This window comes from Ictalurus furcatus, chromosome 6 (genome assembly GCF_023375685.1).
Source record: "Ictalurus furcatus strain D&B chromosome 6, Billie_1.0, whole genome shotgun sequence".
Taxonomy (NCBI): domain Eukaryota; kingdom Metazoa; phylum Chordata; class Actinopteri; order Siluriformes; family Ictaluridae; genus Ictalurus; species Ictalurus furcatus.
Window position 1 is genome coordinate 17841545 of NC_071260.1, and position 72089 is coordinate 17913633.

The window sequence follows — 72089 nt, forward strand, 5'->3', positions numbered from 1 at the left end:
CTCTAAAGCTACTCGAAACAAAAGGACTCACTCTAAAATCACTCTGTGCTGTGGAGTAGAAGATCCTTGGTGGAGAAGGGCAGCAAGCGTGGGCAGCATTAACTTTCTCTTCCAACCAGTGTTAGTCTGCCTGGAGATGCCACTGGAACAGCCATTATGCTGCCAAATGAACCAGCTCATTAGACTACATTTTTTACATCAGGTGCTCTGTAATATAATTCAATAAACAAAGGCACTAGAGTGTCTGAAAAGCAGAGGAAGGGAGGGGTGGGGCAGAGAAAAACTGAAAGAGCTGTACAGGGTCCTTGTGTCATGTGCTGCTCATTGCTGTCATGCTCTCTTCCTCTTTTTCTCCCTCCATCATTGATGGCTTCTTTCCCCTCCTCCTCATTATTGCACAAGTGTTTCCTTTCTGTCCAGTGCCGGCTATGAATGGGAGGCTAACCCATGTCACATGGCACATGGCCAGGGTCAGATGCTCCCTGACAGTCGAGCTGTTCCGCTTCGTCAGGACTTTGGCGGCACTTAGCTGTGTCAGCTGCCTGGCCAGGGCTTGGGCACCCATGGGCATCAGAGAGAGTGCTGGCACGAGACAAGCGTTCAGACCTACTGCCAAGCAGGGCGCAGTGCTCCGTTGGCTGCCAGGCCGTTAGCCTCACACTCACCGTCTCCCTCTCAGCCCTCTGGTGTGAGGCTGTGCCATCTGGCTTGTGTGGAATCACTAAACTTTATGTAATATTATGTGGGTGTAGAGATCAATGTGAAGATTCATATGTGTATCACTAATACATTACTTCATGATTCCACTCTAAGATTCGGACAGTATTGTGATGATTGGATAGAAGACACGCCTTAGTTACAAGATCCTAGTAATATTTGTAAAATGGAATAGCTTATAACCCACTATTATTAGTTATAGGGACTGTCCAGCCATTTCCTCACTACTAAATAATTGCCTGAATTATCCCTAAAACTCTGTTTACATGAGTCTAGCCACACTTATTCATTTTCTGTCCTCCCACAATGTATGTAGTCATGTCTGAGACACTTCTGCCTTGTCACATGTACTGAACATAATAAAAACCTATAAAATGATACACTGCAGTCAGACCCATGGCAAGACAATGATGGCATAATATGACATTACAATACATCACAATTTAAAGACCTGATTAACTTTAAACTTTGACCCAAATACTCAGTACAATCTGTGGAGGATTAGTAATTTGTGGTCATAAAATCCTCCAGTGCCCCTATTCTGTAGTGTCACTGAGTAGTGCCAGTGGAAATTTCCATTCAGGAGGTAGGGATGTGAAGTCAACTATAGGCAGCAACAAGACCATTGTCTGCTTCTAATGTTGTTATTGTTATGTCATTGTTATGAATGATGAGCTGTCATATTATCCATGTTAGTCTGTTTCCCTCCTTTCATGCCATTGGCAGGATGCAATATGGGAAAGCTTACACCTTGATTCACGACATTGAGAGAGTAGAAAGGAAGGGAGGGAAAGAGGAAGCATGGAGCATCCGCCGTGTTTGTGTGTGTGTGTGTGTGTGTGTGTGAGTGTGTGTGTCTTCTCTGAGAAAGCACTATGTGTGTGTCTGCTCAGAGCTGATGTTCTTCCTCGTTCTCTGGTCTGGAGAGAGAGAAATGAATGACAAGTAATCTTAAGTGCAATCTATGAATAATATAACTGAATACCAGTTTAACTGTGGTAAACCTGGGAGTCAGTATGACAAACAATTAAATATTTTTAAAAAAGAACTGACCAAATACCATGTTTGTTACACAATAAGCAGAAATACAGTATATGGCCAAAGGTTTGTGGACACCCGACCATCATACTCATATGATTTCTGAACATCCCATTCCAGATTCAGTCCACCTTTGCTGTAATAATTACCTCTACTCTTCTGGGAAGGCTTTCCACTATATATTGGAACTTGTCTGTGCGGATTTGCTTATTCAGCTACAGGAGAGTTCGTGAGGTCAGGCACTGATGTCATGCGAGGAGGCCTGAGGTACAGTTGGCTTTTGAATTAATTCTGAAGGTGTTCAGTGGGTTGAGGTCTGGGCTCAATCAATCAAATAGTTAGTATTGTGGGTGTGTACAAATAAAAATAATTCTGGAAGCGGGCAAAACTGACCAAGAGGGTCTGCACGAGTGCGTGAGATTGGGAAGAATTCCTTCAGCAGCAGAGAGGAGCGGGATCAAAAAACAGTCCCGCACACCAACCTCTGTAATACACCATCACTGATATTCTCCAGCCCACTGTTGTGAAGAGACAAACCCATGCCTATTGTGTTGTACACTCAGTGGGAGGTAGCCAGTGATGCCTACAGGATAATACCATCAATTCTACAGCAGGACAAGACTTGCAGTTTGTTTACCGGGTGTATCACCTGTTGAGGCCCCACAGGTAGATTGAGAACTGAGTAATATTTTGAGAATGTGCTCCCACCCACGCAAGGGGCTGCCAGAGGTACCAAATTGTCTCACCAAAGCCTATAGCCATGTAGTATGACTCATGGCAGGGTTTGGTAACTGGATATAACAGGCATAATCATGTCGGTTTGTCTGCGCTAGTACAGCTTTATAGATGATTTCCGCTTGATCTTATATCATTAAGACTGTGTTTTTCATGTATAATTGATACTTTCCTGAGACGTGCACTCACCTATTGAAGGTTTGGTGAAGCTTATGTAAGAGTGTGTGAACTGAAGTATCTAACCTGTTTAGAACCTTTTTTTTTTAAATGCTTAGCTTTAAATCAGCCTTATATGAAACTCAGAATCTTCAGTGGGACTGCTGCATTAATTACAGACAAAACATTTTAAACAGAAATGGGTAAATTCTGCCTATAACTGTGATTGGCGCATCTTGTGGAACAGTTGGAGGGAGGTATTTTTCACACCAAATGTCTTTCCAGCCAGACTGATTCTCTCTTCGCCATACTGGTGCAGCCCAATCTCCATGGCACCCAGCAGAGCAGATGGACTTGACTCTGGGCAATTGAGATATAGAAACTTTATTTGTCAGTTTGTAATCTGCCTCTGGCACTGGGGTTTATATCAGTTCTGTGCTTGACTTTGAGTCACTCAGGTACTGAAGGAAAATACAACACACAAGCAAGTGCTCATTAGGGAGGGAATTTTATTCCTCTTATTTTACTCCTTATTCATTTTATTCCTAGTATTCTTGTGTGCCATGGAAAATGTAAAATTTAAATGGAACTGCCTGATGTAAACATTTCTGACTGCATCTCTCCTTGGCCACACATTTTGGTTTCATATAAACAATAAACTTTGAGTCTGTAATTTTCATATGCCAAACTTTGCATAGCATTTTACTGCACATTCACTCAATCACTCAGAAAAGGTCAGGGTTGCCTGTGATTAATATTTCTCCATGACTTTTTTGTTTTGTGAGATATCTGGGTATTAGCTTGTGAGGTATGTATTTGTCTGTGTATGTTTTATACCGATGGTTCCAGTGGATGTCCTCTGGGAAATGTTGGTGGTATTGATTGGATGTGTATATGTCTGTGCATAATAGGAGCAGTAACACTACTTGCCTCAGGCAAACTGTATCCTGTGCACATGATATCAGTGATGTAAATGAGCTGGAGATCTGCCCAGTACTCTCCACCTTCACCTTTGGCCTAAAATGTGTAATGCTGGGTCTAAGGAGGGGCTGAGGATAAAATCCAGGCCTTGGCTCTGAGCCTCATTATCAGTCCCGGCCGTCGCCTCACGGAGACCCTGGCAGTGCGTCAATTAGCATTCCACCCATGTCCCAGTGTGCCCTGGAGGACACCCGCTGATGTCATCTCAGAGCACTTGCCTCACAAGTTATCAAAGGAGCAATTTAGTCCCATTACATGGCATTCAGAAGTTTACATTACTGAAATACTTTCGCTGTACAGCCTCTCCCTTTGGAAATCCTTGTTTTCAGTGGACGGCGAAGCTAAACTTGTGGTCAAAAGTATTTTGTAAGTTACAGCATCAGTTTTAAATTACAACTACAATGGTTCTATTTAGTGAAAATAACAGTAATTAGACAGTTATAATATTTATGGATAAATATAAATAGAAAAATACTGTGCTCATTACTGACACCAGTTTCTAGAAGCATATTGAATTTAGTTAGAATTAATAATCCCATATCCTTATAATCATGTGTGCCTCATGGGTGAGGCAGCAGTGAGGGGAAACAGCCCAGCCATGGATCAGACCTGACTGTGCCCTTCTTTTTTCCTTTTTCCTTTTTTCTTTTTTATTGAAGTGGTTCCAGTTTTCACTGGCTTTGCTAGTCGTGGGCCCTGTATGGAGAACATACGGCCCCCTTGACCACCTGCACTGCCTCTACATTCCTGTTGTCCAAACAGCACGGTGAGGGGAAGCGGCATCATTGGAAACACCTGGGCCTGATCATTAGCGCATGCCCTGCTGTCCTGGCTTTGTGCTGGGCGCCTGCTTGGCATAGGCCATATCCAGGCACAAAAGAATGAATGACATACGGTGCAGACTTGCAAATGTGGAGGTACCACTGGGAACCATATTGTTTTTGCTAAATTAACAGTGTTCATTTAGGCTCTAATGGGAAGCATGAGCAGCATGGTGTCCTTTATTTATTATTTTTGTTGATTTGTTGCCTTAATAGGCACAGTATTGCTTAGTAATGCAACAAACAAATTACATTTCAATCAAAAGATAGAGGTATAGTGTGTAAAATAAGTTATATCCAGATATAATTGCATTGAAAGATGGGCAGATCTGCGCTCGTAGTAAGTATTGCGTCAATACTGTGACTGTCTCTGATAGATGAAGTTCTCTACTGATACAGGGATTCTTCATTAGTCTGTGTTTGACTGTAAGCCTTGATATTATTTAGACAATACCTCTGCCTCCTGGTGAGGTGGAAATGGAGGGCAAATTATTGTTTTGTGTCACCTTTTAGATGAATGCTGTTTTTTTTCTAAAGTCACTTATTTTTATTTCATTCAGTTTGTGTGTGAGAGAGAGCGAGAGAGACTGAGACAGGGCCTCAGTGTGTGTTCTGGGAAAAGGACCTTCCAGTTTAATAATGGTGATAAGGATAGAGCACACTGTTGTCATATGCAGGATTCTATTTTTGTCCTTAGCAAAATTGTGACAGTCTGACAGGAGTGTGCTGCCCTACAAATTTCATCACTGAAACATTGTGTTCAAATAGAATTCTCTTTCCTGTAGAGGGTCCTCCAAGAAATAATGAGAAACACTCCACTGCATGTTTTATTACTTTTTTTTTTATTGTGTTCTCAACATTTACTTTAAACATTTAATAACAGTTGGTTACTTACCTATTCATATAATGAACTGATGAGCATTTTTGGCCAGCCTGAAACCCAGCAGACAATGTAGCTGTAGATTGTACCACACAGAATTCTACATTGTATGCCAGGTTCGGGACAACACAAAAGAATTCATCATTCGCCCTCGCAAAGTGATGGGCTTCTGCATGTGCAAAAGATTCACATTCATTATTTCTCAGCCGTCAGCAACTGAAGGCATTCACACAAACCCAGCCACTATGACAGCCTAATCACACAAAGAATGTGACATCTTGCCTTCTCCTTTGTCATCAAATCACTCAAACTGCATCTTCAACAGTCAGCCGAGAGACAATGGCTGGATCCATTCATCGGACAATACCACCATGTCAAAACAGAAGTCTGAAATAATTTCTAGTTGCTTCAACAACACCACTGCATGCAGAGTGCGTGTCAAATTATTTAGAGAAACAATAAGCCAAAAACACAATAAACTAATGGAGATGTGTGAAGAGGTCAAATTCTGAAACCCTTATGGACAGCTAAATTAAATAACAAGAGTAGGGAAAGTCTTCAGCCCTTCTAATACAGAGGGTGCTATTTTGTGAATGACAGGATGGAGTCCACATACCACATAATCTGAATGGAATGTGCCAACAGGAAGCACAGAATGCCATCAGAGACCCAGTAGCCAGATGTAGCTGCTGATTGCAACACAGGATCTACACTGACTACTGAGCAGCTCATGAGCAAACCAGTATGGCACAGAAACAGCCCTCGTTGTAAAACAGAGTCAGCTTCAGTGCCTTGGCATCCTTGCTCACTGAAAGAAGAGAGAGAGAGAGAGAGAGAGAGAGAGAGAGAGAGAGAGAAGGGTTGGTGGTTAGAAATTGTGAACAGAGCCATTCTTTCTTTATGCAAACATGCACAGGGGGACAACAGTAGGTGGTGGATAATTTCCTGATGGGCATTTTCTAAGTACACTGTTAAGGCTTGCAAATAGCTCTCATTCATCCCCATTAGCCTGCAGTCAGAAAGGTATACAAACATAAACTGTGGTTCTGCTGCACACGAAACACTTCTGTTAACCAGTTAGACAGAGCGTGTTGTTTCAACAATGTTTTTGCTATTATAGTGAGTGAGTGAGAGAGTGAAAGTAAGTGGAGGATATGATTCCAAACACTGAACCCAATGTTTGACCCCTTTAACTCCCAGGTCCCTAAAGTGGACATAGACCTATCCACTTGTCTTTTGCTTATCTAACTACATAATTTTCCTTGTACTTTCAGTATGTTAATTAATTCATCTTCAGTAGCCACTATATCCTATTCAAGGTAGTGGTGGATCCCAGGAACACTGGTAGGAATACACCCTGGTTGGGAAGAAACAGATAAGTCTGACTGACTACTGAAATCTGTTCCAAAATCTGCTTTAAAAACAAATTGACCAGATGCTGATCAATGGCACTGCACAATCATTTGAGACCGCTTCTTAATTTTGTTATGTGTGCAGCAAAAGTGAAATATGCCAAAATTATATACATAACAGTTCAAGACAAACCCCTGAACACAAGTGAGTCATGAAGGCAGTGAGAGCAAAGACATTTCACATCCTCAGTAGTGGCTCCAGCCAAGCATACCTGAGTCCTTGTGACCATATTGATTCTTGGACCAGCTGATGGTCATTTGACTCAAATTTTTCTCTGTTGTGGAAACTGTTCCCACCCTTGTGACCCTGTCTAAATTCCAGCGCAATGTCCCTGCTAACTGTCAGTGCCCGCCTGATCAGGCTCTGAGACTGATGCTGGGAGATTCTGAGCGTGACATTATCCTGCATGGTAAAGGCACAGTCAGTAGAAGATACAATATAAAGTTGCTAGAATATAGCTATAAGGCTGGGTATTCAATAATGAGGTTCCCACTGTCATACGAGAGTGAACTTGTCGTTTTGAGTGCACAGAAAATGGGAAATTCAGACTTGTTACTTCGGAAATGCTGATGTAAAAATTGCAATATGTTGACTGAGTGGAATGTGTGTTTGTGGTTTGATTTTTTAGTTGTGCTGACAAAGCTTTGTGGCATTTTAAGACATTGTCCACCACAACGTCACTGTACAATACAGATCACTAAATGGAACAATGGTTGAGCCATAATTATCAGAAAAACACTAAGTGGGATTTTACTGAGCTGCAGGAAGTTTATATTGACTGATGGCCTATTTTAGTACTGAGTACTTACTATCAAAGCATATCGCTGGCAAATATACTAATTGATATTGACAATACTCAGTCTGACTAGTTATTTTTTGGTTCCTTTTCAAGATGTGTCATATGTAACTTACAAAATAACAGTTAATATCCCACAGCACTTTCCTGACTGACAAATATATAGCAATATTACTATGAAATCCCAATACACCAATTTCCAGATACTTCATAGCCCATTACTAATTCAACATATACAACTGATCTCATTGCACTATAGCAGATTTTTAGGAAAACTCACCAGACCAGTTTTGAAATCTTTGGTTCTGTGTATGCTGTGTGGAAATTCACTTCATGGTAAGACTCGCAATACTATATATACCATACCAAACTCATAATAGGTGTGTTCCGTTTCATGACTGACATACATTAAATAAATGACTTTAAAAATACAAGTTACAGATGGTTCTCTCCCACGCATGTGTGTGTGTGTGTGTGTGTGTGTGTGTGTGTCTGTGTGTGTGTGCGTGCCTGCGTGCGGGTGGTAGGGGGGATGGGGGATAACATAGCCTGATGTTCCCTAGGGAGGTATTTGCTTCCGGCTGCTACTCTGCTGTATGCCCTGGCGTGAGCCACAGTCTCAGTAATGATCTGTAGCCATCAGGAGAATTTGTGAACATTCCATTCATAACCTTCCAGGTCTAGTGATCAGCTCAGAGGGAGTTTAGACAATTCAGAGAGAAAGAAAGAGCTAAGGGGCTTCAGAGTTCTATCCTATATAATCGATTTTAAAGTGCTTTCCTAGCTTGTACAGTAAGTGGTTATTGAATGAAACTCAGCAAATCAGTAGTGCCCAAATTGCTTCAAAGACTTGTGGTGTATTTTAACATTTAGTGCTTATAACGAACCTAAAATTATTTATTTTAGAATTTGTTATTTTATGACATTTTACAACACTCGCTTTTATTTCCACAAGACTAAGTGGACAGCAACATTTGGACTCTGATCTAGATTCAAGCATGTCATTTCCACAAAAGGTCTAGCAATTTGCAACAATAGAATTAAAAAAAAATAATAACGTAATAATGAAAATCTGTTTCACTGTTCTTAGCTAAGAGCTAGAAGATGGCATTATCACATATAAAATTAAACTGTAATGTGAACCCTCTGAACCTGTAAGAAAGAAAAGAACATAAATGTTTAGTCTATTTGTACAACTCAATTTCTGAAAACAATATCAATACTACTGATACATATTTATAAAAGTTGGTGTCCTTTCAACGCCTTATAACCAGTACTGAGAAACAATGAGAAAATGACCATCTGGGAAATCGTGAAGCAAGCCAGCCCTCATGTTGAGTAGATGATGCTCAAGCTAATCCACCAATCTTCCAGAGTGAGGCTCTCTCTGTGCCAGAGAACACGATACATTTTAACTCCAAATGATTAGTGCTCTGAGAGCTTCTTCTTTATTACAAAGAAGTAAAGTGGTGAGTTTATAATACCAAGAGCCTCTAATCTTGCAGACTGCTAAGCATTTCCCTCGCAACACCTCATCCCAACTTCAGGATCTACTGGACAAAGAGAAACAAACAATAAGCTAGATTTCTGCAAGAAGGAGCCCTTGTGGAAGACTTGAGACTTAATAGTGCTCAACTTCAACAAGGCTGAAGACACCAGGATATGTAGATGCATGCTATTATATGTACAAAAACAAAGACCAACGTTATTCAACATTTTAACAAATTTTCATTTGCATTTTTACTACTGAAACCTAAACTGTTAATGTTTCCAGTCCTTATAAATACATACTAGGCACTATTTGGGAAGATCTACTTATGGACTACTATCAGTGCTACTGACTTTAATGGCTACTTTGCTGGCAGTCGATCTCTTGATGGTGGAGTAGATATTTGGCAGATCCACAGCTTGCTTTCTGGGTGCTGCTCCTCACTATTTTTACTATCATGGCTCTAGGGCTAAAAATGGGAGGGCACGGTTTAGAGTCTGGGGGGGTGGGGGTGGGGGGGTAGTAGTCTTGCTGGCAAGGCTATTCCTGGAGACCCAGCGTGTTTCAGTTGATGTGGGTTTCCTCCAAGATGCCTGAGAGATGACTGGGCCTGACCACATCCACATTCTGAGAGGAGCAACAGCCAAGCCCCTGACCAGAGTTCTGTCAACGTGGTCTGCCACTGAACAGGAACTGAATCATTGCCCTCACCCACCAGAGGAGGTGGGGCAGCACAGAGAGGGGGAAGGAGAAAGTGTGAGTGTAGGGGTTTGTGTGAACGTGTTCCTGTTTGGGTGCAAAGCTGGGGTTACATGATGCAACGTTTGTGCAACTTTTGTTATTTGCAATACAATTGCATTTAAATTACAGTTCTACCTTATGCAACTCACATTAGGCAATTTCCAATCAGTGAGCTCAATAAAGCCAGATGTCATCAGGTAGACAAGTAAATAAACAAATTCATGGAAAAATGATGGTATCTAATAATATTAGCTTAACATCTAATTTGCCTGACATAACGGCAAATGGCGTCAAACAACAAGAAATTCCCCATTATGTTTTGTATATTTGTGTACCATAAGCAAAACAAAACAAAAGAGAACCTGATACTCTGCCTATGGTCCTTTTTTTGCTCTAAATGACAATGTGAGAATCAATGTCAGCAAACTCCATAAATAAATGCACAAACACAACCCACAGCCTGTCAAACCCCATGCTCAGTACTGCTCATATTAGCTGAAGAGAGGTGAACACTGTCCAAAGTGATATTTCCTTCACACTCTTATCAGCAGCCCCACCGACGCAATCACAACCAATCCAGACCCATTTTTACTTATGACACCATAACAGAAACCTCTACACTCCTATATCTCTTCCAGCCAGTGCTCACACCCTGATTAAAATCGATTTTTTTTTTCTGAAGACCCTCTATCTTTTGCCATTTTCCTGTCGTCATGTTGAAAGAAGCCTGAAAATGTCAGTTACTGTTGTGACTTCCTCTGAAGATACACTCTTGTTGCCTAGAACATGGCTATATTCCCAGAGCTATCTCATGAAAGCGGGTAGAGAATTGGGGAACTTCATGGGTCAAAACACAGATGTATTACCTTGATGAGGTGGTCCCCCTTACATTCCAGAGGCTGATGGGTTGTTTTTAAAGTCTAATTTAATTTGAGGAAGAGCCTTCAGCTGCATAAAGCCTGATGAAGGGTTAGGTCTGGGATCCTTGGTCTGGACCTCATCAGAGGCCTGGAAGGGATTCATTTCACTCAACTTCTACTTACTTGCTCCACACAGAGTGTAGGGGTGCTACTGACTTTTATCATATAATTCCATTAGCTGATTGCTCAAAAACTGGGAAGGTGAGCATAACTGGTTCTGACCAGTTTCAAAAATGTTGATAACCTCCAAGAGGCCAGGCAAGACACACAGTCTCCTTTTACCTTCAGAGGTCATGGAATACAAGAAAACCTTGCCATTGGAGAAAGCAGGCTGACAGGAGGACTGGGAAGTTCATTTGCTTTATGGCTCTTTAATGCAGGACTTAGGGTAAAAAGTCTGTGGGTAGACCAAGTTCAAGGTAAAAAGAAATCTTTCACCGCAATGTGGAGCAAAGTGATGTGTGAGCCATAGAGGCATACACACATGCATACTGTAAATACACATCCTCTGCCATTCAGGCTGACATTCACAGCCACAGTCAACTTCATTACCACAGTACTGTTGAGGCAATGCTTCTTTTCAGCACACTGGAAGAACACATACACACATACACTGGACTGAAGTGCAAAGGATTTATGTTCTTCAGTATGAATAACTCTCTGAGTCGCCCAAGGTCCGGTCGTGCTCTTGAACCATGCTCAAGTGTATAGCATTACATCTAAATGAAGACCGATAAATTCCGTTCCATTAGAGCAGCACAACGCTCCTTAAAATAGCCATAATACCCACTCTGTTTAGGAGCACACTGACCCTGCTGCTGATGACTGAATCCCTTCCACCTTGCTGTGCACATCATGGAGGCAGTAAAGAGTTTGGCCTGCCAGTGCACCAATTGTCTCCAACAGGAGCATCAATAATTAGCAGGTTAGAGCAGTGCACACATTATTGTGGATATGGTAAACTCGGATATTGTAGTGGATGTTCCCTTTCCGACATGTGCTGTAAGGTAGACCAATCACAACAGACTGGGACATCTGACCATTGAGAGCAGAATAGGTTCAGTTTAGAATGAACGGATCATTGAACGAGTTGTTTTTGACACTGCGGAAAAAAGGTAATGCTGCAACTTAAAGTATGAGCAAATTAAAGTGTTTTTTGACATTGGACTCATGTAAATCTATTGTATGAGACCTTTAAAACAAAATTAGGTACGTTTCAAAACCTGAATAGACGCGTTGCCAAACCTATATTTACAGTTCCTAATTTTTTGGGGGGAGGTGGTTGAGTTTTACCTTTGTCTTTGATAAGTAAGGTGCATTTTCAGTGTGGTTCATGTCAGGAATGTTCCAATCATTGTCCCTGTTGCTTTAGTAGTATGTTTTAGTTGAGTATGCCGATAGACATTGAAGCACTGAGGGATTTGGTTGGGATCTGAGCACTTGAAAAGTTTCTGTATAATTCTGATGAATTTATCATCAATAATGCTATGCAGTCACATCATGAATAACATGTTTTCTTTGGTCAGCCACTACTGCCCTCTCCTGTGTCAGTTCAGCTGGCAGCCATACATGTTCAATCATATCAGATATTTTTTTCTCCATTCCATAACTAAGGTAAGTGTTCATCTTCATTTGCTATTGCTAAGCTCACCAGTGTCTCTTCCTTAACATTAAACAAAAACAGTTGATTTTTTTTACTACACAGGAGCAAACTATGTATAAAAAGGTTTCTGTGATATTTTTAGGGTTTGCTTAACATTGAATTAGGTTAAAAATTAACACACGTTAAACCTCCACACATTGTGCCATACCCAATATGCTGTACTAAAAAGGTATAACATTTTTTAAATGGGAATGGCTGGTGATGGTTTTCCCATCTCCAATGATTCTCCTGTTCCATGAGGTGTGTCCACTTGTGGAGTCACTTTCTGACTACCCTAGGTTTACTGCAGTTCAATGCACTGCCTGTGTGTTGCCCAGGAGAGGAAACACTGGCCAAATATGGGCATGGTGACACGCACAAAGAAGGGTGTGTGCAAGTGCATGTCCTGCCATTACCTGAGTTCGTACGTCATGCACACACCCTCACATTCACACAACCACATCTGCTATCATATCTCAACTGTCATTACCAACATCAGTGAGGTAAGAAGATAAAGTGGGTAAGGAATCCATGTCTCTTACAGGATGCTGGTCTTAACTCCACAATTCAAGCTTGAGACTTCAGTTGTTGTGTAAACAGACTAGTGTAAGCCCAGCAAAAGGAGCATAATCTGATCTTGGAGCTCTTCTGGAATCACTCAAGATATACAAGCTTGGCCTGTGGGACACGTATGGTAGTCATGGCACAATAACCTACTTAGTGACATCATTATAATGGTACACACCCCTTGGTACACGTATGTGTTACCTTACACTCTCCACCTGGGTGTTACGTGCCAGTGTATGCCCAGCACCTTTCCACCAGCCACTCCTACCTCAGTGAGAGTAGGTGTAACGTCTGACAGAGCAAGTGAAAAATGAGTACTCTATTCTCTCCCTTACAAAAAAAAAAAATCCAAACCATGATGATTCACTAGTAGCAGTGAAACTCCTGCAAATGTGAGCTCAAAAATGGTGACGCCCAAATTAACATATACATATTTAATGCTGCTTATAACACATTACACTCTTTAAGTACTATCTGAAGTAAATATGAGTAGTTTGATTATACCACATTAATCCAAGATCTTGTTAATAATTAAATAAGAATACTATCTGAATATAAATTATAATACCATACCAATATCTGCTTTGGAGTTGTTATTAGAGACAAGCAAAGCACTGTGTTGAGTCTGATCTAATTCTTAAAGTGAGAGAAACATTTTGTGACTTCCACACACAAACTTGCCTTCTTTTCCATATGGCAATCCACAGAGTTAACATCATGAGCAGGCTTCATATACGGTGAGAATGTGAATAGATCTTGGCACAGATAGATAGAGGGGTTTGGGAGTGGTTAGTATTATATGGTACTAAAGCACAGAAGGTGTGTGACGGTACGTGAGGCCGATGGTGGGAGGGGGCCAGGGAAGGCTGCACCTTCCCATGAAAGCGTGTTGCACGCACAGAGGTCAATGTGTGACCGCCACATTCCTTTCTAGAGGGACAAAGCATCAGTCCAACAGAAACCCGCACACACCCTCCCCACACCCACTCTCTCAGTCTTCCACTTCCGCTTGGAGCCTCCAATGGTGGCCGCTAGCCTTGAGGTCTAATTTTAGGGAGGCTATTGTGTGAGCTAGTTTCCGGAAGGAAAATAATTAGGTTAGTGTGGCAGCAGTTTAGTGGCCTTTGCACCTTTATAGGCTGGTCTGAGTCTGAGTTCCGTCACTACAGCTTGGTGGCAAAGGTACACTTTAGTTAGCGGTGTATCTACTACCTGGACTTATACAAAATTTCTCACAAAGTGATGGCTTAAAAATTAATTATGCAATAAGTATTTTCTAGCTCTTTCCCAAAAAAAAACCCCCAAAACTGAGATATAATTTGTCTATATAACACTTCTTTATCATTTAGACCTCTTGAATTTAAAAGAGCAATATATTACTATTAATATTTCTAGCAACTGCATTTCCTTAATTTAAAACTAATAGCTGCCATATAATTTAACCAAATCAGATGTTCTGATGTCCCTGGACTCTGTGCTTTGGCAGCAATTAAATAATTTCCTGAGACAAAACATTATTGGCAGTTAATGCTTACTTTATAAAGGTCAACTTTATGACGTTACGCTGTATTCTGATGAACAGCTGGGCAAGAGGCCAAATCCAGCATGCCTGCTTACTTACATGCTGTGTGTGTCCAGTGACTACACACACACATACATACACACCAATAGCTTTTGTCCAATAGGTTTCGGTCCAGCATCACCCTAACAGCTGGTCAGTAAGAGGCAGAAGGCACTGTAAGTCTGAAGACCGGTAACTCCACCCACTGACCGACCACTCATGGGCTAATCAGAGAGCTTGTCATCTGATTAGCCAAAAGCAACTGACCAATCAGCGCTGGACTTTCTCCAGCCCATTCATTCATAAGAAACAGCACCGTGCTGTATAGGACAGTGTGTACATAGTTCCTCATTCAGAATTCACTAGAAGCAGCCACAACTTACTCGGGGGGATCTCATGATTGCTACCAAGGGGAATTCCCCACTAATTTAAAAAAAAAAAAAAAAAAAAAGATTAGCCTGTGCAGGGAGCAGCTAAATTTCTTCCATACAAAAGCAAAAAGACAGCCTAAGCTGTCATACCACAAAAAATCCAGACCTGTCTCCTATGGCAGCTCAAAAATCAGTTTCATTTACCACAAGAGCTATCCCCCCCCAAAAAGGTTCCTCATGTGACACGTTGAGAAAGCAAGAACACTTAATAAATGGCAGTCCTAGCCACACAAAGCACATGTAGCCACATAAGCACTAACAAACCAAAAACACACGCACACATATAATATAATTAATATACATTAACATAAAGCACAATTTTTATTTTATTTTTTATAATTCTAACTTTTCTCAAGACTAGTTATCACAAATCTGCAAACAATTTCTCAATTTTAACACGCGCCATATGATATCCATTAGTAGACAGAGCTTTCTGTCTCCCCCCCAACACCCACCCCCCCTTGTTCACTTACTCAGTCTGGGTGAAAGGAGTATTTCCTGATGGCTGAATGTTGCTTGCATGTGCTGAGTCTCAGTCTTCTCCCTGTCCAGCCTCTTCAGAACCCACAATCACAGAGAGGCAGAAAGAAACACAGAGAGAAAAAGAGATCAGATTCATAGCATGTCAATGCGCCGGAATTACTGCTGGAAAATAAAACAGAGCTCCCCGGTCAGCTCAAGCATATTACTGGTGTTCTCCATGTGATTTCCAGCTTGAAACTCTCTCCTTCTCTCTTCCTTTCTGTCTCTCTTTTTTGGTCTGTCCTTTTTTTCTCTGTCCAGTCAGTCTTCAGCGGCTAATCAGTAACAGTCTTAAAGTGACAGCAACATTGGTGATAAAAGCTGTATATGTCAAACCAGAGGTGGCTTCCTGATTCAGCTGAGACCCTTCCGCCACTCGAGCCTGAGCTGACTATCACTGTTATCACTGTCATCGGATTTAAAATCCTCTCCCTCCCTCGCTCTCTCGCTCCGAGTTGCTCCCTCCCTTCCTCTAGAATGGCCCTCCTTCTCTCTCTCTCTCTCTCTCTCTCTCTTGTCAAGCGGTTATACACTGCAGACTGACTCCCAGAGGTCCTATAGCTGGCTTTGAGGGGCTGAGCATTTCTCTGGCAACCTATCACTGTTTAGCACAGTGTCCTGTTTCAACATTCTGAATTGAGAGGTTAGACAGAGGACACCCATTCAGAAAAAAAAATGAGTATAGTGGGAGGAGGGGAGAAAAGCAAGCAAGGCCGACTGAGAATGCCTAGGCTATGTCGCGGATCCTCAACAGCAGGAAACTCCCCTGCTTGCATGTTTGTAAAATGGTCAGTGTCTCTACATAAGGCAAATGTTTGGCACTCTTTATTCACTTCCAGCATATTCAATGAACCTAATGAGGCTTTATGAACTTCAGCCCTGCTTTCTCAAAGGGAGCCCCCAGAGTGTCACATGCTGTCTATGACAATGTGCAGCTGAAGAAATAACCTCTTGCAGTGTGTTAGTGCTCCACAGACATCACAGTATTTCCATAAAACTTAACATCTGTTATATTATCCTTGGAAAAAAAGGGAAACAAGCAGATTTGTCATTATTCATTGAGTGATACCAAAGTGAACCTATTAGCAAATGTATATGGCAAGTTACAGAAACATGCTTCAGTAAACCACTGGTAATAGTATTATCAATAATACATTATTAATAAAGATTCATGACAAAATATATATAGAAAAATATTTTTCCCCAACCTACATCCAAATCTAATTTGTAATCTTTAATAAAAATGAAGCGACTCTATACCAACAGGATCTTTATGGTTTATGGAAATTCAATAAAGGTGAGGCCACAGAGCAAGTTTGCTTTTTGGACAGGTAATGCTTTTCTCAGTAGTGTTATAATCTAGCTCATTCCCTTTAATCTCCAGCCCATTCTCCTGGCTTCATCTCCACCTCTGCATCCAGAAGAAAGTACTGAATTTCACATGGATTCTGGGAAACCCTATATTGTACTCAAATGGCTCAATACCATTTTCTTTCACAAGCTCACCTTTCACCTGGATTAACTCAGGAAAGAGCATGAGAGAAAGGGAATTAATTACCAATCCACCTGCTTGTCACTCTCTCAGCGGCCATGTGGAGCCACAGCGGCACTGAAACTACTTTTAAACTCCCATATTTGTGTTGTTAGTCACCAGGAAAGTGACTGAGTCATCCCCACGCACTGCCGGCTAGGCCAAGCTCAGATCACACAAGCTCTGATTTACCCCCCCAATTCCTGGGCAAAATAATGCAGTTCAGTCCCAATTTAAAGTACACAAATACCAGCCCGCTAACCAGCATTGGTGCAACTCATACGCTCTAACAATTCCTAACACACGCTGATTTGCTTCACCAATTCCTCATCCACTGTCAATCTTTCAGGACGGTTAGTTATGCAAGAGAGGGGATAACCTATCCACACATATCCACACATCTTAGTAATGATTTTTAGAGCGCTACTGTGGGTATTATTTTCATCTAAGATTATAATTCATGAGGATTTGTGCAATTTAATTTGACATTTAATTAACCCAATAAAATATATGAAAAATTATTTCAGTAACTGTTGTTATATCTCTCCTTTCAACAATAAAATTAGAAATGTAAATATTGAAAATGAAAAACATCATAAACCCTTTATACATACATACATATATATATATATATATATATATATATATATATATATATATATATATATATATATATATATATATATATATATATATATATAATCCGGATAGATATATAGATAGATACATATTTATATATCCATATTATGTATTACATCTATTGAGCTAATAATACTAATATTTTACTGAACAAGATGAGCTTACATACTATGGGTATAGATCTTTCTCTTCACTGCCCATTTCTCCCTGGCAGTCTGTGCATGGCAGACGGTGTGACTGTGTGTACTGTGTGCATGTGTGTGTGTTTGTTATGTCCCGCTGTGTCAGTCTGGATGGTCCAACCGAGCTCACCGCAGCATAGACAGCTTGTATTGAAATAGAGGAGAGGAGGTGGCGATGAATCACACATCGTAACGTGTCACATGCTCATTTTCTTGTCAGTGGGCTGAAGTTTAGTGACTCAGGAGCTTTGAAATGTAAGTACAGAGCGTGCTGAAGCACTTATTGTTATTAAAATCATGTGCTTCCTACTTGTTTCATTTAAGGGATGAATTACTTCCAGAGGAAGAAACACATTGCTCCCACTTTCAGAATTATCTAAACTACCTTAGATATTAGATAATGACTTCTACTAACATACACATGTTGCATTGTGGCCTGTGAGATCAGTGACTTAATGGACTATTACAAACATTCTTCTCTTTCAGGAGGGAATTCATAATGTGTAAGTGAATAATTTTAGAATTACAGGACTTTTCTATTTGAGGCTAGAAATATATATATATATATATATATATATATATATATATATATAACGGGACCTTTTTAATCTACTTTTGTATATTGAATTGAATATATTGAATGGGACTTTTTTAATATACTTTTGTTTGAAGACAATAATTTCTGTTTACTTGCCTTTGTGAATTTACTTTTATTTAATTCAGATATAATTTTGTATTCTTTATTATCAATGCAGATACATTGTTTAAAAAATATTAAAATTATTAAGATTAAAATTAGCTTCTTGGTTATACTCAGTTAGTTATAAAGTGAATTTTAAAACTGATCATTAGTTTACCAATCATTACAAATCATTAGGTTCTGTAACATTTTACATTGTTGTGTTCATTTTCTGTAAATGTAAAACCTACGTATTAATACCTACATATTTTTAATGAATCATCTGAATGAAACAGGGTAAAACAGGTCAATTTAAATTCTGTTTAGCTTTAGGGACATCCTGATTATAGCTTTAATCTGGGTAGGGTAATATTTATACCACACTGAAAGACAGGAATGCTGCTATCTTTAAGCAAATAATGAAGATAATAAGCTCTCACAGGAATTCAGATGAATTCCTGGCATTCTTTTGTTGTAGAAGGTGTAAGCCATGGCTGCCAATAGCTCCATAAAGGTAGAGATCAAAGAGAGCCTGAGACCCCTCTGCCTGACCTCTCACCCTCACCAAGACCTGATAAAAATGAATTACTTATCTATTTTATTAAATATAATATAATATAATATAATATAATATAATATAATACATAAACTTTTACTGTTTAAATTTCAGTTAAGGTAATATATTTTTGTGCTCAGAACTGTAGATAATATTATTGCATTGGTAATATGTGGAACCCTTCCTTAAAAATCCCTTCCACTAAATCCAAAATCACTACAAAATTTAAACGAAACATTTACACATAAGCTCAAACACTCAATTTTGTATCAGCACACAAAACTGTATGAGTAATAATGAGTAATAATCATTGATCAGCACCCCAGCAGTCATATTCTTTGATTGTATAGAGAAATCCTAACCCAAGCCCTTTACATAGCATAGCAGTCAGTTCCAAAATCAGGTCACCACATCAAACGCAGAGGAAAAGTGCCTGGCATAGTGACCGTGCGTTCAGAAAGAGTACACTTCCACACATGACTTGGCTTGGCCAGACTGAGCAATGTAGGAATCTGGGCAGTCAGCTGGTTAGCAATGTCAGGACTATGAGGCACTCCCCCCTCACTCCTAATCGAGCTGGCCTGCTTGGCTCACTCCTGGCACTGCATGGCTATATTAGGTGGCTGCAGAGCTGGTGGTCACAAGGTAACAGCGACACAACTACAACGTCATGGTCATGCTGGTGAGGCATGACTTCACAAGCCTTATCAGCCACAGATATGGCATGCTTGTATTACATTCCACTTCACACACATGTACACACACCCACAGGCCCATCTTTTAAAGGCACAAGACCTGCCACAGAGATGCCTGGTAGCCATGCCAACCATGTGTTTGAAAGAGCTGACAATGAGCAATTTGCCAAGCAAATGGAGAAAAGTGTGACCCAGCTAGGAGAATGTAAAACACTCCCACTGTGGAAACTGGCACTCTATTAAAACTCTGTTATCATTACTGATTTATAGCTGTGGTGATTATCGTATACATTAGGGCTCACATGGATACTGTTTCTCTCAGTTCCAGCAGTGCTGGCTATTAATACTGAATATATAGAGTCTTATTTTAAATGATCAATTTATATGTGAAATCTGAACATTGCTGAAGAAATTAGACTACAGATTAGATTAAAAAAAGCATAGTCCAATCACACCCAAATACAACAGACCATCTGAGATGATTCATCTCTCAGGCCTCTCTGATATTAAATAACCACCATCCTGAATAATAACAGGCAATTAGCATGTATGTTGTTCTGAAAGCCTATAATCCTTCAGTGGTAAATCAATCTAGTAATAGGCAGGGAGTTATGGCCCCTCTTTACTGTCCCTTGTCACCAGCGATGGCTGGGTTTTGGGTAGGAGTTGGATGGTGGGTGGGAAAGAGTGTGAGAGCATTTAATGGAGCCTGCCCGTCTGCTCCTCCACCCCTTGGTTGGCCCTTTAAAAGGTGTCAGATGAAAAGCAGCTGAGATTGCTGCTCGCTCTCACTCTATCTCGCCCCCTCTCCCTAAGCTGCACTCACTTGCTAGCATCCTGCTTTCACTCGCCCCCTCAACACCCACGTTTTTTTCCCCTCCTTCTCTGCTTCCTACGCACTCCCCACTCCTCACACGCACTCACTCATTCTCACCCACATACACACACAAACACGCCCAGGCTGCCGTCTCCCAGCCTGCCGCCTCTGGCTGTCCTGTTGAAATCAGGATGCAGGACCCCCGCCTTGATTCTTACTGACCCCGGCACTCTCTACACACTTACATCCTGGAAGTGGGTTGTCCCCGCTGCGGCATCAGCTAACATGGTGCCAGAGTGACACGGCCGAGTCACAGCTTCCCTGTCCTCCACCTCAGCTGAGCCGGCGATTAGAAAGAGGGAGCAAGAACGGCAGCAGTTCACACCCTCATCCTGGAAGTTCCAAGCGTGCTCTTTATAAACATTCCATTCTCCCTCAGCATGCTGAGCAGGGTTTCCTGCTCTCAGAGCCCAGCCCCCAGCTGGCGTGCTCCCACCCTACCCAGCCTAGACAAGGGGACTCTTTCAGGCACTTCCTGAAGAACCACCTTCAATTATCTTAGCTGCTGGGCCGGGAGAAAGTGCTGATGTTATACAATGCCGATAAAGCTCCCTTCGATTCATTCCCACCAAGCCAAAGTGGCGTAATCACCAAGGGAGAGCGATTACTCTGTTTGGCTTGGCTAGCAAGTCCAAGGCCATTCTAAACAACATAAAAGGTGACAGAGGAAGGGAGAGACGAACAGAGAGAAAAGCAAGAGAGCAGGCTAGAAAAAGAAAAGCAAGGTAAGACAAAAGACTGTGATAACTTGGATCAGATAGTGAAACCCAAGAGAGGGAGAGGGCAGTGGGCAAGAGTGAAAACAAGTACGGACGACAGAGTAAATAATAGGGAATAAGGGTACTTCTTTCTAGCTGCTTACAGAGCTTAAGATGACTGGAGTTCATTTTCTCCAGAACAAACATGTCAGGGGTCATCTGTCCCACTCTTAGCCTCTGTCCCTATGTCACTTTTTTTTTTTTAGAGAGGCGCCTAGCTCATATCCCCAGCAGTCTTCCTGTGCTACTGCATTGTCTGTTTTTGCCCTCACATGTGATTGAGTGTGAAAGCCAGACCTCTGTGATCTGGTCAGTGTCTCTATCAGTGTTGCGTCTGACAAGACACAATGGCTTCTTCACACATGTGAGCACCCTCTCATGGATTTTCAATGAATTTTGCTTTACAGACATTATCCAATTATCTATAATATACATGTTGTTTTCCTGGTACTTCCAAAGTGGTTTCTCCCCAAAAGCACAACTTACTCTGGGCTATAATTTGTGATATATTCAATAAAGACTGAAAGTTCAGAACAAAACGAAGGTATGAATTGCACAATCATATTAAGGCAACAAAAGTCTTCTGCTGAAAGACAAATGTGTTGCCAAGTAACTGAAATAAAGAATTAAATTATGTGATGCCTGACTCATGGCAATTCCCCTAACATGTCTAATGCTGCTCTCTTGAATCAACACAAACAGATACTAGTCATAGGATGAGCACAGTGGATATGGTGAGATCAAAGAAGGGAAAGGAGAAGAGAACAAAGACAAGCAGGAGAGGAGGATAGAGAAGAATACAGAAGAAAGAAGAAGGATGAGGAGTGGAAAGGAGCAAGAGAGAGAGAGAAAAAAAGGTCTACAGAAGGTTAGAAGAGAGGAGAAGATGACAAGGAAGGAGGATGAACAAGGAAAGGAGAGGTGGAGAGAAGGAAATGGATTATGGGAATGGGGAGGAGATGAGAGGAGAAGACTGAAGATGAGAGGACAGGAGAGGAAGTCAGAAGAGAGATATAAAGAGAGGAGTAAATAAAGAGGAGAGAAGAAGGAAGGAAACTAAATGGGTGGAAAGCAGAGGAGGTGGAAGCAGAGGCTCAGAGATGATGGGTGGCGAGGAGCTGCCCTGTGTAGGACTGAAGGAGGATGAGTCACAGGCTTTCTGCCCACTTATCCACCCACACACACCCAAATGTGGGTGTGAAAACACCGGGCTCAGAGCCTGTGGGCCTTAAACTCAGGACGCGTCTGTCTCTCTCTTCCACTGCCAGTACATGTACAGTTTCTACCCACAAGCTGAGCCTGAGCTTACATTTATGATGTCATTGAAGGAGAAAATAAAAAACAAAATGGACACATGGGATAATGTGTGGGATAACACTTTTTTGTTTTTGCTGTGTGTGTGTGTGTGTGTGTGTGTGTGTGTGTGTGTGTACCTTTTGGGAAACAATCTGGAATCATCTTAAATTTCTTGACCTTATCTCAGTCCCTGAACTATTTTATGACAAAGGCACTGGAACTCCTGGACAGTTAATGAAAGTGAGACAGTCTGTCTCTATATTTCTCTCTCTTAGTACACACACACACACACACACACACACACACACACACACACCAATAAATCTGTGCCACACTGGACATGACAGTAAAAGACAATGGCCCTTTCTTTAACTATAACCATATCCACTTAACTCATTTCTGCCATTCAATATCAAGCAACCTACTTTTCTACTTTTAACATGGTTGCATTACTTGTATTAATCTTACCAGTGCCTGGTGATCCACATTCACCATGACATGACAGCACCTAAAAGAGGCAAGAAAGGAACTGCAATTAGTGATGTATTACAAAGTTATTATGTCTCTAGAACCCTAATGCAGTGTTAGATGGTAATTTATTATAGAGCAATTTGCAAAAACTCTAAGTGACTGAATTCTCTAAGTGACATGACTATGAGGAATAATATTGTCGAAATGGATTGGCTTGATAATTTTCAAAATGAGACAGATTGCTCATTAAAATATTTCACATTTGTGCGTGTGGGCGATTACTAACAGCTATTCTTCTTCAGGAGCTCACATGGTCTCTGAGGATGAGCAATTCAATAAAAAAAAGAAAAAAGAAAAATCTCAAATCACTACCATAACTGCAATACATTTATTTTAAGCTGAATTACAAGTATATCATAATTACATCCTTTATATGAAAAAAAAACCCCAGATACAGTGTACCTGAATTAAAATTCAAATTCATGCAAAGAATATGGCTGTAAAACAACCTCCATTGTGATTTAGTCTCAGGACCTTTCTGAACATAATTGAACATGAAAATGCAGCAATTTTAGACCTTGTTCCATAATAGAGAGGCTTTCTGGTGTGAAAGCAGGAGTGAGGTACTTAAGTGAGATATTCTATATTATAAATCACTGGTATTCTTATCATTACATCAATTGAGGCACTGGATCCATTAGCCGCTCTCTCAGGGGAAATGTGACATGTCTGACAGCGCTCATAGACTTTGTAATTGCAGTGCAATCAGATATTGGATTAGCAATTGTTTCATAACGAACTTGCTTTTTGTTAACTGCTAGGCAGGAGTTGAAAATTTTGCTGAAACGGTACACTCTTAACAAAAAGGGTTCTTTGGCTAAGGCAATTACAGAACCGTGGCAATTTGCATGGCTCTTTGCAAATCAGAAAATATTTTTGATGTATGCTATTTAAATTATGTGACAAGCTTCACAAGGTCATATATTTTGCATTTGTCATTATTAAAAGCAATCACTATAAAAGTGAAGTTTCATTTCATTTTGCACGGTTTGTTTACTTTTTGTTTTAAAAAAGTAAAAAAAAGAGATGTAAGTGAAGTAAAGCAGAACAACAGGTGAAACACAGTGAGTACTGCCAGCTTAATAATTCTTATATACATGTAGCATTTACAGTTCTTACAAAAAAACAATTTCACTTTAGAGATGGATATTCATTATATGAATGTATTTTATAGTATGAATAAACATGTTTTAGTTTAGCTAACCTGAACATTTTAAGGCATTTAAATTTCCCGACATGCTAAATCCTAAACCGTTCTACATGATGGTGAGCAGTACATTCATAATGTATAATATTATCATGAATGCGACTGAAACATTAAAAAGACAAATAATTCATTTTGATCAAACAAAATAAATAAAACATGTTTTATATCATGTACTATAGAGAGCCTGTTGTATATGGTTCTTTAAAGAATCTTTTCAAAAATGTTTCAGTACAGCAGCCAAAAAAATTTGGCAGTGCAGTAGCTGATTACAACAAAAGTGACAGTAGAAAAAGAAGATAAAGGTTGTTTGGGCACAAGCAAATTAACCCTGTAAACTCCCACACTGGTAGATCTAAATTCTTCCTAACTCTCACACTACATAGCTTGTTTATTAAATTCACTGCAATTGCTGAAAAATTATAGTCCTAGTGGTTACTGAATAATATGTTCAACAACTACACAATAAGCCAGGACTTTAAGAGATTAGGGTTCTTCAGATGGAATAAAAGTGTCACGACAGTCTTTCTCCTTGCCCACTGAGATAACATGTCTCATGTGTGCCCCCTGATGGAAACTATTTAAACTAAAAGGGAAAAGTAAAACAGGTATGTCGCTTTATAAAGATCCATAACGGTACATATGATATTCATTCAGACATGCAATTAAAAGAAATAAAATGCTGCTGTGGTATATCCTTTACAAGTTAAAATAAGAGTGTATAAATACTTAATTTTTAATATTTCAACAACAACAATAAAATTAATAATAATAATAATTATTATTATTATTATTATTGTTGTTGTTGTTTTGTTGTTGTTGTTATTATTATTATTATTAAATGGGTTCCTTGGTGTTAAAGGTATTTTCTAGCAAATATTTTCATTCATTAATCTCGAAGATCGGAAGACTGCATTCATTTACTCCAGTGTGTGTGTGTGTGTGCGTGCATGCGTGTGTGTGTATGTATGTGTGTGTGTGTGTGTGTGTCTGTGTGCGCGCGCGTGTATGTATGTGTGTGTGTGTGCGTGTGTGTGTGTGTGTGTGTAGGGAGGAAACAGAGGAAGGGGAAACGCGCCCCCTGTTTTTTTCCCTCTCTCTGAACTCACCCCTCTATTTTATTCTCCAACTCATTTTTTGTCACGAGGTCTCCCCCGGGGCAATCGCATTCCAAAACACACACAAGAATCTCTTCGGTTCACATAGCAGCCTTTCTCCCTTCTCCTCCTCCTCCTCCTCCTGCCGCACTCACGGAGCACAGCGTTTCTGCGCTGCAACAGCCGAGAGCCGCTACCAGTTTGTGTGTGTGTGTGTGTGTGTGTGTGAGTGAGTGAGAGAGAGAGAGAGAGAGAGAGAGAGAGAGCACTGAGACCAGCTACAGCAAAAGTTTTCTTCGATGCACTTTTCTTTCCCAGCCTTCGACTGAAATGATATTTGTCAGTGCACGCAGAGACCACACACACACACACACACACACACACACACGCACACACACACACACACACACACACAATCCGTTTCGTCTCTGTTAGTGCGTCGTTTCCAGCAGAGGTGGCACAGAAACTACGCACATGTTCACCAGCAGCCGCACGCGCAAACTAGCCTGTATTCATGACGTCTAATGAGGCGATAATCATTTTGCTACACCGCCGCGTGTTTGATCGTATGCTGCCTCTGCGGCGGTGGATTAAAAAAAAAACAAAAAAAACATCTACATTACGAGGATGGTTCGGAGAAACTGTCAAATTCATCACCCCCGACCCCCACCCCCCTCCCTCCCTCCCTCCCCCCCCGGAGCTCCTACCTTCAGTTTAGCCTCCCCGCGCGCTTCCGCCGCCGCTCACCACAGCATAAAGACTCTCAGAACACGCGCGAGCCCGGATTAAACCGTGCAGAGATGTGGAAAACAATACAGAGAGAAAGAAAAGGAGAGCGTTCAGCGGAAACACAAAGCGATTTAGCAGCAGACACACTTAATGTTAATGGCTCTGTCACTCACTCACCCGCTTGTCACTCATTTGCCGCTTCCATTTGCGGCGGCCACCTCGTGCAATTACAGGCTCACTGTGGGAAACAGAGCGCGCGCTCTCTCTCTCTCTCCTTTTCAGTCTCTTTTTCTTCTTTGGCTCTCTCTTTATCTGCCTCTCTCTCTCTCTCGCTCTCTCTCTCACTCTCTCTCTCTCTCTTTCTCTCTCTCGCTGTGTGTATCTGCCTGTTCACACACGGCCCCCGCTTACTTCACTACTAGCCACACAGGCTAAAGCGCTGCAGAAATCCCCCTCAGCCGGGGCCGGCCCTTCTCCAGGCTCGGGGACTCAGAGCGCGCGCGCGCGCACACACACACACACACACACACACACCATTTTCGAGAAAGTCTAGAAAATTGATTGTGCGCAATGATGTAAACGCTGCGTTAATTTCTGAGAAGTCCCCAATATTCTGACTACACATGCATGCTGACCTGAAATATCACAAACACAATGATACCCAATAATAATAATAATAATATATGCTACAGTAATAATAATAAATTATATAATAATTACATTTCGTCAAAGCAAAATTAACAAGGATTAGATTATATTACCGACAATTAAAAAATAATTCTAAAAAACTGTTACTTTTTTTCTTTTCTAAATTACCTAGAGGCGTTTTCATATCTAAACTAGGGCGTATACCTAACCCTTAAATATATAACACACCCATCTTTAAACTTCATGAATAACAATGAAAGTCTTCTATGCTTTTATGAAAGTATGTCAGGCATTTATTGAGCTAAAATGTGAATTGCGGCAGATTACTGTCTTCTGCTTTTGCAGGCTAATAAAAAAGATGTAGCTGTAAGCAGACAGTTATTTTGAGGGAAAGCCCTAAGCAACAACATGCCTCCCCTCCCGTCCCCCTCCCTTTCAGTTACAGTAGATACCCGGGGTTTCACCAGAGAAAATTACGGCAGGAAGCGATTATGATGGGAGTTCACCTAACCGACCACATTGTTTCATTCACCTCATATTATGTACTCTTATCTCCAGCGTGCTCTCAGTCATGTCCCGAATGCAGATAGGATGTACAGGGGAAATACAACAACTGTGGGAGGTGCCCAACGATTTACATAAAATTTCCCATGTGCCAGACTGGCATATGAAGAATATGTTCTTTCCACTGTCCCTTTCACTTTTTCAGAAAAACGTTTCAGAGCTGTTTAGAGAATGATGACGTGAGGATCAAGCTGGGGAAATTTGAAGCTTCAGAATCAGGACTGCTGAACACTTACAAAACATCCATCATGTATTGTAATAAAACATGGCAAAGTACATTTTCACAAACTGATGCTGATTTATTGATTGACACGATGGACCATTTTGTAGAAACACGTACAAGCGGGTGTTAGAGAACAATGGTCTGGCATATGCCAAATCTTAAAAATTAACAATATTAACAAAGCTAAACTGTTTATTATTATTATTATTATTATTATTATTATTATTATTATTATTATTATTTTAAAAAACCCCAAGCTAAGTTAATAACATATACCGATTAAACATACTGTTTAAAATAATACTTTACAATCCAAGCAGCATTCAAGTTATTCTCAGAGATAATTTAATTGCAGTATGGAGTCTGGTCTGCATATGGTAGTTACAATGTAATAGCATAGTAATCATGTAAAGAATGCTAGAAGAACAGAGCAATAGAATCATGATTATGATATTCCTATAATTAAATTGTAAAAATTATGGTAAAAATGATATTCTATCCTCTACAGAGTACTGTGTGCAGTTATTATTCTAGATTCAAATTCTACAATTATAAGTCCATTCAGACATTAATGGAGGACACAGGGGGGGAAAGTCCCTAATGATTAATGATTATTTGGTTATGCAAATCAAGGCTCATTTATTAGCAAACATTAATCTAAAACTAAAATCTAAAGCATCAAACAGCAAATACTAAAACAATAATATGTTGCTGTGGAAACTATGACACACATAAAGAGGAGTATTTGTATTATTTGAGCCCCATAGTGGTAATCGTTTTTACAAAACAAAGCAATGTGATAAACATGGGCTGTTCTCAAAAGGCTAAACTATAAGGTAAGATTATGAAAAACATATACATAAAATCTATAACTTGTATTATTTTAAAATGGACATGAACTTTACAGATGCCATATTTGTATGTTTTAATAGTTTCTTCCAGAATTGTAATTATTTGCTGATTATTACTATACATTTTTAATGTAATTACCCCAGTCATGCCGGTCAATCCATAAATACTACCCTATGTCTGTAATCACTGACAAACATCACTCCTCACTTATTATTAACAGAGTGATATTACAAAATTGCATAATCAAGCTTCATCAAACTTATACAGCCAATAGCAAGACATGTCATCTCTGAGACTTATAGATCTTCATTTACTGTTTTTCAGTCGCACATCTAATAAACCCTATTGCACTTGTGTAAGAAAGCACACAATAGCAACATTTGATTTGCATGCTTTCTCTATCTCATCCGCAGAGAAGCCATGTACACAAAGACATCTCTTTAGGGTTAACAAAACAGACAAGCACATCACAGCATTTCAGCTTTAACAACTTTGGCTGTAATTTGTTTAACCATGGTCTAAAGGACACATTTCATTTGTTTAGTTAGACTGGAAAAAATTGTAATGAATAACTAGGTTCTATAGAAGTTATTTATTTATTTGTTTATTTTATTAAGTTTTCTTTCTCTCTTCAAAATTACTTTGTCAAATTGACTAAATATCTCAACACTAAAAATGCTTTGCAAATATGTAACAGAAAATAAATTTTTAAAGGTGCATTATTTTCTTGCTTAATTTAAACCGCTATAATTTGTTCAAATATAGCATGAGCATTGTAATAAATATATGTGTCTTTTGTATAGACATCTGAAAAGGTAAAAGTGCAACGCTGTTTTACGACATCATGTGAACATGAATATAAAAATTAGTAGTCTTTATTTTATCATTTAAAAAATAATGAAACAAATGTCACAGAGGAATTGACAGGTTAAATGCATTCAATCTAGGCTCAGTTGACAAGGTCAGTATCTTTTCATTCAGGGGTGGTTTGAATTTTTTTTCCAGAAACCTCTCCCAAATGACTAAAGAAAAAACATTCAGTCATCATTACATAGATCACCAGTGACCTCAAATACCGAAACATCAAAAGAGTAGGTCAGAGAGCTTCTGGTGAACTTTCACCCAACTCACCACCCAACATTTCTACCTTTACAATGTTAGGCAGTGAATGAGAGTAACTGTGTATATAAACCAGTGGTGAATAACATCTTCCCGGCTTCAAAACCATAAAATACATAAAGAGATGGCTTTCTTTGTCTCTCATACAATATAATTTCCATCTTCTCTCTCCAACCTCACCATATTTGTTTTTAACAAGGCTAATTTATTATTATATTTATTTTTGCCATGTTTCCATTGATCAATGGCATCTGAAATAACAAGTTATTGACTATTTGTCATGAAATTCTTGAAAGCAGAGAGGTTTTCCCTATTTTTCAATTTCTTGAATCTACCACACACCTCTCTTCCCTGCATTTGAAGTGTCAGCAGCGTTCCTCCAGCACATGAATCTGGCTTCAACTTTTTTTTTCAACTGCACTCCCAGTCATTCCACACACTGCATACATATCTAAACGGGCTGATTTACACTGCTTACATCAAAGGGACTTTCCTATATATCTGCATATAACTTTCCTATATAACAGCACATGCGACAACTGGAATTCAAACATTCTGCTGATTTCTGCACTACACTAACACAGTTTAGCTCATCAATTGCTCAGTTGACTAAATCTGATGCAAGGCAAACATGTTATTCTTGGAGGGGAATTAATCTAACATCTGATGCAATGTATCAGTAAGTGCACATAACTGATACTTGTCCAAAATTGCTATTTGATGATGTAGGAAGAACTGTCAGTGCCAGACATGGAGAAATCCTATTACTATTTTTAGTTATTTAGGAAGCTTAACCTTAAAAGCCATTCAATTTTATAGAAACCTTTTTACAACCTGAGACATGAGATATCTGACATATTATTATTATTATTATTATTATTATTATTATTAATTCAACTGGATTTTATTAGGTTTATACAGAGGAAGTAGCAAGAATCCATACTGACCCGACCCATAACCTTAATGTTAATGTTAATCATGACCAAAGGAATTTGAGTTGTGCAAATTGTTACGAATTTTATACATTTTTACAAAAAATTCTAACAAAATGGAGCCCATGTTGGATGTGTTTTTTTTGTAAGTTAGTCTGACACTGTTGTTATTGGTTCCAGTGTATTGTTGTGACACCATGCTGATACCAAACCATTAAATGCAGTACATGCCTAATTTTAATTACCTAGTTAATGGGATGGAAAATGGAATTCACCAATTTGAGAAAGGATTTACCCAATTGATGGACTATACAAGCAAATGTAATATTAAATTGAAGCTGCAAGCAGTGTTTAAAGGGGCCAAGCACCAAAGGCACAGCAAGTGCAATGCGGAGCCTGAAGAACACAAAGAGGAGGAAAAAGTGTGTACATGAATGAATAAAAGATAGGTTCAGAAGCACAGCTGAGAATAAGATGAACAGGAAATGAACAAAACAGAGACATTTATTAGCATGGCAAGACACTGAAAGTTTAGTGTAATGCTGAGCCACAAAAGAAAGGAACTGAAAGACAAAACATTACACAGACTTTTAAGAATTTGCACCACATGGGAATTGAACCCAGGATCTTTAGTATTGATGCTTGTCATTTATCACAGTGCACCACATACGTAACGACACAGAAAAAAACGAATTTTGGAGAATGTTTTCAAAAGTTATGTTTTTTACAAAAAACCCTTATATCTCTAGAACACTAGGTGGCACTGCATTCAACTTTCTCAGGTATCTAGAGGACATGCTATGAATGATCCCTACGAAATTGTGCCGATATGTCAAATACTTGAAAAGATATTACAATATATGAGAAATTTCAAAATGGCGGACAGGCGATTTGCCCAATCCTGGCAAAATTCATATACACGGATTCGGCATGACTCACTGAATCCGTGCACCCAAGCTCAAAATTTTCTGACAAAGCATTCAAAAGTTATAAGCAAAAAATTTCCTTTTTAAAATCTCATGACCTTTAGGTGGCGTTGTTCTCAAATTTGGCATGGACCCTCAGATTATGCTGCTGATGAAGCCTACCAAGTTTCGTTACAATTGATCAAAGTCTGGCCAAGACACTGCCTCTGAACCAATTTTGGGTCAACATAATTAAATTTGCGACATCATAACTTTTGAACACATATGAATATCAAAGTTCTGTTCAGTGATTTCTGTGCAGCTCTGTCCAATGATCATCTGAGCCAATTTCAGTAAGAATTGGACCAAATTTGAACGAGAAGTAATGAAAAAACTGAATACTTTACATTTCAAAATGGTGACTACTGTAATGGGTGGGGTCTTAATGTAAGAAATGTATTGTGATCAGCATGAGGAGAGTAATCTGATGAACTAAATTGCTTTTCTCTAGGACCAAGTTTCCAACAATTATAACCATTTGAAAAGTGAACTAGTGGTGGTGCTATAGAGTTGGTCCTAGAGACCCCATAATTGGTCCAGGTACTATTCATGGTCATGTCTATGAGTGTGCCAAATTTCATAATTTTCCTACTTATGGTTCATAGGGCTGCCATAGACTAGCAATGGGGTGGAAGAAGAAGAAGAAGAAGAAGAAGAAGAGGAAAACTAACAGATACAATAAGTGCCTACGCACTTTTGGTGCTTGGCCCCTAAAAAAACAGGCACTGTATATTAAGTAAACAAATTAGTTAAATGAAAAATAGTCCAGGGCAACATTGTGCACAAATATGTTATGAAGGGAAAATGGACAATTTTGCTGCACCGGTATTTTAATTAGCTACAGAGCAACTTGTGTTGGTTTTAATTACTATCTCTCCTCCAAAATCATGTTAATGATATTGCTAGTAATATTAGTTTCCTGTGATATTGCAATTATATATTGAATGGTTTAAAGCAAGATTTATAATTATCAGTAACATATAAAAGGCTCTAGTGTGTGTGTGTGTGTGTGTGTGTGTGTGTGTGTGTGATAACATGCTTATTTAACATTTGTCCATGCTCAAGAACCCCATGAAGAGACATAATGACACAGCCTTCCTTCTCCTTTATATTCATGCTGTACAAAACTAGACTACATTACAGACCACACACCATTCAAATCCATCACTGAATTAATCAGCCAACTAGAAATGAAAAATATCAGCAGCCTTGCAGGGCTACAACAGCAAGACATTTCCCACTGTGAGCAGACACCACAGTCCTCAGAGCACCACAGGTGGGTCTCTTTGTATCCCCTCCCGATTGTGCCCCATTTTGGGAAAGCCCCTCGGCAGCAGGCTGCAACTGTCTCTAACTGAAACCTGAAATACAGGCCTGAGCTCTTGATTTTCCCACTTCACCCAGGGGATTGATTCCCAGGGATCTGAGCTAAACCCTCTTAAATGTCCTCCTGGCTATTATCTTTCTGTTTCAGCTGAAATTCTCAGCATTCAGTATGGGGTCAGGGTGTACAGGAATGCTCAAGGTTTGACAAGCATCCCAGCTTTTATATTATTGCCAGTTCTAGTAGGCGTGTTTAATACACACATACACACTCACAGAGGCAAGCACATGCACACTTACACTCACACATGCACTCAGTCACCCACACATGTACAGCTACACCCCACCTACACAAATACCTATATCCAAACTCCCACACACTCATACACGCACACTCACTCTTCTGGGCAAACACATGCGAATGCACGTTTAGACACATTTGCACTAAAACTCACATCCACCCACTCGCTCATGTGGAGGCACAATAAGTTTTGCAGGCTAGTGGAGCTTTTCTCTGATCTGGTTTTCTCTGGTTGGGAACAGACAATAAAACAAACAACCATCCCCAACGAATGTATCCTGTGTGTTGGAGCAGCTGCTGTTGAGTTTGAGTGGATTAGGGCAAGAGCATAAAGGTGTGTGTGTGTGTGTGTGTGTGTGTGTGTGTGTTTATATACCTGCTCTGTAACTGCCATGCAACTGTAGAGAACAAAGACAGTGCCAGGTTTATGTCCCTCCTTCCAACGCTGCAGGCGTGCACTCTCACTGACAACAATTAGAGCTCTCTCTCTCTCTCTCTCTCTCTCTCTCTCTCTCTCTCTCTCTCTCTCTCACACACACACACACACTGCAACACCTCAGCCTCTACAACACACAAACTCTTCATCACTATTCAGTGAACTCAAAACACTCCACACACTCACAAACAGTGCCATCCCGCTACTGACTTTTACTCATTCTGATTCACAGAAAATTACCCAGATTTGCCTAAAATGTAATCATACACAAAATAATTTCAAATTAAAGAGAGGACTTTGCTATGATAAAGTGTGTTAAACCATGAATGGAGGACTCTAGATTGTATCAGCAGAAAGCCCAATATATAAACATGACTAGTCCCTTATTATTTTCCTATACACAAAGTCATTGAAAGAGTTTCTGGAGTTGTTCTTACCTGTGCACATGGCTGAGCTTTTCCATATGCAGACTGCTTTGTCTCTGCTTCTCTTCTCTTTTCTTTCCCCTCTCTGCTCTTTTGTGTAACTGCTAGTGACAACCTGCAAAATCCTGTTGAAGTACTGCTATCCTCTGTGTGTATATGTATGTGTGTCTGTAAGTGTGTATGTATTTCTCAGGCCGAGCCCTTGCTGCTTGCTGTGCTTATCTGCATGTCACTGTGAGTGGCTTATCCACTGGCAGTGGATTTAACTACATAGACTCTCTCCACCCCCGGGGCCGCATAGTAAGCATGCGTGAGCGTGGAGGCTTCCTGCCTACATACAGTTCTCCATGTCAGCTCCCCCTACATACATTTATACTCACACACACATATACACTCCCTCACCTCCTACCTCAACATATCACAATGTGACCAGCCTACCTCAGCAAACCCCACACATAGACTAACCTGTTTTCTCTCTTTTTTAATACTCTCTGACTCTCTCTTTTAAAACCCCCCCCACACATTTCCACTGCTTTTCAGTTTGTAGATATCTGTATATAATGTGATTAGTTAACACAATTTCAACTGTCAGTTAAATTAATAGTTCAAATTGTAATATTCATGCACAGCATAATAGGCAGTAATGTAAATAATAGTGGAATTTTGCTGAAATTTCTTTTGGTCATAACCTAAAAATTACATGTGTGACAGCATAGTGGTATGACAGCATATGCTGAAAAGACATTTAGGGGAAATCACAATGTTAGTGTTATATTATGACAATAGATTTTTGTGACATTAGCAATAAAAAAGCTATTTCCAGATGCACAATGCACCATAAAATCTGTTGTTGTTTTGTTTGTTTTGCTTGTTTGATAGTTTGTTGTTAAATGGAATAGCCTATGTATTAAAGAAAGAACATTTCTTGTGAAATTAAGATAAATTGATTAAAAAAAAAAGCAGCACTCTTAAGTCCATTAAACTATGAACAATTTAGTTAACAGAATAACATAAGCATTCATATATGGAATTTAATGCCATGATCTTTGAAATGTGAAGATGCTGTAATGCACTGAAAAGTGGGGTACTGGATTGTACAAACAATTAAAACAACCAGGAGGATTCAACTAGACATACAAATATTATCTCACATTAAACTGCCCCATAATGCTGTCATTGTTATTGAAATTGATAACTCAGAGCTAAAAATGACAATAGGTCACTTTTAGTTTGTTCTGAGTAGTGTTCACTTTTCCACAAGCATCTCATGGTAGTCAAAGTAATCAGTTTTCATTTGACATTCGTTTCATTCTGTAACTCCTCCCAAAATAATTTTCCCAAAGATTTACAGGATACAGAGAAACAGCAAAAATAAATAAATAAATAAATGGGGGGGGGGGGGCTATTTATACAAGTTTCTGAGAAACTGTTCAAAGCAGTTGCTGGTTAACTTACATATCCACTCTAATTTCTCAGCTTTTCATAAGAAAGTTAGAAATGTTTGAGAGACACATGATTTAACTAGATACAACTTTATCAGTGTGCAGCTCTGCACATTCCTTCACAACCTTCAAGACACACCTGAAGATGTAGCATCTGAACATCTATGCAGAAATGTCAGCCATCTCCACTCAAGTGTGTATACAGTGGAATACAAAAGTCTGAGACCACTACTGAAAATGCATCTATTTTTCATTATGTCCTAATTTAATACAGCGATGTCATTACAAATTAAATTATTTATAACAACTTGAGTCAAAATTAGAATTTTAAAAATAAACTCACCGGTCACTTTAATAGGAACACCTGTACACTTGCACAATTATGCAGTTATCCAATCAGCCAATCATATGGCAGCAGCACATTGCACAACATCATGCAGATACAGATCAAGAGCTTCAGTTAATGTTCACATCAAACATCAGTATTCAGAAAAAATGTAATCTCTGTGACTTTAACCATGGCATGATTGTTAGTGCCAGATGGGCTGGTTTGAGTTTTTCAGAAACTGCTGGTCTCCTGGGATTTTCACACACAGCAGTCTCTAGAGTTTACACAGAATGGTGTGAAAAACAAAAAATATCTTGTGTGTGGAGGGTCTGCAGGCTGAAACGCCTTGTTGATGAGAGAGGTCAGAGGAGAATGATCACACTGGTCTGAGCTGACAGGATGTCTATAATAACTCATATAAGCGCTCTTTACAATCTTGGTGAGCAGAAAAGCATCTCAGATGCTGTTGTGTGTAGAAACTGTTGTGTGTGAAATCACAGAGATCACAGTTTTTCTTCATTCAGATGTTTGATATGAACATTAGCAAAAGCTCTTCACCTGTATCTGCATGATTTTTTTTTGCATTGCACTTCTACCACATGATTGGCTGATTAGACAACTGCATGAACGAGCAGATGTACAGGTGTTCCTAATGAAGTGGACGATGAATGTATTTACATAAATTTCAGAGTTTTTTAGTGTTTGGTATGTCGAGCCGGCATGGACTCCACAAGTTTGTGCAAAACCTTGTGAGCTATTTTAGATCAAATTTAGTGAAACATTTTCTGAAAAATTATAAAAACAAACAAATAATAAAAAAAAACCCTGTCAAATTGTATCAGTAGGCATTCTCTCTGTATATATCTTTGAGTTAATTGTGTTATTTGTCGGTAGATCAGCTGCTTTCTGTATGTTGCAATTGCATGTGCTAGCACTTTATATTGCTCTGTTCTTCCTTTAGCTATATTGAACCTCCTTCTCACAGGGAGGGAAAAATTATATTGAAGTGAAAAGAAGATTAGCGTTAGGGTGGAGTTAGTACTTTTCTGAAATCAAACTAAAACCATCCACTTCAAATTGTGCAAGTTTTGTGCAAATCTTTCAAAGATTTCATAAGATCAGAGCAAGAGATACAATCCTTGTGCAAAGATGACTGTGATATCCATACTAATTGGTACAACAAATATATATATATATATAAATTCCTTTGTATTGTTTATAGTTTTTCATATAATTGTAGTTTAAATTATACTTAGATATAAGTATTTTTCCCTCTCTTTCAGCTCCTCCTGTTCGGGATCGCCACAACAGATCACCTGTCCACATGTTTTGATTCTGCCACAAGTTTTATGCTGGATGAACTTTCTCATGCAACCCTCCCCATTTTCTGGGCTTGGGACTGGCACTGAGAGTGGCTCATGCCACCCTCCAGTAGCTGGGGATGGTTCCCTGACTGTGAATCCTGGGCCATGCACTGTATGCTAGAAATGAACTACAAATACTGAATTTCCACCTCTGCTTGTTATTTAGTGTATACTTAGTTCTCTAACATGTATTGCAGTCAAATTTTCAAATGAGTAGATGTTTGGATTGAACTAAGCCTCACTTGTAAATCACTTTAGATAAAAGCCTCTGCCAAATGAATAAATGCAATGTATTAGACGAAGCAATCCCATAGATACTTTTATCCATTAGCTTTAGCTGTGCATTAACAGTATGTGGGTGCATAAATGACTTGGGGATTACTTAGCAATGTTGATAATTAGGCTATTTCAAAAAGCACTGACAAAAGACATTTATTCATTTACATTTAAGAAATATGCATGCAGGTTAAAATGATATGTGGGCAGATGGGACGGAACTGTTCATTCTTTGACACCGTCCATGAAAAATGTATAGGTTTTGCAGGAAATCATGAGCTTTATTCATGCCTACAGCCTTATTGATGTAGTCCTAACTTTCTACAAAAACACATCATCACACCACTTACACTCCAACTGAAACAAAAATATACATTCTTTGAAGATCACTGCAACACTGATTTATACAGTATTCTTAATTTGGATTATAAACAGCATGGAAGAACTAAGGTAAATATAAAAGCCTTAGTTCAGTTTAGATCAGTTTTAAATGACTCCACCAGCCCTATGTACCAACATACAAATCTAATCATAAAAATATTATGGATATGAATTGCTAAATGAAACTGCTTGAGAGACTGCCTGTATCATATATATTCCAGCTTTCTGACTGAACAGATTCATAAGTTCATGATTTCATCGTGGGTTGTAAGCTTGGTTTTTGATTGAACATGCTAAAAAATGTTTTTATTTAAGTGAGATTTAGACAGGATACACAGACAACAAAACATCTGTAGGCTCTCAACCTGTTAGGTGAGTGTCATTAACCAGCGTAACAACTAATTTTAAATAATATGTCAGTAGTTTTTATGGTTGTTGATGGTAGTTGTTTTGGTAGATACTATATACTATATATTTATTCTATAATTTAGTATACATTATATACACAACTTTGCCTTTAATTGGATGGTCCAGTTTGTAGCCCTTGATGTTTAATAGATCATCTATTGACTATCAACTTGTCCTTAGTCATATCAGAATTTTAAATTCAGTTCAGTTCTTGTTGATGAACTTTCCATCTTTTTTGAAAGATGTTTATTATTTGTCATATTGGTGAGAATCAGTTTATAGGCTGGTTTATGACAGCCTGTAGATGGTTTGTAAAGTATTACTACTAACCAAATAAATTGTTATTATTGCTTATAATATTGTGTAATTGATAATGTCTGTGTGGAATCTGAAAGAAACCTGCAAGAGCTCAAAAGATGAGAATTTTTCTAACCAAATTTTCATACCAGTTTAATAGCAGTTGTGAAAATACAATTGTGAGACTGTGCGTTGGTTTAATAGTGTTGCTATTAATAATACATGAGTACAAAAAAGTACATGGCCTTTACAAAGAAAGAAACTTAGAGAAAATGAGAAAATTAGACAGAATTTTATATGAACGTGATGAAATGACACTCTAGAATTTATTACACCTACTGCTGCCATTCAGTATAAAAACCACATGAAGCTCCTGTTTATTACAGCAAACCTCTCTATGGGTTCTGAAACTGATACCTATTCAATTCTTGTCACTGTAACCTTAATGATTTTAAGTGTTATTTTATCTGGTAATATACTGATGTGCTATCAACTTCTCAATATATGGTAAGTTATGTGGAGGAGGGCATGCTCGTAAGATACTCCTTTCATTTTCACGGTGAAGGGAATTTCCCTTGTAAAACAAAGAAAGATATCAGTAAACCAAAACACAGTGCCTATTATCAGAACCATGGAAATTATTCAAATTTGAGCTGGAGAAAAAAAGAGATGGCGATCTTAAAATCAAGAGTTGTAAGCCAAAAGAGTGTTATTTCCCTTCCAAATGTGTTTCCTTTGATATACAGAATGTTAAAGTTAAAGAATATGGTATGTGAATTAATTATATTAATAGCAATTATTTTTGGAAACATTTCATATTCAACTGTCATTGTTATATTATTATTATTATTATTATTATTATTATTATTATTATTATTATTTTAGTTAATTTAGTTCATGCTAGTATATGGAGTAAATTGTAGTGTCATACTTGTGTTCTTCAAAAGCATTGTGTCTTTTTAGTAGATTCTACTGGTATCTGTCATGTCAACGATGAATTTGTTGTCAGACTCCATTTCCCAGAATGCACCTGCACCTAAAAACATGGCCACCACGGCCATGTTCAATATTCATGTTCATCACATGTTCAAGTTCACCCGCTACCTGATTGCTCAAACCTGGACGCAATTACCACCACACACTATATAAGTGCACTCACAGCACAAGGACTTTGCAAACTATACATTCAGTGCTGTTTACACATCTGCCATACCAAACCTTTTGATTCATGTTTGCTACTTCTCGTTTTGACCCATGTTTTTTCCTCTCATTTTGTGATCCTTGCTTCCTTCTTTGATAACCTGTTTGAACATTGCCTGACCTGGTGCTGGATTTGTTTGTACTTGCCAGTACTTTTTAATAATAGCATTCTCCACAACTGTTGCCATCTCTGCCATTTGACGGTATCAATCATACAAACACGTCGTAATAAAACAATTCTTCTCAAAGCACTGTTGCTCTTCACCATGTTTTACTTGACATGCAAACAGACATTTTGGACTTTTGAGGGACATAAAAAGCAAATTTAACAATAGGAAATTTCAGCTTCACCTGATCAAAAATGATGATTGCAGTGAGCTGCAACTGGTGAAAAATAAAATATATAAATAAACCAAAGTCTCAAAATGTATTCGACTGCACATTGTATAATGCACTGAGAGTTTGCTTTGATGACATGTCTTTCCAAGTATGCCTTATTTCATTGTTCAGCTAGTACTACAATTTTATTTAATGTTGAAGTTTAATTGCACTTGTCAACTTGTTATAGTGATATAATTATGGTATGAGCACAGATACCTAGAACTGGTTTATTTAAATTTCATGCATGCTAAGCAATAATGTACACCTAGGTTTCATGTGAATAATTGCTTTTTAAAGAAGAATGAATGGAGTGTGACACTTGCTCCACTTGTTTGCCTTTATTATTGTTTTCACCTGCCAGTTTCTGGGAGGTGGGAGGATTTTTCTGGTGGGGCTAAACCCACTTCATGAAATATTTTATGACTGCTAAAACCAAAGAGAGGTTAAATACAGTGAAGATCATAGATAAGGAACAAATACACATATGGGCCCCAACTGTTTGAGTTAGGAGAGCAAGGTGTTCAGGATGGGCTTTGTCATTATAGACACTCCCCGAATTCTGTTTTCCCGCCACCAAAATTTTGTTCCTCTTGTCAAACAGTCTTCCACCCACAATGGAATTCACCTCACAATGTGGCTAACAAAAGCTTGGGATTTGCTGTTTAGGCTTTCCATAAAAAAGCCCACTAGTCCTATTCAAAGGCCCACTGGACATGAAGACAGGTAAATAAGTTCAAACTGATGATGAATCTGAGTCGGAGCCCCTGAACAATCATAATATTCTCACACTGACAATTATGTGCATACCTAAAATGTGAAATCTCCTATTCAACAATCTTGCTGCTTCAGATCCTTGCATTACTTCTGCCTCACTTGTCATGACAAGTGAGAGTATAGTATCCTGCTCTAGAAATACCTCCTGAGGAATGGGTGAGTCAGACATAGACGGTAGATCTTATCAAACATACCAATCATTACAAATAGCAATGATCATCTACATGTGTTGTAATGTGTGATATGAAATGTTTTTCAGTCAGTTTTTTTCATTTAATACATCCATAGTACCAAGCAAGAAAGATTATGCTGCATCTCTTTACAAAGCTGAGAGGATTTTGTTTGTCCTGAGAGAGTCCAAACAGGACCCGGACAGGAAGAATGTTACTAAGTGAAGCCCCATCTCCCTAACTTGAAGGTTTGTCCCATGTAGGAAACTTTCTTTTTTGTTTGCCATTACTATTTTCCTTTCATTCAGAACAGAGTGCTCTCTCTCCTAATAAACTATGAAGGTGTCCACTCCACCTTTCCTCCTGTCAGTGATTTAGGTGGGATTCCATGGCAGGAGTGGCACTCATTCAATTTAAGCCTACTCCCTGCCTAACTGACTCCCCATGTTGCCTCCTCTCCAGGCTGAGTCAAAGCCACTGACTCATGGAGGCTGCTTCCTTATACTCACAGTATAGCCATGGCCAGCCCAAAAAACAGGAAACTTTTGTGTCCCACAAATAAATGGAGGGGGGAAAGGCTCTGCCCCAAGTTTCTGAAGCAGTGATTTTTTTTTTTGCAGTAACAAATACTGGAAACCAAAATAGAAATCATGCCAGTGCACATATCACTGAAACCGCAGAGCCTCTTGAACATAGATTTTCTCTATTGCTTTTAGGAAGGTATCAATGAAGGGCAATCCTGAGGGAGAGAGTCGGATGTAATTAAGATGTGATTTCACAGATCAGTACACACTGGCAGTTAAAATGGGAGCTGAGACTCTGAGCTTACCTATGTTCTTCTTAAGTCTTTCTGGTTAAATGTTCATTTCATGTCCAACAGCTGCTTGATCAAGTGTTACTGCGGCAAGACATGATTATTATATGTTACAACAATATTTTGAAAGCTGTGTGAAACCTTTCATCATATTTATTGACTTAAGGATTATGTGATACTGTGGGAAATGCAAATTGTAAAATGTTCACTTTGTTGTACATTTACATACAGCTTTCCCTCCATAGCACAACAGGAATCATGATCATAAACATGTGCCCCTGGTACTATAGAGAGTCTGAACTGAGGATGACCTGTCCTGTGGAAAAGAGAGTGTGTGTGTTTGTATGTGTGGGTGTGAAGAGCTGAGGGAAGGGCTGGTAGCCACTGAGGGGAAGAGTAGGGTGGAGGAGGACGTGGGTGGGTGGGTTGGTGTGGGCAAGTAGGCGAAGGCTGCAGGAAGCCCTCGCAAGAATGAGTGCTTGAGTATGCATGCATGGTTTCTTTTCTGAGGTGAGGGTGGGTGGAGGGAGCAAAATAAATCTCTACCGTTTGTGGATAGGAACCACTTACGGCCTTCTGCCCATCATCTAACAAGTTGTTGAATCATGGCTGGGAGTGGTTGAAGCAGTCAGCAGTACCCTTTAGTTGGTCTGCTCCTCATAAAAAACTACTTCACTGATACTTCAGTTATACTTCAACTACTGTAATGGATCTTTCAAACTCTTATGTTAACTGATATTCAAGGGATTTTAACAGAATTATGAATTAATTGATCTTAATAGAGAACATTTCAATCATCAAAAGTGTATTTTGCCTTAGATACTAACCTTAAAATCTTGGAATAAAAAAATTGGAATAAAAATCCCACAGATATGATTAAAATGGTTACAAATCTTTTCTGTTTATCTTGTACATATTATTCAGACAACTTTCTACTGATCTGCTAAGTCTGGACAAATTTATTATTCCTACTTCCTTAATTTGGCCTAATGTATACAATAAATCATTTGTAGCTGAGAGGTTACAAAGACACATAATACTTTATACTAGTGAAATAATACTTTACACTAAATAGTCTAATAGTAAAATAAAACTTTAGACTAAATAAGACTTTTAATATTTTCATGCTATTAATTTTTTTTTTTAATTGTTCACTACTTTGTTGTAGTTTAACCAACCAAAGTGTTGCTTCAGTAAGGCACAGGCTCTCCACATACTCCACCCTAGTAATGGCAGAGATGAGAGAGGTCTTACAGTGTGTCATCTGCTCAGTGGGAGTGCTGGCGGTGAGGAAATGACAGAGGAGACCCGAAGCAATGTTAACGGAGGCCACCCCACAGAGCCCATCTACTGTACCAGCGCTGTGCCATGGCCTTTTACCAGAGCCTTTACAGAAAAAGCAAAAACCTCACAATGCAGCCATGAGCTCCTGAGGATGAAAGTCAGTGGAACTATGGGTACATAGCCAATGTGACACCCACGTTTAGCCTGGAAACCACAACAGAAATACAGAGGGAAGAAAAAGAAACTAAATGCTCTGGTAGGGAGGAAATGGAAAAGTAAAACAGAGGCAGACAGCAGTGTGGCTATGGGGTTTTATTTACAAAGAAATGCTACATTGTGCTGTCAGTATTTCTTTTTTTTTTTTTGACAGATGACCTATGCTGATGTGTATAGGTTATGGTACACCTCTCAGACCATACACTGCCCCTAGACCACACCACAGAAAAGCAGTAGAGCTAGCCTTAACTCTTCATTAAATGCAATAAGTGAAAGGTCATTGCTTGATACCAAGGGCAGAAGGCTGCTTGGAATGTTTCTTTCTCATTTCACTGGATTTCAGCAACACTTTAGAGTTTATGAATTAATTTAGCCCTGGAGTTTCTTTTTTTTTTCTGAACATGCCCTTTAAGCCAGAATGGCCAGAGTTTTACATACAGACTCCACACAGAACACTTTTCACCACCCACACAACAACCTTTAACAGCACTTGCTGTGACCTCGTCATTTTTCTACTAGAAATGCAAGATTAAAAACCTGTGTGAAAAGGCATTGCCTTTATCTGCTAACCTTGAGAACATAAACCAAAGACTAACAGTATAAATTTTTTTCTTGATTTCTCCCTTTGAGAGCTGCAGAGTTCGGCAGTTCTGGTGGAATGTTGTCAGCGCCTCTAAGGAGTACATTCTTTGTTGAACATAATAGAGGAGCCAGAGGGGCCGTGTGCTAGGAGGGGAGCGGCCCCACTGTGATCCCTCCTGTGAAAACAGCAGCCCCGTCACTCACTGCACAAGTACCTCATTATCGTTCGCAGCCAGCAGCGAACAACTCGCCATGGTGCCTGCTGCAGTGGCCAGTGCTGCTATTAGCATATTCAGCATAAATTATGTGTACATTATGAAATGATTAAAAGATAAATAAATTTATGTGGAATAAGGAAAGAAACGCCAGACACATGCTTGGAAGTTACTTCAAGGTAACTGTCCAACACCCTGGGGGGTTATTTTGCTAAGACTTTTTTTTTCCTGAAAAAACAAAAACAAACACTTTTAAAATGTCTGGATTTAAGAAGGGAGGAAGTTTATACAAACTACATCTTACCTGATGTATATCACCATCTCTCTTATTGGCTGTTCTGTTGGTCGAGAGGCTCTTTCATAAGCATAGTACTTGTTTGATGCTGATGGAATTTATTCAACCCAGGAGTACATTTTTGGTGCTGTTACTCTTCTGACCAAAATAACACAAAATGTTGTGCTCCGGTGTTTTCCATGTGTACATAAAACAAAGCCACTGTCTTAGGTAGAACATATATTGGCCACACCATGAAAACTCCAGTCAAACTGTGACATGAGGGTAACATTACAGAAAAAGGAACTTTGAAGAGTACTCCCATCCTTACCCTGACATTGCCATCAGGCCAAAAGATAACATCTCCACTCAAATATGAGTTTTGAGTGGCAATTGCATTTCACATTATGAGGCATCACATTTACTGTGTTGCTCATGTAACAAGGACTTGAAAATAACAGTGAATTTATCAATAAATATTTGAGTTTGAAAAATAGGGAACCAATAGGGAAGTCAATAAATAACATTAACAGAAGTTTGAAAATGATCAACAGTTTGGACCAAGATCTGTTAACTTGAATATTACAGGATAACTTTTTAGTCTATTTTCAATCCAATCAAAAAGAAAGACTCAGAACACAGATTTTCTTAGGTACATAGTGCTTCACTAGGAAGTTAAGGTAAGACTATATCAGTTATTTTAGTTTTTATAATAATGTAGTTGCAATATATATATTAATTGAGTAACTTCATTATACCCTGCACTAAACGGCATGAGTGTAATATGTTGTAACTTACCTGGACACGTACATCACAGATTGTCAAAACACTCCATAAGTACTCTCATTTGATACACATCATGCCTGAATGTGGGGTCTGGTGGGAAATTCGAAGCTTGGGAATAAGACTGCGGCTGTTTCGAGTTTAGTATACCCAAAACAGGACATGGTAAAACTACAAACTTAAAATCTTGATTTAATCTATAATCTTAAACTCTGGTAATTTTCCTCTGTTTTTAAATACCCTAAATTGTGCTTGACTGACTGACAGAGAAAAATTGTTGTTACTAATAGAAACCTTGTTTTTTTTTTTAAAACAGTTTGACTGTAACCCATACAGACAACAACAATTTTTTAAAAAAACTTTTAAAACACCTTGCACCCAAACTACGCTGTGACCCTGAACAACCATTCCCACAGATAACTAGTAAGTAGCCTCTGTATTAGAATAGGAAGACAGGAAGGGATTTATTAGAAGAAAGGGTAGGAATAAAAAAACAAAACAATACTTTGTTAGGTAAGGTAAGATAATGTCACAATTTCTGACATTAATTAATGTGGATAATTTAGAAAGACATTATGTTTTTACAGTAGTTAGGAAGAGGATGACATTGAAATTGTGTTATGTATATCTCAAGTAACACCTTACATTAATTATGATATTTAACAATATTCACTGCAATGTTAAATTTTATTGCCAATGATTTTTATACATTTGAATGGCTGCAATTTTCATGGAGTGACCTATATATAATAAGAGACCAGAACAACTAATAGCTGAAGATAGTAACAGACTTTAAAATAGCAGTGTAAAGGCAATAATTGCAAAGTGAAAATAGCTACAGATGTGATTAGTCTACCTGAGAAAATAACATATGTGTGTTCTACTCCGTGTGCAACGAGAAACTAATTGGACAGCAGAACTCTAGTGACATTGGTTTATGTGAATATCAAGCCCAGCATCATCCAAAGCTAGTCAAAGAATTCTGCCGCATAAGTAGTTAACAAGTAGCTACCGTCTTGAAAAATCCAACTTATTTTGACCATATATCAGCTGCCAAAACAAAGGCCAACCTAGTCAAACTGGTAGACCATCTTTGCCAGCTTGTAACCACAGGTATAAAGAAACAATTTCTGAATTACCAATCTCAATGTTACATTGTAGACAAATAGTTTTTTAAGAAAACACAACAGTAAGTTAATTTGAAAAATCGTAAACACTTATTGACCAGTTTAGTCAGCAATAAGTTTAAGGTACTAGTTTGACCAGCTCGGCCAGTGTATTGGCAGCTGGTAGCTGGTCAGACCAGGCTGGATTTTTCAGCAGAGTAGATATCTAGCTAGACTACTTTGCATAGCAAGATGAAATTACTACCACTGAGCTTGTTATTTGAATCACACATTTTTTCATACATGTGCCATGTGAAAAGATTTTTATTAAATTTAATAAAATTTTTCTCTGTGCGATTTCTATTTTAACATCATTTTTGTATTTTAGCACACCTTGATAAACTAATGGGTTTAGGTCTATAGGGTGAGATGTGATATTATTTTTATCGATTAGCAGCTAAAACAAGGGAACGAACAGCCAATTAAAATGGTCAGATCATTTAAATGATCAAAGTAAAAGTTGTTGCTCCTGAAAGCCCCTCCCCTGACATTCATACTTGCGTTACATTAATCACATAAGCGTTTACATTTATTTCTTGAATTGCCTACTTATGGTCTGGGCCCAGGTGCAATTGCACCCCTGTTGTGCTGACCCTATTGTGGCTATAACATTACAAGGTTCTATCACCCAGCCATTCTTACCCTAGATAGAACATTATAATACTAAGGCCACCATATGAATATTGGTCAGTATTCTATTGTCAAGCCCTTAGGACAAAAACACCTACTCTGAAAACTGTTTTACTGCCTTTAACTATGAATCAATGTTAAGAACTAAAGTAGCAGATCAATTGAATTGTTGGCAGTAATGCTTCTCCATCTCGGAAATCCTACCAAGACTCCAAATCTATCATAAAACAAAATCTTCAAGCTCCTTGAGGACTTGACAGAAGAAAGCAGCTTACTTTATTGAACCACAAATGTGAACATCTGCAGCTAAGCTAAATGCCAGTAAAACATTGGCTGGATCCTATGGTTAGATGTCACCAAAATAGAGCTAAGAATAATAATAGAGAAAATAACCAAATCCCCAAGTATTTTGGTGAATATATGAAGGTGCAGAACAGTTTTATTTCCAGAATTGCCTTGGAAACTTGCTAAGATTCTTGTGGTGAGCGTTGCTCAGCAGCTTATTACACTGAGGTCCTGAAACACTAAAGGTTTAGTAGAATGTGTGTAGTATCACCCACAAACTCCTGCAAAAAATATCCAAGCTAACAGGGTCTCGGGAAGACTGGTTTTCATGAACATAATAGCACATCTTGTCTTTCCTATGTGTTTGTCTTAATGAAAATCCAACTTATGGGGGTTGCAGATGGATTAATCTTGGACCCACAGTTTGATTTACTAAGCCTGGAAGTCACTTCCTGAACAGTGAAATTAATACAACTGAAGGGCAGATATTCAATTTGCAGAAGCCAATGCTGACATTTGAAGAGAAGACAATGTTTTATTAGAGTTTCTCAGAATTATGTTTTAGTATTTCAAAATAATGGGAAAGGTTCTATAAAGTTTTCTAAATTCTTAATTTAATATAAATAATTTTATTACAGTTGGATTATTAGATATTAGATATTTAAACGACATATCATGACCACATTCTAAGAGCCTGTGAAATAATTATCAATGGAATGCACACATGTCTGTGCTCTTTTATTTTGTGTTCATATCATGTTTTGAACTGTATTTCTGATGCATCTCACTGCCTTTTATTGGTGTTACACTTTCCAATCAATCATGAATAAGTCTGTCCAGTTTCATTTGTATTTTTCCATGTGTCTCTCTTTGAGATCCTTACTTGCCACAGCTTTTGCAAATAATAAGAACATGCAAATCTGTCATTGAAATATTTCCCTCCCCCTAATTTGCATGCCATGTAATTTAAGCAATTATTTTTGTTAAATGACCCACAAGATGCTCACTAACTCCATGCACAGATTATCATATTGCACATGCAATTAGGGATTAGTAAATCTGGTCAACGTTTGAATTGTAACATATTACATAATTATTATGATATAGAGATTTCACCTTATACATTGTACAAATAAAATGGCACTGATTAAAGCATACATCACTCTGAATCTCTTTGCTGGAAACGATCAGCAGCATGAAACTAGTCCGAAATAGCCTATATTAGTAAAGGTAAACACTCCCATCCCCATGTTTTTTTGGATTCCTGCTTTTCCTAGAGATTTGCTGGTCAAACTGCCAAATTGCTGTTCTCCTTAAGACAGTCAGATACTTATCATACTTTTCCAAACATACTGACCTGCTCAACTATGCTACTTAGCCACAAGTTTGTAAAGTTGCTGTGGCACACTTCATGGCGGAAGACATGTGTGAGCTGGTACGCTTACAGACTGCCAGTGCTGGCATGTGAAGTGGATAAACATACAGCAATGGGAACTAGCTATGATTAAAATTTGTTGTGGAAAAAAGTAAATAATAGCTTTTAGAAATGGCTTTAAATATTACTGGTGAAACTTGGAGAGAAAATAAATATATTGAGGACTGAAAATACAGTCTGGGTCTATGTTAAACGTCTCTGTTATCTAACACGAAATTTCTGATTTAAAATATGCAAAATTTAACCAGCTTTTGGCCATTTTGTTCATTTTCTTCAAGTGTGCGTGCATACACACATACATACACACACACACACACACACACACACACACACACACACATACACACTCTCACACACAGCGGGGGTGTTAAATTCACTGAGTGCCAAATTCAAATGCACTCAGTGGATTAGCTCTCAGAGAGAAGAGTGCCTGTGAGAGGCTGAATATGCCTGAGGAAAACTGACCTGTGTCCATCATGATTACAGCCTCCCAGTTTGTTACGCAACTGTGCTACAAGTGCAGTCAGACAACTCCTACAGCTGTTTCATGCCGAAGTCACGACTCAAATGTGTAGGCTCTACATTAGCTTTTGTTCGCTACCTGCACTGAGTTTTCTCTCTTCTGTATGACTGCCTATTGCAGGCCTCCTCCACCCCCACTAGCTGGGTGGTGAGCCCCTCTTTTCAAAGCGTGGGGGTTTTCAAATGGAGATGGAGGTGGTGGGGTGACCCCTTTGCTGAGTGTGGGCTGCTCGTTTGGGGTACAAGGGCTGAATGAGCATTCCCCATCCCCTGTTGTGCTGCACTGTTATATAACACCTTGCTTCAGATGGCCGCAGTGTACAAAAAGCACACAAAAACTGATAGCAATAATAGTAACCCGAGTTCATACATTATATACAACAGATTGTTGGAGGTAAGAATGCTGGTCTAATGCATAAATATTAGGTGAACCTCTTTCCCATTTTTCCTTCCCAGCTAGCAACAGAGAATACATTTCTGAAACCTTAAATCATAGCTTCTTTTTTCTCGATGGTGTATGAGTGTGTGTGGGTGTGTGTGTGGGTGTTTGCGTGGGTTTTGGGTGCTATATAATTTGCAGTTCTGCTGTTTCTTCTTGTGAACCATGCATACACAGTAGCTTATTCACGTTTTGTGATGCCTTTGATTCCTTTAAAAAAAAAATGTCTCAAGGGCAACGCTCAAGTCACAAGGACCAATCAGTGTAACAGCTTGTCTCTGCTCAAGCCTAGCCCTTTCATTTCAGTTTGCATCAGGATAGATAGTGCAGCACAGATGAAAAAAAAAAACCTACTATAGACAACACAAAATCAGCTAGCTTGTAAGATGCCATTGTTCTTGGAAAATAGATCAGGAAAGGCACTGAATTTGTATGCAGTATAAATGTAAATGGGTTTTGCAAGTCATATTTGATATGACTATTGTGAAGTTACCCAGGACTTACCCAACACATGACTAAAGTTATTAGTTTTCCCGATTTCAGTCATCATAAATCATCTACTCAGGCCAGAGTATGTTAAAATACTATGTAGAGTTTAATTAATGTTTAATTTACAAAAGCATGACACATTTATCTCTCTGATTACTTTTTGTTTGAACCCACAAAATTGCCAAATGATCAAAAAATATTGGAACATGTGACTGACAGGTGTTTCTTGTTGCCCAAGTGTGCCCTGTTAGCTTGATTGTTTAAACAGTGAATAACTCTGAATGTCTACTCTTGGTTTGATCCTTGGGTTTCACCTATCTGCATGTGTTATTATACAAACTGCCTACGGGATAAAAGCAAGCCATTTTGAAGCTGAGAAAAGAAGGAAAATTCGTTCCGAGCCATTGCACAAACATTGCGCATTGCCAATACAATACAACAATTTGGAATGTCCTGAAAAAAAACACTGGTGTACTAACAACCAGACAAACAGATCGGCCAAAGAAAACAACAGCAGTTGATGACAGAAACGTTGTGAGATGTGTGAAGAAAAACCCAAAAACAACAGTCATCCCCAACAACCTACACAGGGCAGGCGTGATGGTATCACAATCCACAGTTCAAAGAAAACTTTGAGAGCAGAAGATGCATATAGAGGCCATACCACAAGATGCAAACCACTCATCAGCAATAAGTATTGGAAGGCTAGATTGCAATTGACAAAGAAATGCAATCAAGATTATCCTCTACTAAAGTGATGGAAAGGCAAAAGTGTGGAGAAATAAAGGATCTGCTCATGATCCAAAACATACAAGCTCATCAGCCACGTATGTTTGAGCCCAGCCATTATGGCTTGGGCTTGCATGGCTACTTCTGGAACAGGCTCACTAATCTTTATTGATGATGTAGCTCATGATGGTAGCAACAGAATGAATTCAGAAGTCTACAGAAACATTCTGTCTGACAATTTACAGAGAAATGCACCCAAATTAATTGGGAGGAACTTCATCATGCAGCAAGACGATCACTCAAAATATACTTTCAACATGACAACTTCATCAGGGGAAAAAAGTGGAAGGGTTTAGACTGGCCAAGTCAATCACCAGACCTTAACCTTTTTAATTGGGCAGCATTTCACCTCCTGAAGAGGAGACTGAAGGAAGAAACCCCCCAAAACAAACAACTGAAAGAAGCTGTGGTACAATCTTGGAAAAGCATCACAAAAGATATTTTCTCTTCGTATTGCCTCAGCTGGCTTTAAGTTTTTATTAGCAGCTCTGGAAAATGTACTTAATATCTTAGCACACAAATCCATATTAACATTAAATGGATTAACATACTGTATACTGTACCGATTTTATATTTAAGTTCTTATCTGGAAAACCAAATGGAATTTTATTTACCTCTGGAATGGATGACTGTGCATTGTATTCAGAAAAAAACATTTGAGGGAAAAAAAAAAGAAATATGCTCTAGTTAGAAGGTTGCCTCTGTAATATACCCTGTTTTTGGAATTACATTTATAAAAAATGTATTAACTAATCAAATGTACAAAGTGGAAAAACAGGAATATTTATCCAATCATTTCAAAATCCCTCTATCAGTCATTTACAATCGGCCTTGGTTGGTTTATGTGTGTGTATCAAAAAGTCTAAGGATTTTTTTAAATTAACACATTTCTTTCAAAGTTACTAATAATGTTCTGAGAAATCATTTCTACATTATTTGGTAGTAGTAGTTGTATGATAAATCATGAGTACTCATGTGTAATGTGTATGCATATACTGTATATTTATATATATTTTTTGCTATGTGTTGCAGTGTATCGGCAGGGTGGCAAATAAAAAAGAGGAAATTCACAATCACTGCAGCTCAGTTACGTTTCATTACAACTTGCAGGATTTAAAGTTTAAATACAAAGTAACTGCTATAGTTGAGCTCTGATAGAGCTTAATGTGAATACAGAGCCTAATATGTATAGTATTGTACAGGATATATTGCAGTATTTACATACATAATCAAGGATACTGAAACATTAAAAAGCCCTAATAGTAAGAACCAAGTTATAGTATGTTGGGGTCCTATATTCCCATATATATCTGTAATATTTTTTTACACAGATACACAGCTCTGGTGTGTCTGAGCTGCAGGTTTATAACAAGAAGAGGCAGATCTTTTCCAGAGAGACCACCTCCAGATCAGGTAGCTCTACACTCATTCAAAGAGGGTCAAGCAGAACCATAAACAAAGGCATTCTCTAGAAGAATGTATACATCTCAGCCCTGCTGAGCATTTCACACATATCACTTCCCACATAAATTACACTGAGGCACGATTACCCTCTCACTTCCTCTGTTTACCTTGCCCTTGGTGATAAATGACCATTAAGGCACTTCCCTTCATCTACCCTGACGACAGATCAGCAGATCAGAGATGGAGGAGACTTGAACAGTTCACAAAATAATTCACAATTCACTGTGTCACAAAGCAAGCTAGGCTGCTATAATCTACAGTTCCCCTTTGTGTTACCATATTATAATGCAGTGACAGGATGTAAAGTGCACTTGAATAGATTCCAATCATATTTGTCAGTCTCACATGCAGATGAACGTGTTTAATTAGTGTCTGCATTCAGCATTCAAATATTGGTTGCAGTTGCCAGTCAAGAAAATCTTGTTGCCTGGACTGCAGATATTTGGATAGGACTTGGCAGAGAAAGAGAGAGGATGAGAGCGAGGAGGAGAGAGGCGTCATCTCACTGCCTCTTCACCAGCTGCTCAGCAGAGCTTGGCTCTATCCTCTGCAGGAGCGAGAAGAGTGGGCTGCTTTGGCAAAGGCACTAGTGAGGAGGGTCAGGGGTATCCTCTTCAGGGACAGCCGTGAGGGGGAGTGTGTGGGGGGGCTGTGGAGTGGGCTAAACTAGAGCGCTCTGAGCAAGGTGTGGAGTTCAACCTAAAAAAAAAGAAGAGAAAGGTACAGGAAGCAGAGTGCAAAAGATTTGTGTATATAAGCTTGTTTGTTTTTGTCTTAGCTTCTTGCTGGATGTGCTCCATTCTTAGCCATGCTAATCACAGTGGGCCTCTCGGTTTCACAACAGGATTTACCCCATTCAGCTGTTCGTTTTAGAGCTGCTGGAGGAGCTAGAAATTTAGATTCAATCAAGTTTTAAATCATTGTCACTTTATTTCCAGTGGTCACCAACAGAACATAAACATGCTGCTTACAAAAGCCACAGAGCAAAGCTGAGAGACGTTTGAGTGGTCTACAATGACAGATATTTGACTGGCCTGGTTGGAAAGTCGGATTGTGAACTACAGAAACCCAACAGGCCTTGATCCAGGATCTCACTGTGGAGAGCAATGGGGAGGCATGCAGTAGATCATAAATTAGCATCTCTCCCGTCAGCTTGAACTGTGGCCCCTTGCTTCCTCTCTGCCATGTGCTTGGCTGACACCTTCATCAGGGTGGCCTTGCATGAGAAGGGTCATTTTAACGCACATTACTTTGTGACCTGGCTTGGTCAGTATGCTGTGACCATATAAATAGACACTTTAAAAATTGTGTTGTTTGTGTGCATTTCTTACTACATTACCTCCTCAACAGAGTTTTTTTTTTAGATTGAAGGTACGCTTTGACTGTGACCTAGTAAACCAGTATCAGGATATATTTATTGATAGAGACTTCAAAGCACTTCTGTAAATCACTCTGGAAAAGGGTGTCTGCCAAAAGCCATGAATGTAAATGTAAAATGTAAATAAGATTAACAAGGAAGAAGAACTCTGATTGAAATATGTAAATACATATATTGTGCAAGACAATTTTTCACTCAACGAAGAATGTTATATAGATTTGTTCTCACATGTGAAGTAGAGGGACCTTGGAAATGTTCTAGTTTAAAGCCAAAAGATGAAAAAGGATATTCACCATTGGACTCATCATTTGAGGAGATGGTGTGCAAAGTGAGTAACATTGGTTTTGCTTCTCCCTGGTTTGTATTGGAGGATTATAACGTCATGGCCCCCAAAAAATAGATATTTTTTGTTAGCATCCATAATCCATAAATGTATCTATATTAGCAATATCCCATTGTCCACATCTGCATTCTTATTGAGGAGAGATCTGACTGTGGGAGCAAGTGTGGATTTGCCTGCTGTGAAAACATGCTCTCTGAATACAGTCTCTCATTTAATAACACTAAATCCACAGCACATGTTCACCTGTACAACCTTAGACATAAACAGAGCCCTCTGAAAAGAGGCACCTAGTCAAAAGAAATCTGCAGCTTGGCCACACACTGTCTTATTGCATTCCAGTGGGGATGAGGAGCTTTGTCTGGCTGTGGGGGACACTCTGATTTATAACCCAGCACAGGGGCATGGGTGTTGAGGGTAGGCTGAGTAGATAAAATGCCCATCTATACATCAAAGACAGTGCTTGCTTCATTATATGGGATTGCGCTTACAACATCTCATTCTCCAAAAATGTGGTGCTGGCAGGAGGAGATGCAGCAGGATCAGATCAGTGAGGCCATGAGAGAGGAAGTTCCTTCCATCCTAGCAAGTGAAATACCTAAGCTTTGTTGGCATAGTGTACATTTCTGGTTTGGGGGTTACAAATTGAGCAGAGAACACCTGGCTGAGAGGTGACTCATAGAGAGCATAATTGCTCTGACATTTATAAATGATTTTTGATGAGCTACCTACACTTGCTAAGGGAAGACATTTTGCATATATTAGTAATCATGTCAAAAACATACTTTTGCTTCCACTTAGTCAGACTCATGTAATGTCAGGCTGTTTTAGTAATGCCACAAGGTGATGACCATGATTACAGTCCTCTGTTTGTAGGTGGCAGACAAACTGAAATCTCTTTGCTTTGCTATGGCAACATTTGTAGCACTGACAACAGAAGAGCTGAGACTAAAGTTGTTTAAAGGAAAAATAGAGATACAAGTGTGCTGTAAAAAAAGAAAAAGAAAAAGAAAATTTGTGGTAATAATACTAATTATAAAAATAACAATAATAATAATAATAATAACAACAACAACAATAATAGTTATTATTATTATTATTATTATTATTATTATTATTATTATGCTCTTGTTTTTCTTCTTCTTCTTCTTCTTCTTCTTCTTCTTATTATTATTATTGTTATTATTATTATGGTAAAACTCATGTTAAAGACTTGAAATGAGAACGAATCTGGCTCAGAGTTGTCACTCCATTATACTTTGTTACTGATATTATTTGTCAGACACACAACTAGACACAGGTCAACGTGTAGTAAAATGCGTAACATAAATACTGTCATAAATGTTCTCATTTTAAAATAAAGCCAATACTCAGACCTCAGGAGCATTTCTAATGCAACATGTGCGCATGGATGAAGACACAATACAGCAAAACTCACCTTCCTGAAGCTGATAAACTACTGATTATTCCAGCTCTGTAAAGTGTGTTCATCCCCCCCCCCCAAAGTTTTATCTTATAAGACAATAACTGTTTCCTAAGCTGTTTTTATCCTATGATCGAATACTGATTTAAAAAAAAAAGAAAAAATAAGATTTCATCTGAGACATTTCTTTACTTTTTTTCAAATGGCTTATAAGAGCCTACACATAAGGAAATTAAAAAAAAAAAATTCAAATGGATTTGAGGTTTAACCTATTCTAACATCCCATTTTTTTTGTTCATCACCACTTACATACAGTCAAATGTAGTGAAAGCCTACAAACCATGGCTGTTGCTAAGGAAACTGAAGAGAGGCAGAAGAACTGGCAGTGGTGATCATCTGTCCCTAAGAGGACTCCAAAAATACGTGATGGCTGAAAGGTGGGCTACTATTAGCCTTTCCATTTCCATGATATAATACAATATGAGGATTGAATTATACTTTATCAAAGGGATTTTTTTTTTTTTTTTTTTTTTTTTACACATTTCTTGAAATCATAGTAACAACATACAGCATTGTAGCCACCTCTACACATAAGAAATCATAGCACTCATGTGAACTCTAAAGTGGACTGTTTGTAACAAGACACTGAATAGTGGACAGACACCATGCTTGTAAAGTCTTGAAAGAGCAGAGATCTAAGGTGGTAAGAGAAAATTCTGTGTCGGTGTGTCACTCTTTAATGGCAGCTGAGTGGGCTGCTGTACATTCTTTTTGCCTTATTCACAGTGCTGGCGTAGGCGGTTAATTCATGTTTGTATTCAAAAGGTTTACCTAAGAGGGAAACATTTTATTATACACTCTCTTTGAAATCAATGACTAATTGTCTTCTCTCTCGCTCTCTGAAACATGGTCCACTTTTTGATTGCAGACTTCCTCATGCGGGGGCAGGGAAGGTGGGAGCACTGAAGGCGAGGAAAGGGGTGGCAAGCGGCAGAAAAGCGAACACCTCCAGGCTGCTGGCCTTGATGTTTTCACTCCGAGGATTCTTCCCATTCTTCATCTTAGAGAGAAGATGGGCAAAAGGCCAGCTCCTGAGTGATTGGCACATGCGCAAACTGTGAGTCATTCAGAGAGAAAGTTCTTTCATACACACACTGAGCTTTTGCTTAGGAAAAAAACTTCAAGAGACTAACTGGACTGTTGCTGATATTATGAAAATTACATAAATCTACATTGCCATATCAGGTTATTAAAATCTGGATGGAAAATATACTAGTATTCAAAGAACAATTTTATGTGATCTGAAGACCCAGTTTGTAGACCCAGTTTGTAGGTTTACCTAAGAGGGAAACATTTTATTATACACTCTCTTTGAAATCAATGACTAATTGTCTTCTCTCTCACTCTCTGAAACATGGTCCACTTTTTGATTGCAGAATTCCTCATGCGGAAATGTAATATATGTAAAATATACAATTTTTAAGATGCCTACATCCGAGTTGAATGTGAAGTGTCGCTTCAAGGTTCAAGGTTTAAAAATAGATAAGAAGAATTTCTTAGCTAAGAATTTCTCTGGAGGGATGTGAAACCTTGTGGCTAAATCTTGCAAACAATCAAGAATGATCTAAAATTGGATTTTGAACAATTTTTTGGTCAAGTCTATAACATACTTTGTTAGTATGAAAACTAAACTACTATCATTTTTTCATAACTAAAATAATATGGAAAGGTCTTCCTTTTCATAGACTATCTGTCTTTAAAGATCATGTTCAGTAAGGAGTTAGTTGAACAACCACAACGGTAAAAACAGGCAGTCTGCATTAAGACCTTGCTTACTAAAGACTGCATTCAGAGTCAGCAATTTGAGTTCAATAGTTACAACAGTATTTATCTGAGAGATCTCCATATTCAGACTTGGCTTACACCAGCATTTAACTTAAATTTGTGTTCGCCCATTGAGATTATTCCCTGTTTGCAGTTAGACAACCATCTTTTTTTTTTTTTAAGTCCAGAATATCATTGGAAAGAAAATGCGGACTGGCAGAGGAGATTTCACTTTCCACCTTTGCTATTGCAATATGATGTAGCATAAGAGAAAGAGGCAATTGAAATAGATTAGAATAATATGATAACATACAAATTAGAATTAGGCAAATAAACATCTAATAGTAACTGTCTAATATTTTGCAAATATATTAAGGCTGGTGGTCATTAATAAGATGCAGCAAGGATAATAGTCATGTTATCGATGTTAATCCCATGATCACAGAAAATTTCTCAAATTAGCAAAATGTGGCAGTGGCAGAAACAGAAAGTGAAAAGGCAGAAGTGACTGAACCAGTCACAAAATCCCAGTAACCACTTTATCCTGGTCAGGGTTGCTGTGGATCCGGAGCCTATTTTAGGAACATGTGAGGTGGGAATTCACTGTGGATGACAGGTCAGTCAATTGCAGGGCACTATGCACACATTTTCACACCCAGTCACACCTATGGGTGATTTAGAGACACCAATTTACTGGAGGAAGATTCCAGATAAAAAAAAACAAAAAACCCACATATACACGAGGAGAACATGAGAAACACCACATAGACCTGATCTGTGATAGACAGAATTAAAAATGCAAACATTTTGCCAACAGAACAGAACTCATTAAATTAATAAGTGATTATTACAGCACAGATGTAAGAGCAGACAGTAATCAGTAGAGTGAAGAGACGACTACGAGGATCGTTTTTAAATGCCATGAGTGACTTTTGCCTCAGATGATGAGACAGAGGCAGATGTGGATGATGCTGATAAACAAAATGATAACACATTTCCTATCATAAACTTAAGGTGACCCTACTGTTGTTTTTCTTAAGTAGATTAGGTTAAATAGTAAAATAAGTAAAATTAAACAAGTAGATTAAAGACTCTTATGTAATTATTTAACTCTGTGATTGACTGTGGTGGACACTTAGTGGGATAGGTTGCAGAAACAATGCAGCACTGAACTTGAAGATAACAATGAATTATGATATAATTATTTTTAATAATATATAAATGGTTTTTGTCCTTTTTATATAAAATAAACTATATCATTATTAAACTTGAAATGACTAATGAATAACCTGTTAATCTACAGGATATGAACAAAGTCTAGTAAAAAGATTGGAAGTTTTTATTATCATTATTATTATTTAATTATTCTAATTTATTTATCTCATTTATTAAATATTAAATGAAGTGCAAATGAAATCAGTGAGCATGGAATTGATACATTGCATTTGCTTCTTGGCAATCAGTGTGGTGGTTTCAATAGTGTTGGAATAAAATTTAAATGTAATTTTCTCCATTTTCACTTCTGGAAGTAAAAAGACTTTAAAAAGCTGTAACTTTACTTGCATGCATAAGAGAAACATATTTCAGCTAAGGAATTCCTGTATTTATAATCAAAGGAATTTTCAAGTAGAAAATGTCAAAATTTCACCAAAAGTTTCCTAACTTTCATAAAAGCTGAAAGCAACATGTCCCATAACAACTACAAAAATACATCTGTCTCCTTTTGATTATATGTATATATAAGACATGCACACATACAACCCCCAACAAAGAGTGTTGCCCTAACATACAGTCGAGTTTGACTCATGAAACTCGAAAACAGTAAAGCCCTAGATGTCTCAGGCAGGCACAAGGTGTCTATGTCTAAAGCAAATAAACTAGCATAATTATAATTACACCTGAATGCCAAATGAGTCATCCATTTTGAAGTTGTCAAAATCTGTGAATGAATGTTACTTCAATGATGTGGGGTGTTCTGCTTCTCATTTCTCATCTATTGAAAGGGACATTTAGTCTCTGATGGCAAAATAAAAACATATGCTGTTTAATGTAGTTTGGTGCAAGTCATATTCTGCACATTCCAAAGTGACAGAAGCAGCATAAACTCCATGCATGCAGGAATTTTTAAAAAAAGAAGTACTACTCCAGCCTACACACAAAAAAAGAATGTTTAATATTTTAATAATTGATTGGCTCTATGTTCAAATACTGGGAAGTATTGAAAAAGTGCTTAAGAACGTGTTTTCAGACTAAATGTTTGTGGCTGAGCTGCATTTTGTTGCTTGAAATTCAGATCATAATGAGTTATATGGAGGAGGACTATATATTTTTTTATTAATAACAAAACTCTCCAGATTGTCTAGCTATACCTTAGCCATACATTCCTTCTTGTGGTGAAATGTGTGAGAGAGCCAAAAGTATATTAGCACTCATTTGGTATTATACTTCACCTGCAACAGTATAATTGGAGCTAATTAAATTAGCTCAGAAAAAATATCTTCAACTCACACTAACCAAAATGGATTTGTATATTACCAAGCTCTAACATATTTCTGTTTATTATGTTACATTTGAGATTTATTTTGATAATTTTGACTTTTATGTAATCTTATACCACAATGCTATTGAAGTCTCGATTCTGATTAGAAGGTATGTTCAGAAGGTGCTAATTATTTTTCTCTAACAGTATTGCTCTGACTGCAAGGCAACTCATAGTTATATATTATTTCTCCTGTTCTAATACCTTATTGTTTCTATAGTAGACACTCCACAATAATCTAATGTTAATATTAAATGGAGTTTTAAAAAATATGTTGTTATTTAACAAAGAGAAATGCAGAATCATTGAAGCTGTAAGGAGACATTTATTTAACTTTCATGGAGTCTCGGGTGTTAGTACTTTGTAACTATCAGTAAGTTTTCCACCAAAGGAGAAGCTTCAAGACAGAGGACTTTGTACTTTCAGCTTTCTCTGTAATATTACAAGCTATTTCATTCACTTCAGGGTGGTAACACACCATGCTGTTGTTAGTTATTTTCCTATAACTGCATGGCCTGTTGTGTTTTATTCCTTACATATCATATGCCCCTTTACTACCATGTCACAGGTCTTCAAATAAACAGTCAGTGGTTACGAAGCCAAAACAAACAAAATGTCAGCAGTATTTTGACCACTGAGGTCACTAAGTCATGTGAGTGACTAAGTAGTTTCACCAATGACGATTACATATGACGTATATTTGTCACTAACCAGGAGGTCAGTGTGGTAACCTGTGTGTGCATGATAGTTTGTGTGTGTTTAGAGTGTGGCGCGCGCACACACACACACACACACACACACACACACACTCACACACACTCACACATGCACACACCGCAGCAGGCTACTGCGCTCACATGCCTGAGGCCTCCGTACCAGACAGGCCAGCAGTGGGACCTTCCAAAGTCAACAGCAGTGAACAAACAGCACCAAGTGGTTGGAGCCACAGTTATCAGTGGCACATATTTGCTGAATAATAGGAAGCTTTGGTGTTCACAGGACTATAGCAGAGCTAGTCCGAAAGAGTCTGAGAAGGAAAGACCACCACTGCCTGACAAATGTGACCTATACTGTAAGAAACACCCTTTATTCAAGCCTGTCAGTCAGAAAAGGCTGGTCAATAATGAATTAGATCTATTTCAACACTTTTGCTGACAATATGACAAAATAATAGTACTTTGCTCTTGCTGAGCAAAATATTTTCAAAAAATACCAGTGAATGTGGGTATGTTTACAGGGCCAAAATAAATCTCGAGGTGACATAGTTGTGGTGGTGGGGTACTTAAACACGGCATACTAAGGTTTAAACATGTGTAAAGGAGCAAACCATTGGTCACAGCAGACCACAAGAATGGCAGAAAAAGAAAAAGAATGGACAACTGGAGCTGCCTGCTGACAAACTGTGACAAAGCTATCATCTAAATAGACTTTTAAGATGAGACACAAGGAGATATGTTAGAGAAACACATTGGAAAGAGAATGCAGGTAAGAGTAAAGCAGAATAAAAGCCTGGTGTGAGACAGACTCACAGAGATGTCTGGTACTGGACACACCTATGACAGTTAATAAATATAGCTATATAATGTGCATGTATAATCATCTAATTGGCCGCGAGAGCGTTACTATGATTTACTTTTAGCACAGTCATTCAAACCCTATTTGAGCAACAGTATTTCACGGCCCATATCCATATACTTGTTTAAAGACTTGTATTTCAAATCAGGAAATAGTTTATTGTAATCAAATATATATTATAAGAACATTAAAAGACATAATTATCCCTTTCTGTATTAATATATTAGGCCCAAAGCACTTTTCGTTTTGTTTTTAAAAATATTCATATCTTCTAAGGCTTGGATCAGGCTTGATGATCTTTGACCTAATTTGAAGTGCACAGATAAGATAAAGGTGAATGGATCATTACCATATACTATAGAGATACGCTCAACTGCGGGACTTTAGCACAAAGTCAGGATATCTTCTTGCAATTAAAGATGAAACCTCAATCTTCACTGCCAATAGTAAATACTCAATTAATTTGAATGTTACAATAAATGATGCTGACATTTTTCTAACTGTATAAATGGTTTGATTTATTGGCATGCATTAAAAAATTCCACATTTAATAGTCAGTTCATGTGATTCCTTCAGTAAAGGATACATCTAAACATTTAAATAACTCATTTATGATTATTTTGTTATTATAATGTCATGTTATAATGTTATTATTATGTCAGGAAGTTATTTGGCCTAAACTTATAAAGAAGTGTTTTAACCTATAGAAAAGGATGACAATTATCTTTAAACATCTAAAAAAAACTTTTATGAAAATACATGCTAAATACATCACACATTCTTCACCTATCCAGACTCCTGCCATGAGAATTAACTAATGCCATTGAGAGGGAAGAGAAATTGGTGGTCTTATATGATATGAGGTTTTAAAAGGCTATACTTTCTGCTCTGGACAGTGGACTTCTATGGGGACATTGGGCTTGTTGCTCAATAGGGGTACAGGCTTGTGGGATCCTGCTGATCCATTAAGGATCAGCTGATAAAGGCCAGGGCCCAGTTTACTCAGTGCACGGGAAATGATTTTGTCGCTCGCCTTTCATGTGGTTGTAATCAAATGGTATCAAAGGGCATGCAGGAAAGAATACCAGTGATAAGGGTCCCTCCCATTCCATTTCACCAGTCAGAGGTCTATTTTATCACTTCGCCTTGCTTTGAAGTACTCCATAAGACACTAAAGGTGAAATGGTTATAAAGATTTCTTTAATTGACAAAGCCGGCCTCCACACAAGCATGTTTACTGTAACTATGTATGTTACTCAGGTTATCTACCTTTCTGGTCAGGTCTAGTCTGAACCACTTACCACTAGTGTAACATTGCTTTTTTGCCCTTTAAAATTAAATACGTTTGCAGGTACTGAAAGCAATTATGTAACACTATTATTGAAATTGACTCTCATTTGATTAAAATGTCAACATGAATCTAGAATTAATTATTGCATTTAATATAATTTGTTGTTGTGTAAATGATCTTTGATTGAAGAATTCAGGGTAAAGGGAATAAATAGGATCATAGCTATCCAGGACTGACCTGTTCCAAAAAATTTTTTAATCCATCAAACTCCAATCTAAACCATCAAACACCAAGTCTTTTTCTATCAGTACCTTACTGCAATTCCCCTAACACTTTATTGCAGTACTATTGCCATTGTACATTATATCACTTTCTCTATATAAGAGAACTGTACACAATTGCATAAAAATGTCTTTTTTTTATTTTTTTATTTGCTGACTATATATGGCTAAAACCTCCCTAAAGCCCCTTTTCAGACTTTGTATTAACATCCATCTCAGGTGATCGGATCACCTCACAGCACACTCCAAGTTAGAACCAGATCAAATACATCTCATGATCCAATCACTCAGACTTCTTGCAGAGGTGGTCTAGGACAAAAAACTGCTTAGTCCCCAGTGTTGTCAGGTTTGTGATTTTCACACAGAATCAAATTTCTTTTGAACTGTCCAGCCACACATAAGAGGTTGCTTTTTTATTGCAATTTCGGCGTTTTGTATAGATTTGAAAACATACATACAGACACATTATGGCTATTCTTTATTTATGACAATATAAGTTTGGCAGCTTATGAAAACCCTACAAGTGGTCAAATTTTCTACCATATAATTCTGAAAAGCAGGCTTTTCTGAATTGAAATTGGATTCTATTTTCTATATATCTCAACTAGAAGTAAAGTTACAGCATTTTAACATTTGGTTTCCCCCAAAACAGAAAAAGGACAAAATTGGATAGAAAGATTTATTTCCAATTATACTGAAAGATACTAAATCTACCTCTCCATTTATAAACTTGTCTACTTATGGAAATTTTAACATTACTGCCAAATTTCCACATCATTTACATCTACCTCTGTATCATCACCTGAGGTAGAATCACTCATGGCCTCATTATCATCTCTTCAGTACACTTACCACTTACTTTGATTATTAAATAATCAGTGATTCATATATATATATATATATATATATATATATATATATATATATATATATATATATATATATATATATTTGACACAGGAGCTACTATACCCAATACAATATACAGGTAGCCACAAAGGTATACATGGCTTGAGAGACAAGGAATTAAATGGTTTTCAACAATGTAAACACCTTCTTTTCCTCCAATCTCTTCCTTGCTTATAGAGGAATCCTTTACTATGCCCAGATTTGATCCAAGATAGCAGCACCGCAGTAGTGCGCAGTGGCCTCCCCGGATCCAAAATGATGCTATTTTTGTTTCTTAGCTCGACTTTTCACATCACATGGACATCTGAGCAACCAATGTTCATGTCTACCATTGCCAGACACTGCTAAAATACAGAAATCATGCAAAAACCAACCTGCTGGGAAACACATTCAAGACACATGAAAATACCAGGTGTGAACATCCATCTGTTATGATTGTCCACTTCTGATGACCCGAGACCGATGATAATACCGGATCTGAACAGGGCCTTAGCCAGGTTAATCTGCTTCTGGGCCCTTCAGGGTATGTTGGTCTGAAATCAATAGCTGTTTATAAAAGGATTAGGTATGTTGAGTTTAAAACAGCACTTTAAACCCCAAACTTGGAAACAGCTGTTAAAAATGTCTCTATCTGGTCTGGTGTAATCATGATGTGATGCCATAACATGCCTCAAGATGCAACTCTCTGCATGTGGGTTGAGAAGCAAACCATCCAAATTATACTGACACTGTATATGACAAAAGCCAAAAATATTCAAAGCCAGTACCTGTGACCTACTGAATTCGGTCCTTGCCTTGAAACGCTATAACCAAAAGCATTACTCTCATCCTCTTCTTCTTGAGAGAAAAGCTTTACAGCCTGCCTGCTCATCTTTTCTCAAGTGGGGACTTTTACATAGATGCTGTGACATCCCAATGGTGACAACATCAATCAGATGGGAAAACTGAAAGCTAGCTGCTCTTGACCCAGGGAGGGGAATGTGTGTGGGCTCATCTAATGAGCACACAAGCTTGGCTCCTCAAGCTGATGCTACTGGAGGACATCCACACAGGCTTGAGGTGAAGATGACTTGGGTTAATGAGGGCTGGCTGAAAAATGCATCCTGCTTTCAACACTTCACCATATTATGTGCTGCTATAATGCATGTAAGGCATGCTACTTCCTCTGTGCTGGTGGAAGTAGATATAGTGTAAGGAGGTGACAAACTGACAAGAAATCCAAAAGAATGTTATCCACAATAATATTAAACAGAGCTGAGGATGAACCTATGCATCAGATAATGAATTAAATTAATAGCTAAAATTTCATAACACATACAGAAGCACTGCAGAGATATTTTATAAAGCAGTAATAGATGATTTACATATATACTTATGTTAGAACTGTCAGATGACAAAGGTTTTAATGAAGTGTATTGCTTTGTCTTTTCACATTAGAACCCTCAGTTACCCTTAGTGTGTTTAATTGTATTGTTTGTTGAATATACACTTTTTAAACCTTATCTTTGACGTCACTAGTGGTTTGTTTGTATTTTGGAAAATACAGGTGCATCTCAAAAAATTAGAATATCATGGAAAAGTTTTTTTTTTTCCCCCCTAATTTAATTGAAAAAGTGGAACTTTCATATATTTGAGATTCATTACACATAAAGTGAAATATTACAAGCCTTTTTTGTTTTAATCTTGATGACTACGGCTTATAGCTCATGGAAATCAAAAATATAGTATCTCAAAATATTAGAATAAAGAGTTTATAATACAGAAGTGTCGACCTAATCAGCTAATTTACACAAAACACATGCAAAGGTTTCCTGAGCCTTTAACCTCTCAGTCTGGTTCAGTACACACAACCACAATCATGGGGAAAATGAAAGTACATTTTGTATTTCATTTGGAAATCAAGGTCCCAGAGTCTGGAGGAATAGTGGAGAGGCACAGAATCCAAGTTGCTTGAAGTCCAGTGTGAAGTTTCCAGAGTCAGTGATGATTTGGGCTGCCATGTCATCTGCTGGTGTTGGTCCACTGTGGTTTCTCAAGTCGAGACTCAATGCAGCGTCTACCAGGAGATTTTAGAGCACTTCATGCTTCCATCAAGCTTCATGGAGATGCTGATTTCCTTTTCCAGCAGGACTTATTAACATACTTTTCAGAAAGTCAACGTTTCTGTATTATAAATTCTAATATTTTGAGATACTGGATTTTTGATTTCCATAAGCTGAAAGCCGTAATCATTAAGATTAAATAATAAAAAAAAAAGGCTTGAAATATTTCACTTTATGTGTAATGAATCTACAATATATGAAAGTTGCACTTTTTAAATTAAATTATGGAAAAAAATGAACTTTTCCACGATATTCAAATTTTTTGAGATGCACCTGTAGAACCAACTAAATTCATTAGGAAAGATTGCGGGTATATACAAACATAATAACTGTGAGAGCATGATTACAAAAAACACAGTCCCACGCACATCTCTACTTGAGAACAATTATGCATTGGAGTGATAAGGATGGTCAGAGCCAGAATTCACAGACAATGCTAGCATTTCTACCTCTGGGTTTCTGCTTTTCCAGTGTTTTCCAGTGTTTCTGGGGGTGTAGTGGTAGGGTTCATATTTAAAATTTTAAAATCTGCTTTAAGCCATGCCCACTTCAGGTTCAATACTGAATACAGATACAGATACAAATATGAATCTGTATCTGTAAAGCTTTCAGTTTTCCCATCTGATGTTGTCACCACTGGCATGGTACAAAATTAATTGTAAAATTTCTATCCATTATAGTCATTGTCTAATTTTAAGCCCAATGTGCTATAGTACATGTTTAAAACAAGAATGGTATCACTTTCCCATTATTACTTCATTTTACAGGCATTATACTTTGAGTGCTGAACAGAAATTCTGATTGTGAATACTGATTTTATTACACCCCAATAGGTAATTATTTTATTTCCACTTATGGAAAGTGCTTGAATAGCATGTTGTTCGAATGCTGAAATTTTGCTGTAAAGTCCAGTACAGGTGTCAATGATGAATTTGATGCAATCTACAAAGAAAAATGTGTGTGTGTGTGTGTGTGTGTGTGTGTGTATGCATGAAAGATCTGGGCATAAGGCAGCTCCCTCCCCACAGCCCGGTTCCCACAGCTGGGCAGGGCTCACTGCAGGGCTAGGGAGGGAGGATACAAGAACCACAAAAGCCCTCAGGAATGCACTTCTACTGGGATTCTGAAAGGAAGCCAGACCATTCCACTCAGACCAGGAGAAATTTGTACATCCATTGACTCATATACATACACGATACTGTGTTATTTAATTTATATAATGTCCTACACACAGTTGAATGACAATTAAAATGAATAAAAGATACATTATAAATGGCACATTTAACTAGTTAAGCTGGACTGCTGCAAATGTAAGGGCTCTATTTGGAGAGAAGTGTAAACTTCTAAAAAACATGCATTCTTCAGGTTATGGACAGTGTCGATTAGTGTTCAAGAGAATGTAGAAGATGGTTAATTCAATATCTGTCTACCTATGTATCTATCTGTCTACCAACCACAGTGTAATGAATGGTGAAGAATGCTAAATAATTTTTCTAAAAAATACATTTTTGCAGTGAAACACACATGTAATCTCAAAAGTGAGTTTAACAGTGGATTTTGACTTTGCTTTCAGCCACAGAGAAATACAGACAGAAAAAACTGGAGACCTTGATATTTCTCTCTTTCAAACACCTTTCCCTTCCCCCTCTCTATTCCATTCAAAGCTATCCATCTCCGTGTCCTTCTTTTTTGAGGTAGAATTATCTTCAAAAAAGTGTGACATTGTTTCCCACGCTGGGTGCTGTGAGGTTATTAATGTGTGGGCGTAGTTTCGATCAGTCAGGTAAGCCAGGTTTCTGCTAACTTGACTGCATACCTTTGAGCCATATCGGGACACACAATGATCTGTGGAATTCTCTGCATGCCTGTCATAGTCAGAGAGGCGGCACTTTTAGAGAAAGCAAACAGAGCTAACCCCCTTGGTCTAATCTGTTTTTTGCATTTGCATTTGTCAGTCAAAGGTCAGATCTGTCACCAGTAGAAAATAGCCGGCACACTCAACATAGACCACATAATTCCTTCTTCTCACTGTTATCATAATGTATTAAAGCAGTTGAATAAACTAGATTAAAATGTCTGGATGTCTATGCAACATGTTTATTACAGAACCTCCTTCACGCTGAGCCACTGACTTTTATTCATTGGGGAAAAGCAATTTTACTGACAATTACACTATGCAGTCTATCTGAATGCAAGCTGTTATGTTCCAACGGAGCACTTGATGTGAATAGATATATACAGTACAGATACAGTTCATGTCAAGTCTTTCTGGCACCTTCTGCTCTCCTTTGCTATAGGAGTGGGGATATTGCCAAAATCAGATTCTCTGAAAACATAAACTTAAAGGTAGGTTTTTCATGATGGCCTCATTATTAATTATCATTATTTATTCTAGTAAAGCTAATATTTTATGAGAAAGCTCAATGAAAACCCTGCATTCAACCATTCAGCCGTTTACACTTCCTTTCGTTACTAGTGTTCTGGTTCCATTTCCCTTAATCAGGCAGCTATGGCACAAAAAAGGTTAATTTTCCATTTTGCCCTTTTGCTTGACTCTGAAGGAATGTATGATTAGCCTCTCAGCTTACATCCCACAACCCACACTATAATCACTTCAGTAAAGCAAATGTTAATTTCCAATGCCACTGTACAAATCATCAACCAGTGTTAACAGCTTGCTCAATTTTAATTATTTTGTGTTAAATACTTACGCTTATTTCAAATAAAACTTGAATATTGCTTAGTACTAATAGCGATGATTGAGTATCCACACCTATTTGCATTTCTCAAGTCTTTTGTTTATTGACGATCATTAATGAAACACAAAGAAGAGCTCAGAATAAAGCAATCTTAGACTACCCATTGTCAGCACCAAACTTGCAGAGACAAGTCCCCTTTGCTCTCACCCCCCTCCTTTCTCTCTCAGTCTAACACTCCCTGGCAGTGATTGAATCACCCTGTCCTTTGCTGTGAGGGTCTACCTTGTTTAATCCTTTACGTGGCGGGTCACTCAGTGAGCGGATGCTGTGTAAACACTGCGGGTCCTTGATGTGGGAGCTCTTGGGGAAGAGAGTAGGGGCTGGGGTTATGGAGTCTCCCAGCCCTTGGGAACAATGAGCCTTTAGAATGTAAGGGCACTAGTGCGCTGACCCCAGCAAATAAGAATCATGTTCTGGCATTCCAGTCGTGATTGGCACTTGGAGGCTAGAAAAATTTCAAAGGGACACAGGAAATGCTACTTTTGTAATTGGTGATATATTAGCAGTTTAAAAAAAAATATTTCAATGAATAAGGAAATTCCTGGGAAACACATTGTAAAAGGCTATTCGATGGAAAGAGGTTAGTCCAGGAACAAGAAGAGGAGTTAACAGGTAAAACCTCTGGTGGTCACAGACAGAAGACTTCTGTAACACATTTTCCCCTTTCTGTCCTTACTTCATCCTCTCTCATTATTCTGCTTCTGTTTGTGCCATATAAAATGAAAGAATACAAAAATCTCCATTAACGTATAAACACAGAGACAGTCACAGAGCAAGTGAGGAAGAAAGCCACATGTACCTTTTCTTTGAGATGGACAGGAGTGTGATAAATACACAGCATAATCTGAGTAAACCCACTGAAAATTCTTTAAAGGACTGTGATAGAGATGTGATGTATACATTATTAGTTTGAGATTTAGTTTAACACTAACAGTCTGTATGTAATTTAACAGTGAATTACTAAAAACTGCCATAAATGACCACAAAATGGTTGCTAACGTTCTGTACATCGTAGTCATTGTTTAATTTTAAGTCCAATGTGCTGTAGTACATAGCTAAAACAAGAATTATAATCACTGTCCCATTACTTACTTAACATACAGTGACTACCTTTCTCAAGGTGCTGCATTTGCATTGTCATTAATCACTTGTGATTACTGTGTTCAAGAATGAAAAAGAGATAATCAAAAACACAACTGGCCACTTTTGTATTGAGAGGGAAAGACTGCAATGTTAAGTATTGTGGCTACCAATCAGTCACCTTCTTAAATCACATGGCACTTAGAAGATACATATACTGCCCCCTGAATACATTACAGCAATGGTACAGAAAAACCATGTGCTAGCCCCTGCCACACAACCAAAGGGATACTTAACATGCTGACAGCTGGATAGGACTTAATTGAGAGGAACATTTTTGCCTTAGTGCAAAAAAATAAATTTAAAAAAATCCCAAAACAGCTTTTTCTAAGGGAAGCTGGGAAGTAAAGCCATCCCAGCAATGGTGACACTATCATTAAGCTCAAGTACTGCGCATGAACACACACACACACACACAATCTCTCTCAATCTCTCTCTCTCTGATTATGTGATCTAGGGGAAAGTAAAAAAGCAGATCCATCTTGTCATAAAGTAAACAAAAGTTGTGGCATTCCCACTGTCTCTCCTATTATATCCTAAACAAGACATGGGAACCAACTTAGGCAGGACCAACCGCAGACCTACCCTCCTTCTCCTAATGCTTTATCTCCATAAACCCCTCTACATGAGTAGGTCATGCAGACAGAGCCAGTCGGGAAGTGGCTGCCTGTCAGCATCACCTGCTCCACGACCTCACCAATGAGTTATGACACCCTTGTGCAGGATCACAGAAGACCATATAGGGCTGAAAGAGGTGAAAGAAATTTAAAACATGTGAAATCAAGTCTGGAATTACACCCCTCCTGAAATTTGATAAAGTTAGATAACGGGACAACTTCTTCCACTGTAAAAACTATGCCTGTTAAAAGGACTGTGGATAAACTAGGTAGGAAACCAACTGAAAGCTTGACTGCCCACAGCCATCACTTAGGTTCACTGGGAGTAAATTACTTGAAATCTGACATCTGAGTGAGCCCCATTCAAGTGGAGAGTCTTATCAACAGATATATGATCTGTTCTAATCAGCAGCCTCACATAGTATAACAGGAAGTAAGCTCAAATGATCAGAGGTATAGAAATATGTGAAAGATTTAAGCAGAAAACAAAGTCATATTGGTACCTTCAAAAATAGAATGAGCTTGGCACATTTGTTCTAACATTTCCAAATCAACTTGGCTGATGTCCTGAAAATTTTGCTTGGATTAGACACTGTTGTTTGTTTCCTGTGAGCCTTTATTGAGAGATAAAGAGGATGATGCTAGGAGCCTACGTTCATATATTTAATAAAGCTTTATTATGATTTAAAACCACCACCCCTGTTCCAGGTTCATTCCTGGCATCCCTATGGCAAAGGAAAAAAGTGTACATTTGTCTTCCGATTTATGGTCACTTTATGGGTCTGTGAGTGAACTCTGACATCTTGGGAGAGCTTTTAAAATGCCTCTGTAATCCCTTGTTTGAGCTGCCTGGAAACATCTTGTCAGTGTACAATTACTGATAACCTGTGTGGTGGCTTTAGGTCAGTCAATAAAACAAGCATGTAGCAAAATAAAGAAGTGTGGTTTTGACAATTAATTTTGAACTTTGTACGGCGGTGTTGTGGACCTGTCTGTCCTGTTGTGGACCTGTCTGTCCTGTTGTAGGAAGCTTCTTAGATGGGCACAAAGGCCAAAGATGGGCCGCATGACATGAATGTTAAATGAATCTACTTTTAAAATAAACCGAACGGCCATCAAATCTCTGGCCATAAGATGCTGGGAAAGAGCTGTTAGAGCATAGATAACGGAAGACAAAACGCACTCCCACTCTACAGACACACGGTCTAACACCATGCCTACCTTTACTTAACCCTTATGTGCATTTCTGAAGGACATACCAAGGAATACAGGTTTGAGGGGAAAAAAACCAAGATAACCAGAGATGTGAACTGACATGTCCCGTTTACGCCACAATAAAAGTATGAATCCTGATGAGTTCAAGCCTCTTAAGCATGCTGGTCAGCAATGCGCTGGGCTGGAGGTGTGTGGGATGTGCTGGAGGAAAAATGTGAGCACAATACAGAGAAAATGTGCCTGTTTACATAATTGTAGGGTCAGGAAGAAGAGTGGAATAGACTCATGTTTATCCTGCAGTTGGATTGTAATCTCC

The 72089-nt window shown here is 38.4% G+C and overlaps 1 long non-coding RNA gene across 1 annotated transcript; it reads right to left on the bottom strand.

Annotated features, from left to right (window-relative positions):
* Window positions 1–6091: 6091 nt before the first annotated feature.
* On the bottom strand, window positions 6092–17472 carry LOC128608787 (uncharacterized). Its single transcript, XR_008386125.1, has 3 exons — window positions 15578–17472; window positions 15362–15443; window positions 6092–6136 (listed from the first exon to the last, which is right to left on the bottom strand). It is a non-coding gene; the product is annotated as an uncharacterized LOC128608787 (long non-coding RNA).
* Window positions 17473–72089: the final 54617 nt, after the last annotated feature.